Source organism: Bolinopsis microptera, chromosome 10 (genome assembly GCF_026151205.1).
Source record: "Bolinopsis microptera isolate Bmic1 chromosome 10, MBARI_Bmic_1.0, whole genome shotgun sequence".
Taxonomy (NCBI): domain Eukaryota; kingdom Metazoa; phylum Ctenophora; class Tentaculata; order Lobata; family Bolinopsidae; genus Bolinopsis; species Bolinopsis microptera.
The window spans coordinates 15,878,028-15,950,116 of record NC_087081.1 but is presented as its reverse complement, the minus strand read 5'-3'; the positions used below and the strand labels follow the sequence as shown (position 1 = coordinate 15,950,116).

Sequence of the window (72,089 nt, the reverse complement as noted above, 5' to 3'; positions counted from 1 at the left end):
AAATTAATTACCTTATCGGTCATAATTATCACGCTTAACGTGAATAATTAAGTCCGTGAAAATGATGTCTGTAAGGTCCGTAAATAATAAAGTCCGGTAATTATTTCCATTAATTTTTGTGTGTGTGTGTGTATGTGTGTCCATAGTATGGACACACATACACACACACACACACAAAAATTAATGGAAATAAATGGACTCCATACATATGCGTAGATATGTGTGTATCCGATTACTATATTGGTTTATTAGTTATACTATTACTAGAACAAATATAATCACTCAGTTACTTTCTAGAGTTCAGAAAAAGAGTAAAACACTTATTGAAAAATCACCAAAAAAGTTTACAGTTTTTTGGACATTTTTGGGCGGTCATCAGTATAAATAATTATGTCCGTGAAAAATTCGGACAAGTGAAAAACTTGTCCGAAATTTTAAATGCATATTAGGATCTGCAAGCAGCTCTTACGAAATAAATGTAGTTCGAAAAAGGGATGCATATTGCATTCTCTCGAAAAAAGTTTCAGGAAATTTGCTTCCAGAATTGAAATCTAGCAATGCTCACAGTGCCCCTCCAAATACGCCGGACAGACCTACAGACCCTTGGTCCACCGCATGAAAGAACACGAACGATGTTACAGACTCAACAACGCCATCGACGAATCCACAGACAGAATCAAATCAGCCCCTGCACATCATGCCCTGACCACCGGCCACACCATCTCCTGGAACAACATCGAAGTCCTCAAATCCCTCACCTCACGCACCCAACTAGACCTCACAGAACACGCAGCTATACAAATACGACAACCAGCTATGAACAGAACAGACCGCGCACCCAAATGTAGTTCCCTCTGGGACCCCATTCTTCCTAAAATTGCCAAATCCTTGAAGTCCAGACCATCTGGCATTTCCTACTCAACCTCAACAGAAGACTAAATTTTTATTGACATTGTACTGTAATTTTCACTTTCCCACCCACACCTCCCCCACCCTCCATCCCTGACACCACTCAATCACATATAAGCATTGTCCACCACATCACATTCAGCTGACGACGATTAACACATGTTTATTGAAAGCTTCTACAAGTTAAATCATCGTATCTCTTATATGTTTTTAACCCAACTCCACTCAGCAATGTGAAATGATAAATCCAGAAAGATTTTGTTGTGCCAATTTAATTAAGAGTCAAAGGAAAAGTCCTGCAAATTTTGAAAAATATTCTTACAGTAATAGGTCTCACTCTCAAAGAGGGTACAACATGCTAGGAGGGAGAAACTGGAACAATTCTTGGAAAATTTGCTTTAATGAATGAACCCTAGCAATGAGGTAATGTAAATGTGGCCTGGACTACAAGGGACAAACTGCTAATTTACTCCCACGGCACAAAAGAGTTATCAGTTATGTTATCTCAATTTTATAATCGCTAGGCTTCTGAACTTTTGATGAATCCTGACATGTAATATGTTTTGTTTTAAAGACCTTTAGGGGGGGGGGGGGGGGGGGGGGGACAATGGGTATTTTTATTTGTGAAACTTGATTTCGAGATAGCAGCTGACCAACAAACTAGGACCAGTGACCGAACTTTGAGGGGGTCCCGGACCATTTGGCGCCCCCCCCCCCCCCCCCTTAATTCACACACCAAAACATTTAATTTTATCAAATTACAAATGTCCTAATATAATTGTATACGTCTTTTATTAAGTTAAAAATTCAGGGGTGCAGCCATTGTACTTCAATTAAAATAATTTAATTGATCACGCCGGATCACGATGTTATTTTATCAAGATCAGCTTCCTAACCCGTTTAATATCAGAATATGTTATATAAATTAACAGATTTCTGGTTCATTGAAAAATTCTGGTATTGAAAATTCAAAATACTGAACACAGCATATAAGAGTAACGGCCAGCAATGTTATCCGAATTGTATAATCGCTAGGTTCCTGAACTTCTGATGAATCCTGACATTTAATACCGGAATATTATGTAATATAAATTATCAGATTTCTGGTTCATGCCAGCCAACAGCTGGATTGTATCCTGCTAATTTAATTGAAGACACTGAACACGGCACAGAATTGAGTAACTAGCAATGTTTTCTGAAATTTTGTAAATCGGCAACTATTGTGCAGTTAGACTGCAGTTAGACACGGTGACCGACAACTAGGAACCTCTCATATCTCAGGATAATAGGCCAAATGAGGCCAAAAAGTTGACCCCTTTTCCAGATTATATGGGAGGGGGCGGTCGCCCCCGCCCCCCTCTTCCTACACCCCTGATCCAAAAAGACTTCTAAATTGAAGTAGTCCATACAGGAGAACTGATAAATAAAAGTAACGTAGGGATGCCGTTACAGCTCTTGAAAGAACCTGCACATGGTACTGCACCAACTCTTGATCCGAGATAAAGATTTAATAAGATACTGACGGGCGGTTCCGATAGGTGTGGCAGAAGACATACTACATTCTACAATATCTCCAGACAACTCTGTCTTATACTCGCATAATACTACAATATTATTGTTTTGGTAAGGGTTGCTCAATCCTGATAACAACCAGATACAGGTAACAACAGGACAGAAGTACCAACTTTCTGGATACACAGAGCGTCACAGACAGGAAAAGTTACAGTGAATAGCTCGTTAGAGGAGGTAGTTTACAGGTTTTATGGGGAGATAAGCAGGGTACCCAGACGATTGTGGAGCGAAATATTACATTTATACAATTTCTATCACGGTACTAATCATGAATTGTAGCAGGAGCGAGTAATTTTACTATTTTTCGTATCATTTGGGCAGGTAAGCAGGTAGCTCAGTTGGTTAACTCGCCAGTAAGTTTACGCCATCAGCTAGGTTGCTAGTTTACGCCAGTTCAGAGGTCACTCGTACAAACCAAAACGAACGACCGATCACTACGCCAGGGTGTTGCAAGCTCAAAATGGTGCTAAAGAAATAAATCTTTATGACTTGTGCCTTGTGGAGACCTTTTTCTAAATCAACGAAATTTTAATAAGCCAAAATTGTATATCTTTTTTCAAAAATGTGGCAACTATAAGTATTGCAATATAATTCGTACACGTATTTTTGATAATAGAATGGAAACCATGGTGCGAGCCCTCAGCGATGTTGGATTAACAAGGAAGAAGTAGCTGAGTGTCGTGGAAGAGAGGGTTGCGGCCGGCGAAGGTAACAATCGAGGTTCGTTTAAAGTAGTCAGCACCTCATGTTAGAAGTTATGAGAGGATAAAGGCGGTGTTGATCTGATCCAAAGGAACTGGAAGGCACCGATGATCTGATAGGGGAATCTGGACAAGGTACTCAGGACAAGGTATGAGCGTTGGAGAGCTCCGCCTAAAGTGAAATTTGCAGCCTAGCCACGAACTGTTGAGGAGCACCAAACACTTTCGATAGCCTTGTGAAATCCGATCTTTTAGGAGCTGTTTTTGGAAGTTGCTGATTCCGAGTTGCTGAACCTGTTCGTTTCTGAATCGTCGACTTCAAGCGGTTACTAACGGGAACGGGGCTCTATTCACAACTCACGAATTTTAACGCATCCGAAACCGCAAGTTCCATTTACAGTTTCTACCTCGCCCATCCGGCATCCATATTCAATATCCGAGCCCGTAACTGTGGCCTTAATTTAACACATTAAACACGATACCCGCACTTTGGCTCAAACCTAATTATGTATTCTCCTTTAGATCGGGTATAATTATACAAAAAGTAATTATTACACTGTAAACCTTATCTATCAGAAACCTATTCATGTTTCCTTGTTCTTAGTTTATTATAAGGACTAAAATAACTGTGATACCAATTACCAACTTTTGACTGTCAATGTGACAACGAATCACAGTGCTGTAATAGTGGCTATCCAACCGACAGAAACAAGAATTTTGAGGTTTCGCAAATACAAAATATATGAGCATGATTCGATATTGTACTTATCAATGCTTTTCATACAAGTTACAACAAAGTATTCATGTTATGTATCCTGGGTTTGGACAGGTAAACAGGTTATGACATTTATATTGTGGAGCTGCAATCCCAACTTCATTCGATTTGATTTTGATGAAGTAAGCTTACAATTACATTTCTCCTCTTTTTAGCTAAATGAAAGTTGAGCCTCGCCACACTATTTAGTGCCATATTCTCAAATCTCACACAGTTATATCGTCACATTTATATTATAGTGCTAAGCTTACATTAAAATAATTTCAATGTTTTAGTTCGAGATTAGTGATATCTTGATATTGACCAAGATTTCTTAATAATACTAGGACAAATATAATCACTCCTCAGTCACATTCTAGAGTTCAGAAAAAGAGTAAAACACTTATTGAAAAATCACCAAAAATTTGCACAATTTTTTGGACATTTTTGGGCGGTAATGAGCGCGAATGATTATGTCCGTGAAAAATTTGGTCCGTGAAAAACTTGTCCCTGACAATTATGTCCGATAAGGTATATGCTTTCCCATGGACTCATTTTAAGAACTATAATTTTGCGCTCCAGAATCTTCCATCCGCAGTTATACCAACTACATCACTCGGTCAGCGAAAAGCGCCCACGTGCATATACTCAAGTACTCAAGTAGCTACTTGGAACAACCCTTATCTTATAATTATCTTCCTTTATATTGCGAGGAACCTTGCCCTAAACACTAAACCAACGCCCCTCAGGCGTCTCCGTTCCTGCCACAGATGGGCCAACCAGAATAGAGTATCCAAGTCACATGTCGCTGTGAACCAATCAGCGCGCACCAGCGCCATGGCAACCAACGAAATTGTCGTGTGTCGCTGTCACGTGATTTGGCTCGGCCTATCAGAGAAGCGCGTGTGAGACAAGTGGCGTGATAAAGGAGAGAGATACTAAGTACGTACTCACAAGGCAACCAACCAGGAGCCAGGAAAATGTCACGTGACTATGCTTGATCCTGAGTAAGATGGTCCGCACGAGCAGAGTTCATTTAACTTTTATTCCGTTCAAATTGGTTTCAAAATATAATTAATTCAACTCCACCAAGTGTGCTAAGTTAACCCAAGTTAGAAATTGTGTGATGTCTCCTGAAGCTGCTCCCCACAGGTTACTTTCACATTATTTCCTATCTTTAATAGAACTAAGTTAAGTATTAGCTTCCTGTAATTGGCTGGTTGCACTTGTGTAACATTGTGGCTGTTGGAATACACCGAAGTAAAATAAGTGTCTAGATTAAAAAAAAAATTTAAATGCTTACAACTATTATAAACGTCCTCTACAAATTTATCAGTTTTTACCGGCTTTTTTACCATAAATAAAGTTCACATTGATTTAGTCAGCATTCAAATAAGCGTTAAAGTGAAGAATTAAGTATGAAATGATACATTCAAAGAAATCATGTGATACAGAGCACAGTACCCTGGAAACGGAAATTGTCCATTGCTAAACCAGTCTAAACTCCAGTGGCGTAACGTTGCCTGTTGGCGCCCCCTGCCGAAAAAAGCGCCCCCTGTTGGCGCCCCCTCCCCTTTTGGTGCCCCTCCCTAAAATTGAACAAATTAGGTGATTTTAAAGAATACGCCGGTAAAATCTCTAAAAAAGTGTGTATCTAGAGCAAAACGCGCAGTTTTGCTAGTACTTTAGTTAAGTTTTCGAAATTGTCCCACATTCAAACGACGATTTGGCGCCCCCCTAAGACGGCGCCCCCTGCACAGCGGGGTCAGCAGGGCCTTTCGTTACGCCACTGCTAAACTCTACATTTTCATTTCTATTTCCATCCCAAAACAAATATCAAGTTCTGCACTCGGAATATCCTAGCAATGTAAGTGCTCAGTGTAGCGTTCAGGGCGTGTTCTGTGAATGGTACAGATTCTGAGAAATCTGTTATCTTTTATTTTGAAAGTTATTATTTTCAAAGTAAAGGGAATGATAAAATTTTGGTAAATATCGCCTGATCTTCGCAAGGATGTTGTGCTTATCTTTTTAATTTACATCAAGGCTCTATTAAAACACTAATAAGCTAATAGTTTGCACTTACAGATAATAAAACATTTTCTTGACTGTCATGCTGCAACATTATTGTGGAGCGTATAATCTATTTCAATAGTTTCCTACTCTCGTATTTCTAGTTTGTTAAACTTGAGGTTAATTTATTCGCCATTCTTACTTATAAAAACTAGCACGACATATAAAATGATAATCGAACTAAAAGTGTAAGTGCTTGAAAATCTGTTCAATGAACCACTGCTATCAGTTCCATCTCTTCAACTCCTAAATTTCTTCCCGAACTGTAATTTTATAGACTGCGTAACGATTTGATAATTTCAGTCCGAGATCTGACCCGGGTATGGTTCACAGTAGATACCCCAGTACCTCGGAGTACCCTCTAGGAGCTGACGAGAGATTCGCTTACAAAAACCGCCGCAAGGACCAGGTTTGCAACAACATAATTTTTATTTATGTAATAATAAAATAATAATAATGATTTAAATAATTTAATAAATAAATTTAATAAACAATTTATTTATAATGTGAGTCATCGGGAGATTTATATTCTCCTTGTAGATTTCTAAATATAACTAATGAGTGTTTCGTTGGCACTATGATGGTCAGTGGTGCCAATTGAGTCTTACCCATCTTACTCTTCAATAGCAAATTATAGATTTTATAATCTGAAGATCATATAACTGTAAAAGTGTAAAACGCTATTTTGCTTTTGATGATAAATCTTAGAACTTTCAGCGTAAGAAGCCAGCTTTCCCTAAAAGTGGAGGACCATCTATTTTAGTTTACGTTAAGGACGACCCCCGCAAGAACTCCAACAAGGTTTGTAATTTTAAATCTGTTTAAATCCGACAGAAATAATTCAAATTGCTCATCTCAAGAATTGACGATATCTTCTTAACAGAAAATCATATATCAATATGTAACTATGTCAACTAATCTCAATTTCAGAATATGTACCAGCACTACGGTCTTCTACCCCACCTACCTTTTCTACCTCCAGTTCCGTCCAATCAGGGATTTGATCCTCTCCGAATGCCTTACATGTGAGTATTAGAAGTATGCATTGTAATTATTGTTATCAAACCCGAATGGAACCCGTACGACTTGAGCTATAAGTATAAGTATAAGGCGCTCAACTCATATCTTGCTACATTGAGATTTGGGAGCCACATTTTAATTTGTATTATAGGAATATCACTCTAGCCCCTTACAGTAACATAATTTTAACTTGTTGTCCTTCAACAGAAATCCCAGTCTGATGATGTTCCCGCCTCTACCTCCTCTACCCCCACATCTCCTACAGAACCCCTTCCCTCAACAGAGGCAACGGTGAGAGCAAACATTTTCTTATACACTATATCAGACTTGAAGTGTGAAACTTTGGGAGGCAAACTCCTAGCCCTTGGAGTTGAAATTGATCAATATTTTTAACGATTGTTGTGTTTGCCCTAGCTTTAGGAATGTCTTTTTGAGTTGTCTCTTGAATTAATATATCAACGGATATATTAATTCAAGGAGCAACTTATCAATCCTAAATCTGTTCTCAGAACCTACTCGAGTCCAACCCTACCAAATTACAGCAGCACCCAAGCCAACTATACTACCCAGCAAATGCCAAACTTTACACCCACTCCAACCTTTACTTTTGCTTCCAACTACACTACCACCCCTAACTCTGTTCCACAAACTACAAGTGCTTCAGTCTACCCTCCGGGAACTAACCCTGCTTTTGAGATGCCAGCTCCCACAGGTAATAGTCATTTATGTGTTTTGTTTATTTCCTTGGTTTACGTGAGCGGCAGCACTGAATTATAGAATACTAGAATCTCATTAAACTATATAAAAAATAAGTATAAAGAATAAGGAAAAGGAACGGGAATGAAGCCAATACCAGAAGTGAAACCCCACCAAAGAATAATTGATCCTTAGGTAGACCTGGTGAAATAAAGTAACTGAACTGTAAGTTTAAGAAAAGACGGAAGGAATAAAGGAGAGAGGAAATAATGTTATGTGAACATCATCAGCAGATGACTTGGCACACCGGTTTCGGGGGTTTAATACCTGTACCGGTTTAATGTGCCAAGACCCCCTAGCAATCACTCGTCAGTGATCACCTGTTCACGTTAAATGTGATGTCAAGGATGTCGCTGACATCAAGCATACTGTATTTGTACAGAATACTAGGTCGGTCTTTCAGAAGCTTTCTGAATTTACTCTTCAGGAGTCTGTCATTATAACATCTTGAAAGAAGTGTCCTATAAATGGTGTTGGTAGAACACAGAAAAGAATCAAGGTCAGAGATAATGGAAGAGTAACGAAGGACCTGACCGTAAAAAACATTATAACCAACAGAAGAGGAAATATTACTGTTAGGAAAGGTGTACATGACCACAGGAAAGTTGAAGTCATCAAGTTTGTTGTAAAGCTTGGTGGCGACGTGTCCGGAGTTATTCATCGAGATGTTGATGTCGAGATAGTTTACGGACTTATTGTCGTCACCACTCCTCTCCATAAGCAGGTCAGGTGGATAAATGGACCTGATTAGGTTAGAGAAATGCAAATAGTTCAAAGCACATCATCTGCCACCATTCATGCATGAAGGTATTTGGCATAAAATCATGTCTTCTCTTCGTCGATGATTTCAGCAGCGATAAAGAACATAACTGATTAACAAAACAATAAACCGCTTTAACCAGGTACCAAAACTGACACAAATCAGTTCAACCCGTTCCCGACAACGCTCCCTTGCACCATGGCTTACCACTTACCCACCCCTTACTACACTCTCCCTACTGGACCGGTTACCGGTCAGAGGACGCCTCAGCAGAATCCTCTTCCACAGAACCCTCTTCCACAGAACCCTCTTCCAGGACAACTGGACCAGAATCCGTATGTTGCTCAAAGCAGGATGACAAACTCTACCTCTGGCTCTAAGACTAAATTCAGCCCACAATACTCTCCAGCACAGGTATTTTTATATTGAAATTATCTTAAATAATTATAGTCGCCGTATGATACTTTATTCCAAAATCAGATAATTTGTAATTAATGTAAGTTAACTATTAGTTTAACTGGTGCATTTTACCTTTCCCTATTTCGTGAAATTAAGTAATAACTGATAAAGATCACTCCTAAGAACAAACCCCTCAGATCCCGGTAAAGACAGGTCAGGTGGATTCCAGTACTCAATCCAGCCCCCTCTCTGCCGAACAGTTCCAGGACTCTAGTCCTGTTACCAACCAGCCACCTTCCTATCCCAATGCTTACTCTGCAAAGTGCAACTGTGAGCAGTGGTAAGTGAATATTTGTGTTTTTTATCTTTTACCTATCAACCTTGAAGTTGAATTTGTAAGTGTAGAACGAGAAATGTAGCGTCCGTTCACAAACAGGCCGCAGTCCATTGTTAAGTTTGATGTCGAAGTCTTGCTAGACCATCCGCTCAATTAGAAACATTTTTTGCCGAATTGTCTCTACAAATCCCAAAGATTCACTTCACGTGGTTAAAGTTTTATTAAGCTCAGCACCAAATTAACAGCCTACCTCCACAGTCAAAGTTCTCCAACGGGAAGTGACTCCAGCATTTCTACAAACGACAGTGGGTACATAGAGGGCGGGAAAAGTTTCTCTGCTTTTAAGGTAAAGGTCCCTGAAATCCTTTTCATAACATTAATTGTACTTCGTTTTCATGATCATAGTTATGCTGTGGGAATGAAAATTAGACCCAACTATAAAGAATTAAGCCAGACTCTACGTAATGCGTTAGGTAAAAGATTATGTGATGTAGTCTCTGTAGCGAATAATTAGATATGGAACGTAATAATCCCAAATTATATTAATAATTAATCGGGGCACTTCACAGACGATTCCATCGTTTCGCTGACAAATTTCTCCTTTCAGGACGACAGCGGAGAGAGACCACTGCTATTCTGTGATCAAAACAACCCCACATTCTCCCTGGACCCGGCTTCTCTATCTCACTACATGGGGGTGAGTAACTAGCACGTGCACTATTTGGGGGTGAGTAACTAGCACGTGCACTATTTGGGGGTGAGTAACTAGCACGTGCACTATTTGGGGGTGAGTAACTAGCACGTGCACTATTTGGGGGTGAGTAACTAGCACGTGCACTATTTGGGGGTGAGTAACTAGCACGTGCACTATTTGGTTATTTGACTTTGAATACCTGTGAGTGTGACTTGAAACCCGCTACCGATATACTGATATTGGACAAATCTAACAAATCTGAGCCTTTTGGAAACGAAACAGTTTACAAGGTTAGGTCAAAATATCCTAGTTTTCCGAACTCCGTAACTCCTAAATGTAACTCCGTAATGATTGAAGTTGAACCCTACAAAATACAAATAGTTTTCCGAACTTTAACTGTAACTCCGTAATGATTGAAGTTGAACCCTACAAAATACAAATAGTTTTCCGAACTCCGTAACTCTTAACCGTAACTCCATAATGATTGAAGTTGAACCCTATAAAGAAGCTGCTTAGCTATATTATATATCCAGCATGTTTCATGTTTTGGTTTGTCTTCGAGTGTCTAATTTATCACCAATTAATTAAATATCCTTGTCTTGCAGATGGCACGTCGAGAGAACATTGACCGGAACGAGCACTTGTTCCTGGACGAAAAGAGACAGATCCGCAAGAAGATCCCTTGCAGGTACGTCACTATGTCAACCGTAGTTTCTATAACAACCGTCATTTCTATAACAACAGTAGTTTTTATTATATGACAACTTTTATTATATGAAAACTTTAGTTGTTGTACTGCATTAGTGATTTTTTGGCACCAATAAATCGATAGGATCTGTTATTTTGGAAACTTCTCGTATATGTAGCTTTCGCTGATAATCCTCAGGTTGACAGTTGAGTTATTTTTATTAAAATATAACCACCTACAGGAACCTAAGTCAGACAGGAGTGTGTCAGTTCGGTGAAACGTGCTGGTTCAACCACCAGCTCTACAATAACTAAGAGGAAGAAACTTTATTCAGAAGAGAGACTTTGTCGGTGATATTGGTAATTTTATGATATCGTTTGTAGTATTACATACTTATATTTATTATTTATTATTTATAGGGTTTGTGCTGTTTAAATAAGGAATAAAATATTTTTTAGTTCCAAAATGGCTTGTAAGACTTTGACTTTAAAATGTGTATTTTATGTGAATTTTGAACTTGTATCCTAAATTTTCCGTGCTTTTCGAAATTCAAAACTGCTTAAATTTCTAGAGTGTCTAATATTATTATTGCCAACAATTTAACTGACTTATATTTGAATATTTAGGTTTCTATTGAAATTTATCTTGTGATCTTGGGTGAGGTCTAAGTGGCCATTTATTATTTATTCTATTTTAATATTCAGATTTCAAAAGATAACTTATTAAATTTGATTATTTATTTGAATATTTAACTTTTCAATTTATAACTTATTCAAGCAAGCTATTTGTTGATGGGTTAAATTTAACATTGATTTGTAAATCAACTAGCTATTCTTTATGTAGGAGTGTTTGAAAAATTCCGGCCGGATTTCCTATCGTATGTTTTGACTTTAAATTGAATCATTGACTCCATTTATTTACTGATGGTAATATTTTACAGTTGAGTTTCCATTATAAAATTGTTTAAATTTGTTCATTTTAAAGGGTTGTCAAATGATAAGCATTAAGCCACACAAATTAAACTGACTACTATTAAAACTGCCCGAGTTAGCCCACAAATCTGTACTAGACAAACTATAGAAACAGCTCCTTTGAATCTTATCCTCATTCTGCAACTATAAGCTTAATTAGTTCAAAAGTAAGTTATATTTATCAATATCTGACAAACACTTAGTTTACTAATTCCAAACCGACTCATGGTGGCCTTATTATTAGGACTCTAAGACTTTAGACTATAAGCGCCCAACTTGTGAACTGGAGTCTACGCCAATACTAATAATGTTCCGTATTTTTGCTATGATCATGTATTATATGAGTATTACCTGGTCTGAATGGTAAATTATAAGGATCGGAGCTCTTAATTCATTCTGTCTTCATTTTAGATTAGAAGCAGTATTTTAGTACTTGAAGTGACAAATTGCACTGGGAAGGCAAGCTTTGAAGCATGACGTACGTTCGTAATCTTACCACTAACGAAACAACCTCTGCTTTATTTATTATAGCCGTGATCCGGGAATTGTTCTCTCCATGAACTACTATTCTCACTCTCAGCGCCAACTTCGAGTTGAGAGACACATGTGTCATGTAAAGGACCAAATTTTAAGATTTCTTATTTAGATACATAGTTTGGTAGAGGCAAAGTAAATGTAAACTGTGCTTTGCCTTCTTGCTCTTACAACTGACCTTCTCAACGTACAAGCTATAATAACAGGTATAAGGGTCAAGTCACGTCCGCATCGCATGCGATCGAGCTAAGCGTAGCGCGTGGGAGAGCGCGCGCGTCTTTAGTTTTACTGGGTGATTTATTGTCATGCTGCATATAAATTTTATTTACGCGCGTTCCAGTATGTTATCATCAAGAGAATGGTTTTTCACATTTCGGGGTGTCACGATGTGAAGTGCGTATTTTGTGAACTTTAAATGTGCTAATCTGAGGCATCATTTTACACCCGATGTTCTGATACTGCTTACACTATCCTCGGAACATTCCACTTTGGTCAGCCGTCATCTCCTACTTCATAGCCTAGATATTATTATGTTTACCCTGCTAGATATAATCATACCAGGAAACGTGAAAAATATTGTGTTTCATCCGGAATGATAAGTTGAGGTGGTTCCAAGAAACGATTTTTGATGTTTTAATCAATCCACGAATTTTAATCAATCCACGAATTTAATCAATTTAATTAACCAATACTTAATAATAGTTATCGTATCACCATGAGCGACCAAAAATTGGTCAGCAGTCGGAACGTTCAGTGGCTAAATTGATTATGTAATTAAACTGGAAACTAGATCATTGACAAATATATATGGAGTCAAAAATATAAATGTTAAAACTTCGAATTCCATCCCATATTACTGGTGAGATTTTGGAGCCATCTCGAGTCCTTTAGAACACCACTGCTTCCACGTCACACCACCAACCTTAGCAATATAGCACTAAGGAATGTGGTTCCCGCATCAACTAGAAACTTGGCCTAAGGAGTTATCAAATTACGTTCTTGACAATTTATTCAATTGGTATCCTGGCATCAAAGATATGTGAGTTTTAATACTTCACAGTTTGTAATCACATTTAAGTAACATAAGTAAGTAATCAGCTGCAATTGAAGCGTTGTGGCAAGGTACCAAGCAGGCATTCCCGCCATGGAAGCGTTTCGTTATCTTGTTTCTGACAAGGAATGAGTAATGAGGAAAATGTCTGTTTCAGAACCAAATAAATGGTATTGAGGTATGGGAGGGTGTTACTTTTTATTTTGAGAACAGGTTTTTATCAGAAAATATTACAGTTACCATGAGTACAGTTACCATGAGTACAGTTACCATGAGTACAGTTACCATGAGTACAGTTACCATGAGTACAGTTACCATGAGTTCAGTTACAATGAGTACAGTTACCATGACTACAGTTACCATGAGTACAGTTACCATGAGTACAGTTACCATGAGTATAGTTACCATGAGTACAGTTACCATGAGTACAGTTGCCATGACTACAGTTACCATGAGTTCAGTTACAATGAGTACAGTTACCATGAGTACAGTTACCATGAGTACAGTTACCATGAGTACAGTTACAATGAGTACAGTTACCATGACTACAGTTACCATGAGTACAGTTACCATGAGTACAGTTACCATGAGTACAGTTACCATGAGTACAGTTACCATGAGTACAGTTACCATGACTACAGTTACAATGAGTACAGTTACCATGAGTACAGTTACCATGAGTACAGTTACCATGAGTACAGTTACCATGAGTACAGTTACCATGAGTACAGTTACCATGACTACAGTTACCATGACTACAGTTACAATGAGTACAGTTACCATGAGTACAGTTACCATGAGTACAGTTACCATGAGTACAGTTACCATGAGTACAGTTACCATGACTACAGTTACCATGACTACAGTTACAATGAGTACAGTTACCATGAGTACAGTTATCATGAGTACAGTTACCATGAGTACGGTTACCATGAGGACATAACCATGAGTACAGTTACCATGAGTACAGTTACCATGAGGACATCAAGGTTTCATACAAATTTTAATTTCACCAGAAACGTGAAAATAAACTGGGCACATAAAAATCTTTCTTAGTTAGAAAGGTTTAACTTGAAACATCAGCTCACTCACACAACCCACACCGCCAGATATATTCCGATAACGTTTTATTTTTTATCTCACCAATCTAAAAGCTTTTATCGAATTGAGGGTTTCTGTAAATTGACATCGTGCATTAAAATCTTGTTCTATAATAGAACAGAAGGCAGTTATTTTATCATCATAATGTATCCATTGATAAATATCTGATTGACAAAATAGTTAATGGATATTTTATCCCGTGACCTCGTCCGAGCACTCCCATTGGTTGGATAAAAACCAAGTGACGGAGTAGCTGACTTCCCATTGGTCCAAGTTTTGATTGTGATTGCAAGAAAAAGCTTTTAAGTTTAGAGGGTTACGTTCTCGTTAGAAAGCATTATATATAAAGTGTAATTAACTGGGAGAACCAATTGTTCTAAAAGATACAGACCACGTGGCCAAGGGCGCGGCGCAAAATGGGAATTCTGCAGATTTTGATCAACGGGTAATTATATTTTTTAAATTAACAGTTTGCTACGACTGGTGGCGAAGGTGTCTGTGGTAAAATCTTTTAAAAATATGTTGAAATAGACTAACAGATTGTGGGAGTGCTAATAAAATTCTATTATAGTATTAATCCCAAGCTGGAAAGTTTTACGACAAAAATTATCTGCTCGACAATCTCTAGTTTCTAAGAAATTGGGAGGAACTAAACATGTTGAAAGATCTATCAGATTCTGTTGAAATTGGGAGGAACTAAACATGTTGAAAGATCTATCAGATTCTGTTGAAATTGGGAGGAACTCTCCTGAACATTTTGAAAGATTAATCAGATTTCGTTGAAATTGGGAAGAACTCTCCTGAACATTTTGAAAGATTGATCAGATTCTGTTGAAATTGTTGCACGATTGAAAGTATTCCTTGTTGCAGGGTGCAGCGGGTTCAATTTGTTATTAATAGTGACTGTGAAGCACCTTATCCTAAATAGCTTCCTGTCAAACTCAGCTTCTAAACAGTTTGACAAAATCTAGTCTAAGGTAATAAAATATCTCTAGAGAGTAAACTAATGCCTCTTAAGTTGTATACCTGACATTCAAATAGCCGGCTGCCGGAGTCCTACCCCAGCTACAGTGGAGCTGGCTACCGGAGCTGGCTACAGTGGAGATGTATACTCCTTACGTGCATACTGCGTGACGCAAAAAGGTCAAATCAGTGATGTTACTTTATAAAGTATAAATACAATTGATGTCATATCTTTAGACAATAACGACACTACAGTTATCTGAGAAACAGAAAGCAGGGAAATTTTCAAATTCAGCATAGTTTATTGGGACCCATTTGTATTACCTTAACGACGAAAAACTCATCGAATAGATCAAATGCAAATATTTTACTTATCTATTTCTATGTATAATCCTGTTTGATAGTCGTCATATATTTTTGAAAAGACGTGTTTTGATCAAATTGCTCACGTTTATTTTACAGGGTAGATGTTTTCATTTGATAATCTTTGCTAACTCCTCGAATTTGTCTTAACTTAACCAAGCTGTCCGACCTCCTGATTAAAATTATACCGCTCCTCACGAAGTTTTAATTATAATCAGTGGACATACCTAAAATACGGCAATATTAATCGCCTAATAGCAAAAATTTGAAGCTTTCTTAGCTGTCAAGAAACCCCGATACCTGGACAGAAACTGCCATCTCACCTCTGCGTCACTCCCACTCCGATACCAAAACTCAAGTTCTCTCAGATCAAGGTCAGTCCAAATAAATTGGACTCGTCAAGGGATGGGAAAATGCGATTAATATTGTAATTAACTTGTCAGTACAAGACATGTCATGTGTTCCCCAGTCAGGAGCTCGGATCTTAGTTCGCAAGGGCACGTGACCACTAAAAATAACCATGGTTACCACGGGATCAGCACGTGACTATCGGGGAGTCGTCACGTGTGCGAAGTTAGAGTAGGGTCTAACAGTCCAGGACGATCGTTCCGGTCCGCACCGACAGATTTATTGCCAATAAATCGGGGCAAAATTAATGAAATCTCGGATTTATTAACCCTGACGTTTCGGATTCGAGTCTGAAGATCGGACGGGCTGACGGGGTTAAAGTTAATTTAGCGCTAAATTAATTTCTTGAGCTTCAGTCGATATATGTAATACGTGGAGTGGAGCACTATAAGTGGTTACTACATGAAATTTGGAACGATTTGGCATTCCGGGTAGTTCATGACTCATGATTCAGAGGGTTTCACAGGTGAAGTGGACTAAAAATCATTTGACTGTTTCATGGGTGTTCCCTGGTAAATATTGGAACAAAAAGCTCTTCAATAACTTAAACTTTAACTATGTAAAGAAGCCAATATTTTACCTGAGGAATCTTAATTCACTTTGCCCAACTAAAACTAAATTTATTGGATCTAACCATTGGGGAGAAGCCCAACTTTTAGCTTACAAACCATTATATACTCCAACATCTTAAACTAAGTTGATTAAACTTATTACTAATAGCAGAAGCCATAACTTTAAGCTAATTAGACCAAGTTGATATTGAACTTGATAATGGTATCATGCCCCTGAATTATCATCTCACACGCTTGCTCACGTGACGTCACACTCGCCCTCACGTGACGTCACACACTTGCTCATCACTTTACCATTACCATCACACACCGGGAACATCTGCCATAAGAATATAAGTACCCCACTTGAAACTGTTAATAAACTCAGCCAATCTCCTCTGAATGAACAGTTAGATTTGTAGTAACAGCAAATAAACAAGTATAACCGAGAACTCTCATTAGGCTGAGCCAATCAACGGCTGTTCCTCTCCGAGACACACCACTGACAAACCAATCAAATCCACGCAATACCAGAATACTAGTATAATGTGAGGTCGAGACGTTTTGAGTAAATGTCAGTCAGTACAGCTTCTTAGCTGCTTATTAAATTTGCTTGAGTGGGTAGAACATATTATCTTAATGAGTCATCAGCACCATCTCTCAGAGGAATTAGCTTGACGGCACTGGTAGAGAGATTTATAGTGCAAGTTTTGACACACTCTGATTGCGCCTCCATTAAGCAGACTAGGAGACTAGGATTGCTTGCGGAGAGGGACTCCTGGTATATAGTTATAACTATATACCAGGTTTCAGCGCAGGAACGCAATGAGGGATCTGTCCCTGGACATTCATTGACTCATTCATAATGACTTGAGAAACAAAGTTTGGGTGTCAGACTTCGGGGGTGGGGGGGGGGGGGTATCAGAATGAGGTAGGACTGCTGCAATAACCATTATCGGGAAACAGTTTAAAGTGAAGTAGCTTTTTGTAATGTCTTCCCAAGATCTCAATTACTAGTCTCCGCCCTGGTAACAGGTAAATGTGTTAGTTGAATAAGTAAAACGCAATTATGCCCAGCAAAGATGATGTCATTTTCACTTGGCTTGTCAAGTAAAGTGGACGTTTACATATTACGTAAAAGAGGGGGTTTCTCAATGATTACCCTAGTGTAATTACTAATTTTAATATAATAGCTAAGTGTAGTACTTATTACGGAGGGGGGGGGGGGGGGGGGGTTAAAATTGGCAGTCAGGATCTAACGTGCCTGCTAAGTTTTTGATTAACATTTAACTGCCCTTAAGAAGAATTATAGGATGAGTTTTAACAGTGCATTGGTCTTGTGATATGACTTGAGGAAGTTAAGCCATTCTAGAAGGGTGGCATTCAGTTCTTTATCTTCCGGAAATCTTCTTTTAAAATCTATTTTGCCAATATTGATTCTCCCCATCTCACCCACCTCTCAAGTTTCGTTTCTGTATTCGTAAACCCCCAATTCAGGAATGGAAGGTGACAGCACGGTTCTGAAATATACACGTCACGTATTCTTATTGGAGATAGAACAATCAACAACCCCGCTCTTAACAAGGGGACCTCCAATCATAAACATTAGATAGGATTACACCATAACAGCTCCTAATTAATTACCATGACGACCTGGACATTCTCACTGTTTCCGGGGCTCCCATAGGCGGGATTAAGTCACGTGGGAGATCAATCGAGGTTTTCATTGGCTGGTACCGGGACGGTGTCATTAATTACAGGCTAGTTAAGATGGAGCTGATTTAACTAATTCTACTCGTAGAGCTGAATCTGTGGTTGGGGTTTAATCGTTAAAGAGGGATACGGTGTCACTCCCCCAGCTCACGTGACGTCGCACTCGCCCTCACGTGACGTCACACTCGCCCTCACGTGACGTCACATACTTGATACGGTGTCACTCCCCCAGGGAGGACATGTACTTTTCACATACTCCTGTGGCTTATACATGATACGCTTGAAATGGAGACGTGAGTCAAAATCGTCGTTTGGCTTTTTCATGGAGATTGGTTGTATGAGTAACCAACTTAGCTTCCAGAGGTAATAAGGGCACTGGCAGTAAAGTAAATACACAGTACACAGTGAGGTGTTCACCTTTTTGGCGTCATATCAAGAAATAAGAGTATTTAAGTATCATGCCTTCATTTCAATTGTGCTTGTGTCATGGAATTCAATAAGGTATCTTGGAAATTATTCAGATATTGTTTTATTGGTAATACATTTTCATTTCCACTATGTTGAAAACCAGCTCGTGGCTTGTGGAATCAGACTACAGGATTTTCACTTAAAATTTAGAAATTAAATATTTTCAAAGATTTTCTACAGTAACTTCAGGAAGATTCCAGGTTTGGTACGAGGTATCGCAACCAGGTGCACCTATTTAAACACTGCAGCTTAAGAGATTGATATTAACTCTACAGTTAAAAGTACCAACAGTTCATTTACTCCTTCATAAATCCAACAGTTCATTAGACTATTAGACCCGGACTAAAGATTTTCATTCAACTTTTTTTAAACGATATGAAAATTAGCAGCCCCACAAAGTACTATTGAGAAAGCAGCACTATTGTGCGGGGCTACTTTGTTAAATAGAGAAAAAGAGGTCATTGCCCGTGTAATTACAAATTATCCCACTCATCAGTTCAATTTTGCGGGGATAAAGTGCTTTTTGCAATTTTCTAAGGGTGAAGATTTGTCTTTTCTGAGGTATGATTGCACGTTACTCGCAGTGAAAATCGTTTAGTGGTCGAGATAATCGAGAGAGCATTCTGTATTATTGAGTCATTGAACCTACTTAAAGTTTGAGGAATCACCGTAAGACATGGTGCATTATAGTCTTCAGCGCAGAAAAATAATTGATTTAGAGTTATATCAATAGATTTAGTGGTTATTTTCCCCAGAGATTTGGAGAGGGCAGATAAGGTGTAGGGGGGTGTGTAGAAAAGTAAAACTCAATTTTATAATTTGGTAAAAGGATTGCACAGTGGGGTTACATAACAAAACAGTAAGGTTGATGATAATATATCACTGCATATTATTATATATCATAATATATATATCATTATATATTATCATATATAATAATATATGTTGGAAGATTCGAGTCTAAACTAGCGAAATTTCGGTGAAAAAAGCATAGTTCAGTAGCGAATTAATTGTTGGGGAACACCGTGCACAACATAAAACTGCTTCATGGTTTCTATGAGATTGTCACAGCAACACATAAATTATGTGACATAATGTTATAAAAACATAAAAAATTATATCCAATCTTGGTAGTTAAGACCTAAAGATATGTATGGAATGTAAATTGAAGCCCGAATTAAAAGCACATTAAATTATTTGAACGAATGATTAAACCCATCAATTTTCACACAAAGAAGTCTTTATTCACCACAGAATTTTGAGCAATTTTCGTTCATAACACATTCTCAAAACAATGGAATCATCAATAATTCTGTGGCAAAGTAAGACTGGCTCAATCTGATATGTTTCACACTAAGTTATCACAAGTCACAACCCTAAACTGAGAACACAATGTTTTATCTCAATCGACTGAAATGTAAAATTCAGCGCAATACAATCTCCTTTCTATAAAGGAAAACATAAAGATGTAGCATTTAAAAACTACAAGTTATAAGCACTTATGTGTTAGTGCCTAATCGTGCCACACAAGATTAGCATTTTGGATGCGTCGCAGATTAAGGGAGAGTATAACAGTCAATAATTTAATTTCAAAATGCAGGGAACTCGGTCGGAACCAGTTGTTGATTTCAAGTAAATACCAAGCATGTCAGGTATTTTTAAGAGGGAAGATGAACCTACTCGACGCACCATCAAATGTTATATAATATTATATACACAAACATACACAAATCGTAATCAAAACGGAAACCAGTTTTCTGAAACCGCTCAAAGTTCACTTCTATTTAACACAAAAACTCGTCAAAACGTCCCGTGTCCACTTAACTTCCGACATTTCATCGTCACAAATTGCACACTTATCATCGAAATCATAAGAATATCCGCGGATTTTGCGGATTTGTTTCATCAGAACAGACCATGATTCTGGTTCATCATTGTGGTTATAGGCATGGAGTTTTGGCTGTTTTGCATCTGGTTCCTTGAGGCACCACCCCCCATTGTCACGATCAGTTTGCTCAGCCGCTTCCCTATTGCTCGGCGATTTTGGAACCTGACAAGAGTAAGAATATGAAATAATCAATTAGATTATGAATTAATTAATTAGATGGTTAATTATTGATGGTCACTGATTTGTTTGTGTAAATTTGAATACTTCCTGCGATGTGAGAACCGTGTGATGTGACAAAACTTGACTCTCGACAAAAGAGTAACCCGATTCTGGATAGTTGATTTTCTAAAGTTTTTTATAATTTACTAATAGATCAGGATACTGCTGGAGCGGTGAGCCCTATTTGTTTTGACATGTGACATTAATCTCTGTCACGTGTCAGAACAATTATGGAATTAACCTTCCAACAATATCCATATCTACCAATAAGATAATTAATTAACGCTCACAGATTTCCTCGTGAAAACATGATCACTGTCACTGTCACTGTCACTGTCACTGTCACTGTCACTGTCACTGTCACTGTCACTGTCACTGTCACTGTCACTGTCACTGTCACTGTCACTGTCACTGTCACTGTCACTGTCACTGTCACTGTCACTGTCACTGTCACTGTCACTGTCACTGTCACTGTCACTGTCACTGTCACTGAAAAATAAAAAAACTCTAAAAAATCAACCAACCAGATTCGGATCACCCTTTTGTCGAGAGTCAAGTTGTTGGATAAGTTTCCAATCTCTTCTGTGCTTGGGAGAGGGTTCGTTTGGTAATATTGCTCTAGAACTTCCTGAAAACAGAATATTCCAGTTAGAATTAAAGGTGTAACTAATGGTGTTTAGGCAGTTAGTTCGTGAGTATTCAGTAATAGTTTGGTGGTTTGGTAGTTTGTCACCAAGTAGCAATGGTCCCAATTTGGTACCATTAAGGGGTTGTAGCAGCTCATGTTAACGTTTAGGGGCGAGAGGTAGGGGGGTGGGGGGGGGGGGGGCTGGGGGGGGTGTTTACCCGAGATTTCTATCTTTCTATACTAGTACATGTCGGGGTGGTCCAGTTAAAATGGATAACTATTTTCTCTGGAAAGTTCCTATCTGAATACCTCCTTCTCAGTTCTCACCTTGCTGTTGCTACTGATTGTTGTTCTCTTTCTCCTCTTCTGGTTTCCATTCTGATTGTTGCCATGGAGAGCGCTGGGGGAGTGATGTCGTCGTTTAGCCGGATTCTCAACACTCTCCAACCAGCGACGCAAGATTGGGATTATCTTCTTGTGGTTTGGGAAACTAGGGGGAGAATGGTTTACAGCGACGCAAGATTGGGATTATCTTCTTGTGGCTTGGGAAACTAGGGGGAGAATGGTTTATAGCGACGCAAGATTGGGATAATCTTCTTGTGGTTTGGGAAACTAGGGGGAGAATGGTTTATAGCGACGCAAGATTGGGATTATCTTCTTGTGGTTTGGGAAACTAGGGGGAGAATGGTTTATAGCGACGCAAGATTGGGATTATCTTCTTGTGGTTTGGGAAACTAGGGGGAGAATGGTTTATAGCGACGCAAGATTGGGATTATCTTCTTGTGGTTTGGGAAACTAGGGGGGGAATGGTTTATAGCGACGCAAGATTGGGATTATCTTCTTGTGGTTTGGGAAACTAGGGGGAGAATGGTTTACAGCGACGCAAGATTGGGATTATCTTCTTGTGGTTTGGGAAACTAGGAGGAGAATGGTTTATAGCGACGCAAGATTGGGATTATCTTCTTGTGGTTTGGGAAACTAGGGGGAGAATGGTTTATAGCGACGCAAGATTGGGATTATCTTCTTGTGGTTTGGGAAACTAGGGGGAGAATGGTTTATAGCGACGCAAGATTGGGATTATCTTCTTGTGGTTTGGGAAACTAGGGGGAGAATGGTTTATAGCGACGCAAGATTGGGATTATCTTCTTGTGGTTTGGGAAACTAGGGGGAGAATGGTTTACAGCGACGCAAGATTGGGATTATCTTCTTGTGGTTTGGGAAACTAGGGGGAGAATGGTTTATAGCGACGCAAGATTGGGATTATCTTCTTGTGGTTTGGGAAACTAGGGGGAGAATGGTTTATAGCGACGCAAGATTGGGATTATCTTCTTGTGGTTTGGGAAACTAGGGGGAGAATGGTTTATAGCGACGCAAGATTGGGATTATCTTCTTGTGGTTTGGGAAACTAGGGGGAGAATGGTTTATAGCGACGCAAGATTGGGATTATCTTCTTGTGGTTTGGGAAACTAGGGGGAGAATGGTTTACAGCGACGCAAGATTGGGATTATCTTCTTGTGGTTTGGGAAACTAGGGGGAGAATGGTTTATAGCGACGCAAGATTGGGATTCTCTTTTTGTGGTTTGGGAAACTAGGGGGAGAATGGTTTACAGCGACGCAAGATTTGGATTATCTTCTTGTGGTTTGGGAAACTAGGGGGAGAATGGTTTATAGCGAACATCTAGGCAACCGGAAATTTATTCTAACGATATTCTTGATAAAACAAGACCATGAAGTGTTCCAAATATTTAAAACACCCAGTATAGATAATAAAATGTAACTCGGGGTAACAACAAAAAATCTAGACATACCTCAGTTGGAGACCCTCAAATCTTGAGATCGTGGTCTGGCTGAACTCAGGTCCGTGAACCAGCGCAAGGGCTGCTCCCACGTGGGCTTGAGTGTATCCCAACTTTACACGTTTCGTTTTAAACTCATTGACAAAACCTTCAACTTCCGACCAAGTCAGGTGATCTTCAGACTGAGGGAGATTACGAGTTAGATAAGGGGGAAGATAAGGGGTTAGATAAGGGGGAAGATAAGGGGTTAGATAAGGGGTTAGATAAGGGGGAAGATAAGGGGTTAGATAAGGGGGAAGATAAGGGGTTAGATAAGGGGGAAGATAAGGGGTTAGATAAGGGGGAAGATAAGGGGGAAGATAAGGGGGAAGATAAGGGGAAGATAAGGGGTTAGATAAGGGGGAAGATAAGGGGTTAGATAAGGGGGAAGATAAGGGGTTAGATAAGGGGGAAGATAAGGGGTTAGATAAGCAGAAAAGGGGTTAGATAAGGGGGAAGAACGATTATGAATCGCGGAAATTCGGGATTATGGTTTGTCAGGTTTTTTTTTTGCTAACCACTGTGGACAAAAACAGCTGTGCTGTAACTCTCTTTGTAGCATGATACAGCACTTCAAACTTACAAAGTGACCATATAAGGTTTTATGAATAAGGTAAATTGATAATCATAACTATAAGTACATATATCTCTAATATAAAATAACGATGTACTGATATATGAATATACATGGACAGTGGACTCATAGGGTCACGCCGCACGCTTGATCTATAAGATTATAATAATTCAAAAGGCCCGATCGCACACGGCACAGTGTCACTTGTAATAAATTGGGCAATTCGGTAATCTTCCGATGCACACATAACGTACGGTTAAGGCACACATAACGTACGGTTAATGCACGGTTGACGCACAATGGTTACCTAAGGCACGGTTAATGAATGGACACTTAACCGTGCCTTAACCGTGCGTTATGTGTCCATCGGAAGATTACAGAATAAATTGAGTGGTATGATTCTAGAATATACTTCATAGTTGATAATATCCACCTTAACTCCTTACGGTAAACTATTTGAAGCCACGAAAAAAAGGTCTCCCACCAATTTGTAAAATCCAAATCTTAACCATTTATAGTCCACTATTAATATTATCTCCACAACGAACCCCCTTATTATTTGACAGTGACACGTACTCCAAAATAATTGCTCTAGACAGAATAACCCTCGCTAGTTTTAAATTTCACAACTGCTCACTAGAGAAGCTCTTTCATCTTTGTGTACAGGGTGGTATTATTAAACTGATTAAAAACATGCAATTATACCAGCCAGGTATACAATTACAAGTAATACGGCTGGCACTATGTTAATACTGATAACATGGTTACGATATGAGTCGTTTGTGATGTCATAATGTTAATTTATTCGTCCAAAGTCGGCTGATAACAAAAACAAATGCTGTCATGTGATGAGCAGGGTGGGCAACAATTCTCGAATTTTCCATGACGTAATTTTCATTCCGTGCAGTTAACTTAAGGAGTTGGAGAAATTTGAGGGTTTTAGAGTTTAGACATTTCAAAGCGTCCAGCTTGATGAGGATTTAATCATGCCACTTAAAACTTGTAAAATTAATTAAAACGGAAAATACCCAAAATATGGAATATGGATACATCACAATTTAACTGATTAAAAAATAACCTCAAAACTCTTGATAAAAATAATCTTCAATCAATTAATTAAAACCAATTAAAGCTAATTAACCAATTACCTCGAATCCCTCAGGTAGAGTGATATTGCTTGTATCCTGGTCTGCTGCTTGGTAGTGTCTTGACCTCTCCGGCTTCACATGATGATGGTTATCTAGCGAACTGTATCCGTCCGTTTTCTGTGAAAATAGATTACTTTACTGAATAATTAATTGGTTATTGAGAAATCGATTAATTAACGATAAATTGAGAAATATTAATTTGTAAGCCATAAATCCCTCATGTTGCCACGTGCTACTAAGTATATCTCTCTCTCTCTCTCTCTCTCTCTCTCTCTCTCTCTCTCTCTCTCTCTCTCTCTCTCTCTCTCTATTTTACAAATTTTTACAGTTATATACCAACTTTAAAGCCAATGTAAATTGCTGGTCTATAATATTTTACAGGTTCGTTTGATCTCACTGATATTTAACACTTTTAGACACTACTTTGCCAGGGGCCATTAAGGGACGCTTCACGTATAATCCCCTCGATTGCTTCACCGTTAAGGGGGTTAAACTAACTGACCTTATAAGTTCAAAAACTCCGCAAAACAGTCTTATACGATAATTACAAGTTGCGATTCTTTTGTAGAGACAAATTTATTAATATCAGTCGGGAAGGACTGGCTAAAATAGAGCTCTCTGATTGGTTAGTTAAGGACTGACTAAATTTCCTTGATAAACATATTCTGGAGAGACTACATATGACAAGATTCTCTCGTGAGTCCCCCGTTAGCATCACAAAATGCGAGAATATTGTTCGAAAGACGGGCTTTAATTAAAGTATAATGACAAATCGTTAAAGTAAACGCCGGGGGATGACAAATTACGGAGACAATTTAAAAACATTGCGATTGCTTGCGGAGGCTGAATCAGATTGGATTGGGTCATTTGGCTAGTTCGTGTGCAAAAATTAAGCAGGATTTACGGTACACAAAGATTGCAATTCTATCAATACTAAAAGCGACCTCGTAACTAAACTGGACCATTCGTAATTTTTAAAAGTGGATCACAAATTAGAAACTCTATTAGTAATCTAATGATTCTCCACTCACCAGAGCTTGTTCCATATTGTAAAGAGGCATGCCACAGAGAGACCCCAGGAGATTACGGTTGCTTGCGGAGGTTGAAGTTGGGAGCTGGCCGAGGAGAGAGGCTGCTTGTGCCATGCTGATTGTAGATCTGGTGGAAATGCCGGGTTAAACAGAGGCCGGAACTCAAGCTGGAAGTTTGGGAAATATTTCCTAATTTGTAGTCTATAATTGGTTAGTAAGGTGGTAACGACTACTTTGTGCTAAGTGCTACTAGATTAGAATAGTGTAATAGTGGAAGTGTATTTTTAGCAAGCTCCTTCTAGGGCATAATAATATCGCATGATGATTTTTTTATGAATTCATTTAATTCGATAATAACCAACCGAATTAAATCAATAATCCAGTAAGATTCCAGAATTAGTTCCTTATCTTACCCAAGATATTGAGATAGATCTGCACCACTGGAAATATTTGGAGACAACGAATCCAAAACTGCTTTACGTCCCAAAACATCTGTCAACTGAGGGCGTAATTCAACGTTTATTGGCAATTGTAAACCGATTATTGATCGATTAACGATCCATTATTGATCAATTAACAATCCATTATGGATCAATCATTGATAGATTATCGATCGACCAATGACTTATCGAGTCAAGAGTTGGCACTTTTAAAGAATGTCATAACATTCTCATACCATCCCCAGAGTTAATACTTTAAGCAGACGGATTCGGAATCGATCCACAATCTTTCATGTTCATCGGATAAAAAGTGTCACTTAAGAGTCGAGGACCACCTTCCACCCATTTAAGAACTTGGTGAAAAATAGCCACTAAAATTATAACATAATCTGTTTTTAATTGGACCGTATGCGATGCTAAGTCATTTAAAGACTTCCATATTCTTGATATAATATCTGCTTATTGCTTAAGGATCTGCGTTTCTATATAACTTAACCGGCATATTACATATTATCACATAAGTAGTGACAGTTACCTGTTTGATGTGAATTAGATCTGATAGCTGGTCCGTGCCATCAGTGAAGGATAGATTCTCACTAAGATTAGGTGATCCCATTCCTCCCCCTGGGGACCCTTTATCTCTCCCCTGAGATTAAGTGCAGGTCAGAAGGGGTCAGGAATTAGTCCGATGAAATTTAGAATAGGATCGTGTTATTAAGTCAGGCTGTCTGTTACTATAAAAATATGGCAGAAAATGTCAACTTTGCCTGAATTTACCTTAAAATTTTTCACATGAAAATACAAAGCAGCTTGTAAGCAAATAGAAATCCATTCAACTTTAAAATAGCTGGATCATCGATTATTGATGATAATTGATTAGTTTTTATCAAAGTACCAATAAACTGATTAACTCATTATGACTAATTATTACCTGATTTAGAGGAGAGCTCTGTTCAGATGTTGCTTTAGCTGGAGAACTACAGATTGGGGAAGTGGTCGTACCGGAAGAAGAGGAGATCATTGCCTGGGAGCGAGAAGAATTACTAATTAGTTAGTTAATTAATTAATTAATTAGTATATCAGATATCAGAATATACATTGCCTGGGAGGGAGAAGAATTCTTTAGATTCTTCAAAAACGGTTGCATTGGAAGTTTTATATTCGCTAGTTTTTTAAAAGTTGCCGGGCAGTATGCTACTTTATTGGACACCAATGAATTTAATGTATTCACGATAAAATTGGTTTTATCAACTAATTAGAATTTATTTTAACTGTATCAATTTAAAACGATTCTTACCTGAGAATTAGCAATGTTGTTAGTACTAGTAATGGAGTTAGTTAATTGTGTCATAGCCTGAGAGAAAAGGGGCTGAGAAAGCAAAGCAGCTGACAGAGTGGCTGAAAGGGCGGCGTTCGTTCCGGGGTCTCCAAATATACTCTGAAACACAAGGAAATGTTTTCAAACTGTCATATATGTTGAACAATTCACGATGATAAAACGATATTTGATAATCCGAGTTCAAAAAGGGACAGAATATAGTTTGAAACGTACGGTGGCAGTGAAGTTTGTGTCTTTCATCTCCTTAGGTTCCGGAGTGGATACTTGGCCCGGGGAAAGTAGTGTGTTCGTCATTGATCCGGCCTGCTGGATTATTACTATTTTTATATTCATGTATTTATTTATTTGTTATATGTATTTTTAAATATACATATTTGTTATATTATATACTATATTTAGCATCATTAACAAACTGAACATTGAGATTAGTTAAGTTGTTATGGTACGTAAGCAGTGCATAAAAAAGGGTTTCCTTTATGAATTTTGAATAATTGGAAAGTTGAGATTTCTAGATTTGTAACAGAAATTAGCATAGTCAATCTCTTTTCGACTTGAATTGTTATTGCTCATGCGTTACGTTTCATTAAAGCACGTGGACATTTTTCTGGTTTTCATTAAATAGACTCTAGCTAGACAGTGCAACAATAGGGAAAATTTAGAGTAAAGGAGAAAATACTGTGGATCAATACCTATTGACACGTAAATACAGGAAACATCGAGACAATCACAAAAAAATGTACTGTCACGGGAGTGCCGTGAAAGTTGAGCATCAATTCATATAAATCACAATTTGTCTTACTTTTCTTAGCCAGTAAGAGGAGAGATACTAAAGGAATTTAATAGGGTAAAACATGAACTAAAGAGGAACTAAAGAGGAACTAAAGAGGAACTAAAGAGGAACTAAACAGGAACTAAACAGGAACTAAACAGGAACTAAACAGGAACTAAACAGGAACTAAACAGGAATAATGATGTACAGTGAGACGCAACTAACCGGTGAGAGTAGACTATCCCCGGGAGAGGAAGCAGGAGAGGATGAGGTGAGGGAGGGAGTGCACAACATTCCCCCAGGAGTGGTGCTGGGGTACTCTGTCAGGGAAGGGGTTGCTTTGGGGGTTCCGGGTGTTCCTGTTGTTGTGGAGGCTGTGGGTGACGGGGATTAGTTTGAAAATTGTAACACCTCTTGCTTCTCAGTTTAGGGTGATTTTAGGAAATCAAACGAAGAAGCCAAACCAATCGGGCAAGTTAATAATCATCCGATTATCCTACAAGAAATAAAGATGTATTTACCCAATGAAGTAGGAGAAAATACGGGTCTCTGTTCCATGACGGGGGTTGTAGCATCCATACCCGTACCACTGTCAGTGCTCTGTGTAGCGGAATCAGTAATGTTGCTCAACATGCTGGGAGAGAAACCGGGAGCCAGGGCGCTTGCTCCTCTGAAAGTCTTGGTGGATTTGCTTGTTCCTGGAGGTGGGGTTCTGTTAGTTATCATTTTAGGATTTAGTTGTTGTCATTTTGGGGATGATTAAGGTTATTCCAGCCATCATTCTAATTTTAACATCGGATAGTAATGATACAATCCGGGCTACAAACTGTTACTAAAATTGAATTCCACAAATTGGCGAAATATGCCAACACTTTGTATGCTATGTTACGACCGAGCATTGCACTGTCGGATCAACCTACTTTAGCCTTGATATATAACCATGAAATATCTAGCATTGATTAAGAAACGTCCTTCATTACATCTGATTAAGATATAAATATATATTATATAATATATAAAACCAGCTAAGTAATTTAAATATAAGATATATGGGGACGTAAACGGGTTGACTTTGTCCATTAACGTGATTCAAATATTGCACAAGCCATTATATGAAACCCTCCATATATTAGAGTTTTTGCTAAGTTGACGGACGAATCTGACACGAATCACACTAAACGTGCAGCTTGGACCAATAGGGAAATAGCACGCGAATCTAAGTGGCTCATAAGAAAACAGCACGCGATTTATGGTAACCAATGAGAAAGGATCCTCGTAATTATGATGTTTCGATTGGTCTGGATGTTTTATCACGTGACCACTGATTAAGAAAGACAACAACCTGATCTCATAAACCAGGCGTAAATTAATTCCTCAATCCATCACGATATACCTTTTCATCGTGATAAATTTCGTGGATAAATTTATTACAAGATCCAATAAATTTAAGCACCGCACAAAGTGATTCCAATAAAGAAGACCGATCGGATTGCCTCGTGGATCCGTGACTGGCTGTCCACATTTTTACTGGTAACAACTGATGGGACCACTTAATATCTTTATCAGGATGGATATGTCCACTTATAAATTCTATCAGAGAGAGAGATGTCCGTACCGATAGCCTCCCTCCACATGTTAATAGAAGTTTATCAATTTTTAAAGTGACATTTGGATCTGTGATCTGGTCTTGACGATCATGGCTAAATAAATAGCGACAGTCTTGATTAGTTTATGGGGATAGTTTATATGGCAAATACTGTGGTGAGGGGGTGGGGGAGATGCATTTAATATGAAAGATGAAGTTTTAATCGCACCACCGTCTTAACTTTGAACCTTGCAATCATTGACAAGTGCGTGAATAATTTTTCTTGACATTAAAATAGTCTAGATGCATTGGCCACAGATCCAACTGGCGGCTTTGAGCAACGAAACGGCATAAAATATAAAACGGGAGATTTTCAAACCTGCCCAATTAATGAGTCTACAGCAGGCTAATTCTTCTTGAAAAATTTCACATTTTTTTTCAAGCGTTGAGTAATTTTGAGGCTTTCACAGCCCGAATTTTAACTGGTACACCCAGCACTTCTCTTTTCTCCGATTTAAAACATTGAACAAATCCTGAAACCAACCCAAACGGCGGCAAACTCTTTATAACCTCACAACTCCGCCCAGACATAACCCTATCCTGAGGTTATATCCCCGGTGGTTTGCAGATCCCAGGTCTACTGTACCCACTACCGGGTATCTAGACCTTCTCACTGGGGGTCTATCTCTGTCTGGTCCCTCCGCAAGCAACCTGTAGTTCCTCCACCTCAATTTCTCTCCCCCACAGATTGATAGGAACTGAATCTTGACAGGTCAGCAGAGTTAGACGCTTCCCATTATATCACATTCCGACCTCCACCTGTAGCAGTCACCAGCAGAGCTCCTTAGCCAAATGTAATTACACTAATTGACTCTAAATCGTGGGATCTTATTGGAGTAGCAGCCGGATCCGAGCAGCCCATTGGCGGATTGACTCCTATACAAATTACTCCCAATAGTTTGACCAGCTCAAAAATGTTAGAAATCAGACAATCTATGCTCTATCATCATCACCCGGTCCGGAGCCAATGGAGGGAGAGAACGGTGGGCGCTGCCCAATCAGGGCAGACTATTCTCCACACGTGACACGACGGGATTTCTCACTCTGGGTCATTACGAGCGACATGCGCTTATTAATCCCTTATTAACACTGCCAGCAGCTCTGACCAGATATACTCAACCAACTCTAATTAGACCTGATTTCAAATTAGATCATCTGACCGCAGCTCTGATCCGCCATTGGGCAGACTCTGAAGATCAGCGGCGCTGATTGGTCGAATTAAACGCACGTGACAAAAGATAGAGATCATTTGCGGATGATGAGATGTAATTAAAAGTCTGAATAAGAAGCGTTTGGAGGTGAGCGACACCTAAATCACAGGTTCAATACTCAGACGAGAAGTTTGGTCAAGTAGCTTGTACGGGCGGGTGGTTGTGTGGCAGACACTTAGCGACGACTGTGTACCAGTTAATGTGCTTATAAACTTATAGTCTTAAAAACTTAATAAACTTAATAAACCTATAACATAAAGTTATACATATGTATAAACTAAATCACAGGTTCAGTAATATGTCCGTTCAAGTAGCTCTGAAAAGGGCGTAGCAGACACGTTGTTAAAGAGACGGATATTGCAAGTGTTTAGTTTGTTGAACCAATGATCCTGATATCTGTTCCGACTTTCATGGACTCTTTCCAGGGAGACTCCGGACACTTTCTGAGGAAATCACATACTCACTCCCAATCCAACTGATAGTTCCGGAGAATTCACGTACTGGAGAATTCACGCACTTCCATAATCGGAAAGTATTGGCACGGAGAAACTGTATGATACAGATTCTAATCAGATTTTGAAATTGTCCGTGTATAGAAAATTGACTTCACAGGATGGAAATCCAATTACCTTTCTGTCAGTTCTTAGACGGCAGCCAGACATTTCTGAATAACACGATTTACATTTTTGGATTGGATTTTTATCAACAAACACGGGACTTCAGGTTGCTTGCGGAGGGACCCGAATTTGAGCGCGGCTATTATGTAAAAGTCTAAATCAGCTGTCAGGTATAATTGCGGCTAATCCATTTAAGGTGCAAGCATAAGATTGGAGCAGAATCTGGTGGTTAAAAGTTCTCCTTGGTATAATATCAGCTGTTATCAGGTATAGCATGCGGCCCTTTTTAACATGTACCTGTGATTACCCGCCATGAAACGTGATCACTGATCAACCGAAACAGCATCTGTTGTTGAGAACTATGACATAGAGATATCACCAATCTGATAAGAAGCGGGGATAATTGGTTGACAAGTGGCAATTGCAGCCCTCCGCACGCAATCCGCCCACGTGCTGGTCTGCCCACGTGATCTAACCGAGATGTGACTGGACACTGGTGGAAACTGATGACGTGATTGTGTAAAGACGTGTGATTGGTCGGAGATAACGGTGCTATCAAGTTAGGTAATCAAGGACAGAAACACACCCATGACTTTAATCTGATTGCAAATACCACTGCATATAACAGTTACATATATACAAACTTTAGATAAGATAACAAGTTATTTAGCCTTACTTTTTGGCAGGTTATTCAAGCAGAAGTAAGATTCCGTCATGCTGCTTCTGTAATTACTGAGAAAAAACCGCTGGATATTTGGACTTTCGGTGGACCTTTTTTACAGAAAATATCATTTTTATCGAGACATCACGCTTTAATACTTCCAAGATCTTTGCTTTGGCTTTCAAAGCAAGGATGAAAAGTGAAGCTCATCAATCCCGAGCAACTTATTAAGTGTTAGATAATTTGAAGGTGTTCTTTTTAAAAGCGCGAAGCGATGGCTAAACTTTTAAATTTCAAGCCCTAAAACCTCGGGACATTTTTTAAAAATTTCTGAACGGCTTTGAAAAATATTGAACGATTTACCCAATCTCACGATTATGAAATATAATAGCAGGTGATTTTATTCGGGGAATATTATGTCAAAGGAATCTTAGTAGTCATGTGAAATTAGTAAAAAGACAGTGCAAAATGAAGTCACATATTTGTATTCTGATACGGGGCCCTACTGAGTTTCGTACTAAACTTGAGACCTTTTTAAAAACTTAAATATTTGCCCAAATTGAACCCCCGCTTGAATAATATGCACTTTTACCGAATAAAAAGTTTCTATTCAATTTGACGAGCATGGTCTCTCAATTCTAGTTTTAAAAGTTCGAGCTTAACTAATCCGCCCTTAGAGATTACCGGTTCAAACTATTTTAAGGATGATTTAATGGTGAATTGTGGATGAACCAGCATGTATGGTCCATAAGCTCCAAGATTTGTGGCTACAGATTTAGGTCCCATGTTTCTAGATATCGCACTACAAAAATTGGTAAGACTGCGTATTGCTGGACTACAGACTTTGTTTAAAACGTTTAACTCAAGACATTCCATCTGACATTAAAATATTCATTAATTGTTTAGTTTGCGATATTTTGGTGACTTTTGACATGAAATAACCATAAACACAATACAGTAAGTCAGCTAAAATAGCCTGTGATATATTGTCCTTAATATGGCTATTAATTTCTTTAGGCTTCGCCCGTTTTGATTGGCAAGGTTACCGCACGTGACCCAAATTCTCGTCGCTAATTGGCCAGCCTACACCACGTGACACATCTACCGGTCATACAATTGGCTACTCGGTTGTTAATGAACAAGACTGAACAATCTACCCGCCAGGTATTGCTTGGAAATGATAAAACGTAACCCAGTTAACAGGCCTGTATAAACGTCCAATATTGTATAAACGCATTAACAAGGCAATCTAAAGCTGACAGCTGTCTCCCCGCCAATCAAAACCTCCCATTTCCACACGTATCCTCGCCAGAACCAATCAAAACCTGCTTTTCAGGTCACGTGACTTTTTTATCGACGGTTATTTGTTCAGATTCTGGCTTGTTAAGCAGATGCAGTCAATCTAAAGAGGCAATTACTGAACCAATGGACGGTGAATCCCTACAATCGCTCTTTGCTCCTTCACCAAAATTTTTGTTGATAGGGAAGCCGTACGTTTGAATGGGATCTGGAATAGTAGACAGGCATTTCGTCAATAAAGTCATTATATCACGATAGCCTGCGGACATAGAGAGAGAGAGATTAAAAAGTTTAACCCGGCGATGTCTGAAATAACACTCGCAGAGCATGATCTTCTTTGGTACGTGGTGTGACGTCATAACACGTGATGTGACGTCATAACACGTGGTGAGACGTCACACGGTACGAACTATCACCAGAGTATCGAGTATGGATCGTGTTTATTTCAGCGACTTAATTAACCAGAACAATGATTATATTCTCTCTTTCTCGATATTTAATCAACATACAAACAATGATTATTGATTACATCTCCTCGATCTAATTAACATATTTCTCTGCGTGCCGATGTTAAAGGTTTTTACGAATTATCAGCTCACTAAAGAGTTTTCACAGCAAGCCTGATCGAGTTGTGGTCTTGTGTTGGACGTGTGAGAGGATTTTACTCCCCTATTTCAAACCCTCCACCGGGCCGGGCCTGCAGGTCTGTGTCCTCCTCCTCCTTACCACCTTATCTAACCTCCCTATATTCGCCCCCCAAATTAAAATCATAGCAGCTTTTAATGAGTTTCAGGGGACTGAAGGCTCATTAATGTCATGGATCCCACTAATTAGAACTGCGCAGTCACGTGGTAGAGAATGGGACGTTTTGATTGGTTCTGGTGAGGACACGTGTGGAAATGAGAGGAGCTGGTTGGTTGTCCAGCTGGTTGTGTAACTTGATTGGCTGGTCCCTGATGGGTCACTAATTGAAGGGGCACTTTGTGAGCACTCGAACTGTGTGTCCAGGGAACACTCTGAACACACTCTCTGGGGACCTGCCTAGTGCCTAGGTCCATCCAGATGAAGTGTGGAACGAGTGGGACAGTGGGGCCATACGTGTGGAACAGTGGGGGCATACGTGTGGAACAGTGGGGGCATACGTGTGGACTGTGGAACAGTGGGGCCATACGTGTGGAACAGTGGGGGCATACGTGGCACTCGTTTTTTCTTCATTAGCAAGGTCATTTCAACGACTTTCAAATTTTTTTCAATAGCTTTCAAATTGAGATTGTCATAGAGGATGTGATTTAGAGACCTCCGGGTTCCATTCTGACCAGAACATCACCTCATAAAGTACTTTAACGCTTTGTCAGTCATTGATAAACATACCCAGTACCCACTGTCTAGATCACGAACTTGTTACCGGATGATACGGTACTTCATGCTTCGCTTCAAAGTACAGGCGGCTTATTGACCAATTGTAACAGCACAATTGCATCACGTGCCCTGCTTTCACCTTATCACAAAGAACCCTGCTTCTGGGCGAGCGTCAAATGTTCTGCTCTGTGATACTGCGCCGCTGTTTGTAGTCAGGTCTACCACAAGCTCCAGTCAATAACCGTCACGACCCGCTGGCGACGAGCATTATCACATGACTACGGGCATTATCAACACGTGTGTCATTTCAAACAACTTCAATCAGCTGCAAGTTTTTAACTTGGGGATCTTGACTTTCGTACCAATCTGTGAGTTGTGTAAGGTTGGGAGGTTAACCACTATGTTACACTTAATGAATAATAATAATAACGCTTTATTTTACTTTTACCACTTCAACCACTATCGGAGTAAAAGCGCTGTCAGGACAGGTCACCTGTTCAGCTGGTTTAACTTTTAAAATAGCCACGAATATGTCTTAATTGCGAGCTTTTTGATTAATGAAGCACTTCTTCTCTTGGTATCTGCACCAGTTAATCAACTTATCAGATTTACACCAAATTCGCAGAACTCGCCCAACTCATACCCTCCCAACTAAATACCTCAAACTGTCTCCAGTAATCTAAAATAACACTACAACCTGTGTCTCTCTTGTTAGTGTGTCTCCTGTTAGTAGGTGGAATAAATACCGACGTTTTACCTCCGCAGAGAGAGAGACACACAAGGAGTCATGTCAGCGTGTCAATTCCTTTTAAACACACAATTCTCTCTCCCAATTTAGTGTGACGATTATAACAGGTTTGTTGTCCGAATAATTATAACAGGTTTGAATTATAAAACCTTTTGAATAATTCATATCTGATATTATAGTGATGGCAGACTAGTTGCGGACTAGTTGCGAGGTCTGAGCGTCTACAAATGTTGGTAAGTCACGTGATGTTAAAGCATGCACTCTCTCCACTCTCAATAGAAACAGTTCAATCCCAGCACACCTAATCAACGGTCAATCAACTCCCTTGACAACGGTCTCCATACCAATGGGTCACGTGACCCAGGATAACCAATCAGATCACTGGATTATGCCCACGTGACGTACGTCACGTGGGATATACTCTCCAGCCGAGAGCGGGTGATTAGCTTGATTGTAGAAAATTAGAATGAAACGGTCATATGTGGGGTCCCAATCGATCTAATGAACAGTGTAGTTAGGTAGCAACATTTAGTCTCCATACCATGACTGAGGTCAGGTCGGTAGCAACACGTACACACTACACAGTTACAGTACATTCCGGTTTTGATTGCTACAATCATTCCCGGGTCATCAAAAATAGTGGGTAAAATACCTAGCATTATTATTATATTATTATTGGGCTGGAGTCAATCATTCTGATTTAGGAAACAGGTAGGAAGAGGGCTCCCGCAATAATCTCTAATTCAATGAGCGGTGGATGTGATAGACAAAAAGTAACCTGACAATGTCTGCCTTGATTGGCCCGGCACTTAGCTCGAATGCTTGAAAATCAGGAACAGGAATTTTGATTATTTCGTTTGAGAATATTGTTAGACTGATAGGAGAATAGTAATCGGTATGCTCACTTCTTGTGAGCATGCGTGTGTGAAGGTAGGGATAATCTTAAGTCTGAGGAGGAGACCACGAACCAAACACCATCGTTTTTCCGGGGAAACCCAAAGCGACCTGTAACGGGCCGGGAAGTATTACTTTATAGTGAGCAGCAGGCCTCGTTACAATTGAGTACTCACGAGAGTAGGGGGACGGGTAGGTACCTATGTACCGTAAAGTTAATCTCAGTGGGAAATGTCCCAGTGATACTGATAGGCGTGGTCCGTAACGCAACCGTAACCGTTTTATTGTTCAATAAAATGTAAATATAACTAATTAACCGCAACTCTTTCCAAATCACAACTTGTTAAGCTGACCGGATCCGGGCAATGAAATCCATCTCGTCGATCATAACGTTTTAAGAAGCTTAAGCTAACCCAATCAGTCGTAATTACTATGCGAATTTCGACTATAGATATCATATGACACTCCTGAACACGGCCCTCACCGTTAGCTCGACAAACCTTAAATTGCTTGAAGTCAAAGGAAATTACTACTGTCGAGTGACGAACGGTAAGGTTGAGCAACCCTTCAAGCCCTGTTCGTGGTTCGAGTAATTTTAGTAACCCGATCACAGTGCTTACTAAACCCAAGAATGCCCAATTTTAGGGAGTACTGTTAGTGTTACATTTTATAAAGTCTATTTTTGTGGGATTGGAGTCGGAGATCTCCAATCAATTAATTGGAGGACCCCTTATTAATCCTTCGTACATTATATTTATTATTGTAACACTTATCGTCGGGCAAACTTTATTATTATTATTTATAACTCGTCGAATAATTAGTTGCGGGATAAAGGCTTTGATATGATAATAATTCGGTAAAATATTTATGAATTATCTGTTATCGTCTGGCTGGAGGTTAATTCTATACTTGTTGACGCCATGCGTGTCTTTGAGGAGAATCAACTGTTCTGGATTCAATGTAAATTAACAGCCCAATCATTCATATTGAAGAAATTAAAGAATATCATGAATATCAAAACGATTTTTAAGTCCAGAGTTTATAATTAATTTGACCACGGAACAGTTTTTAGTTTAAGATAAATCTAACGAATAATTCCTAATTTAAAAGAGACCGTCCGACAATTCACGTATGATGAGGGCGATGATTAAGAAAACTGAGGGCTAAGCAAAAAGCCACTTAACGAAGATTTAACAGCGTGATATGCAGCAAGAAAATTAATTTTGTTCGAGAATCTTTCTCTTAATTTATGAGCTCGTATAATGAGATGACGATCGATGGGATGAATTTAAGTTCCGTGCTTTTGAAATCGACAGACCATTACGTTATGAAGCGATCGAAGGACGGTATTTGATAAGAAGAATTTAAGAAAAAGGGAGACATTTTCTGTAGGAAATAATAGGGATCCATTAATTTCAACCGAGCAAACTTTTGAGTTTGGTGAATTTCGAAAAGTTCAGTTTTGGGCATTATCGTTATTTTGGCCAATAAACCGTTATTTTTTTTGGGATTTTCGTTTGAATGGCAATTTATGATCATCTCTATCTTTGATGAGAACCTTACGTACATCTTATATTATGAGGCAGGATTCTAACTTTCTACGATCCTGCGGCAAAGAAACTTAATTACCATGACTCAACAATTTTCATTTCATCATGGACAAATTCTTAACATTATAAACGAACACTCAGTTAAGACTTTGAATCAAGGAATCTCTATTATTTGCATAACAGTTGATCAATCTGATCAAATAAGGCAAATATAGCAATAGAATTTTATTCCAAACTAGAATGCAGTCTACTTGGAATTGCGGTAAAATCGAGTTCATTCATTCCATTTCCATTTTGGAGTGAGCCAAAATCACATACCTCTTTATTCTTTAACCATACTTAGCGCATTTATCAATTGCTATAAGTGGGTACTGGGGAGGCATGCTAACCACCATTTACGTGGGCAGTCTGTCACGTGGGAAGTTAGCTTGTCACGTGGGAAGTTAGCTTGTCACGTGGGAAGTTAGCCTAGCACGTTGGCTAGATCCAGAGAACTGATTGGTTAGCTGGTTTAAGTTAGCAGAACTATTTGATTGAGGATAACATGGTGTTCTCAGTTGACGGACACATAAAACATGTAAAGAAAGACTAGACGTTCATAAAAGATTGCATTCCATACGTCTTGAGCTTGATAATGAACAAATGCCTGCTGATACTTTGGATTGAGCTTCATACTAAGTCTTGACTCTTGTCTAGAGTAGACAAAAGCGTTAATGTTTGTTTTATACTTTAGATTGAGTTCCATTATGGTTTATAATTTGTAATTTGTAATTTGTAATTTGTATTTTCAAATTTTTAATTTGATTTCTATTTTTCTAATTTCTAATTACTTGAGATATTGAAATAGACAAAAAGTTGTACACTTTCCTTGATCAAAATAGACGGCAAGTTTCATAATCAGGCTAGATTAAAATAGACGGCAAGTTTCATACTTAAGCTAAATTAAAATAGACGGCGCTGGCGCTTAACATTTCCCTCTGAAAATAATAACACCGCAATAGACACCAGCTATCGGAACTACAAGTATGTAATCCTCACCGTCTAACTCTAACTCTTCCCTCCTGGGCTACTAAGTACAACTCTCAGTATAACTATAATACTACTACTATAAATACTTTGTATGATAAGCTACAAAACCGCGGCCAGGCTACGCGGTAGACTCGTCTATAAGACTGGATAGTATTTGGAGGAGAAGTGGAGGTGTAATCCCGACTCTGGGTGTGGGGTGTTTGGGAGTGTTTGGGGAGTGTTCGGGGAGTGTTTGGGAGTGTTTGGGGAGTGTTTGGGAGTGTTTGGGGAGTGTTTGGGGAGTGTTTGGGGAGTGTTTGGGGAGTGTTTGGGGAGTGTTTGGGGAGTGTTTGGGGAGTGTTTGGGGAGTGTTTGGGGAGTGTTTGGGGAGTGTTTGGGGAGGAAACCAAAGGAAACCTCGACAGGGGAGGTTATATAATGGGCGGTCATGTTTACCATCATTCGTGTCATCGGAGTGATTATTGTTGTTAATTGCAACCCGTCTTGTCATGGCTATGTTAATTGGTTCGTGACGTTTTTGTCGGGGATTTTGTCAGATTTATTAGTTTATTAAGTGCGCATTTTAACCTAACTTGGAATTTTTGGTTCCACTTCCAGGAATTCAGTTTAAATCCTGATTTTAAGGGGTCTGGGAGTGTAAAATTTGATATAAAATATGATATTTTATAAAGGAGTAAGGGTTGAGAGTGTTATTAAGTGTGTCATTACTCGAGACTCGAACCCCTGGATTTTCAATAGTTACTGCAATTACGGGCCCTTTGCAAACTGGGATTTAATTACTATTGTAGAAGTTAAAAATTTAGACATCATGTGCAGTTCCCGTGACACCCCACGTGGGCGCGGTCACCATGGTGATAACTTGGGACTCGTGGACCACGTGGTATATTCCAGGTCCGGTGACAAATCACGTGATATTATAACAAATGGGATAGTAATTAGAGTTTCTCGTTCTAATTACGCCGCAATCAAGTCATCAACTCCATAATATTTTAACTTTCTCTCATTGAGGACGGTATTAAACGCAGCCTGCTCTCACTGCTCTCTCACTGGCCTGTAACCGGTTGAAAGTTGTGATAAATCCCACGATTACCATTCATCTCCCCAGCTACAATCCATCCAATCGTAACGAGTTTAAATTTCTCCGTTACCATTAAACTCAGTGATACAGTGTAAATGAAATATTGAGAGCGGGGCTGGAGGGTGGAGGGTATTTAATTGTTGGGTGATTGTGACGGAGGTATGGAGGGAGGGCTTTTTGTTTGAGCTAGATTCTGGAGACCATGGCGGAGGTATTGAGGGAGCATGTTTTGTCTGAGGTGGATTACAGGGAGAAATAAGCGGAGGGAAAGGGAAGACACCTCGGGTTCTAAGGGGAATTATCATAGGTTTTTGGTAAATTATATTTATAGGCGGAGTTAGGGAGGACACAGGGAATTAACGAAAACGATGTCACGTGACTTAAACTAGGCCACGTGACTTAGGACTAGGTCACACCACATGAGTGAATGTTTGATTGTTCCGTGATTAACCACGTTTGTAAAGGGGGCCGCGCTTTATAGACAACCACACGGGTGGAGAGTAAGCTGGAAGCAGACCTCAATATTTCTGTGGAATATTAAACTTTGTTGTGAACATCATTCCATGTAAAACTGTAGATGAGATAATTGCTGGTTGTTATAGATATATTAGGGTACATATATATTATATATCTAGCGCAGAAATATTACAAATATTTGGCTAAACATAATGAATATTTGATAAATTACCGTATCGAGTCAAATGTTATGCTAACGAGCTCGAGTCTAGTTATCATACCGCATCACTTTCACAAGCTCCCAAAGAGACTTAGGAGGTTGTTTTCACGGTCTCATCACATGACCGAGCCGTTCCCCTCATCTCGACTAAAGTTATTGGGGGCTCAAACCTCTGAGCGTAATTGGACTTGTCATTAACCAATAATCGTGAAGTTAAGCTGTAAAATTTGATTGTCCCCTCTCTCTCTCACAACTGATATGCTGTAGAGCTGTAGTTAGTGAGTTTACAGGGCTGGATATATTTAATTGTTTATCCTGTGCCATCAGTCGTCCGGGCTAAAGTTCTAAACGGGCTCAGCTCCCAAAATACTGGCTCCTGATTGGTGGAGCCAGCCCACGTGACCCCCAATCTGTCGGCTGATTGGTTGACAGTGACAGTGTCTAGAGTTGGGCGGACTAAGGGTATTGGGGGCAGTGAATACGTTATCATGGCAGTTAATTAGCTGTGATTGCCAAGGTAATTGGATCAAGTCTCATGTTACCTCAGCACTACAGTCACCACAACACATTTATATTGGGAGTCTCGTCACCTGATATCACCCCCTGTGTACTTCAAGGAGATACGTGGTATTGCTCCAGGGTACTCACTAGTAATCCTACTTCCCTCTCTCTCTCTCTGCTGTACTACTACACAGAGATTTCAAGACTAATCTAGGGCGAGTAATTTAGTGCAACTATCTACTGCAAGCATTGAAGCATTCCTCAAGCACATATTTTGATAAGTAACATCACAAACATGACCCGCCCTAGAAAACACTTTTGCTTACTTTTTTCGTAAAAAGTTCTTATCATAAAAGATACGGAGACTCTCGGTTTAGTTGGCAAACTGACAAAAAGGTCTTTTTAGGTTACAGAATAATTCTGCAACTAAATTTACACCCCCGATTGTATGAACAGGTCACCCAATCGGCTTTACGGCCCGACCAATCAATCCATTTTGAGACAGAGCGAGTCAGGGTAAGGATCACAATTAAGTGGTCAGTTGATTCTGCTTATGTCACGTACTAATACTATGGTTCAAGCCAGCACTGACCCTCACAAGATAACAACCCCATCCAATACTCACCTGACCTATGTTAACCAATCAAAATGCAGAACCACATGATATACTAACCTTAACTGCCGTAACCACTTCACTCCCCATGCTTTCCTCTGTTTCCACTGCCCGCTTGATTACCCGGTTCGACCAATAAGAACCCTTTACACTGCCCACGTGCCAGAAATCCAGCCAATCAAACGCCAGAACGACGTGTTGATTACGGACAATTGTGTCGGGTTACCAGAATCAGCTGATAAGCAAAGTTCTGGAATAATTGTACTGTGACAGGGTTGGGTCTCAAATTATCATAAGCTAAAAGTCTGCCAATCAAACACAGGCTAAACACACAGGTTCGCAAAAATATATTGTCTTTACACTTTTACTGGAGTTTTTGTCTCCACTGACTTAAGCGCCCTGAAAATGGCCCATTTTTTAACGCTCCTCTGAAAGATGGAATGCCAGGGTGATCAACAGAAGACCCCAATTAGTTGTGTTGACAAGATCAGTGCCACCACGAATCCACAGAAACCCCCCAGAGACATACACAGAAACTGACCATTAACCGGAGGTCACATCGTAACAGGTTTCACTGGAACCGGTTTCATTATTTCAATAACTATAACTAGTTGTTAGTTAGTAAACTAGACCCCCACAGCTGTGGATCACCACATGAGGTAGTGTGGTACAGCTAACCCCCCTGGAGAGAGAGAGAGAGAGAGAGAGAAAGCAGCACATCACCCTGCCAAGCACCTTTACCAATTACCTTAATCACTGTGTCATCATGAAACCTCTCCAGGAAACATCAGCCTCCACCACAGACTCACTACCAACCTGATAGATCAGATCAGAAGTGAAAGTTGCCACTACGGAGGACACCATGAGGTAGAACTAAACCCTGGACAAGCACCACTCCCAGCTATATCCCTCCACTCCCAGCTACATCAGCTACACTTCATCCCTCCCACTCCTTACCCTCACCAGAAACCACCTGTCACGTGACCTAACATCAGGATCACGTGACCTAACAACGGGGCCACGTGACCTAACAACAGAGAAAAGAGACAGGAGGGTAGAAGTAAACTCTAGACAGATAGTTACCCAAACCAGACACTCCCCAACTCATTGTCTCTCACAACACTGTCCTGGCTTCTGTAAGCTGGCCTGTAAAAACTAATTTCTATAATTTATGTGCTGTGTGCCAGGAGTCACTGGGGGAGATATGAGTTGGTTACGTCACACCACCATCACGTGACGTCATCATACCATCACGTGACGTTATCACACCACAACATACTATGAAGTGATGAGTATTGTGTGAGTTGTGTGCCACTGTCACGTGATAAGAGTTCAGGATGAAAGTTGGGAGAAGAAGGGAAGTTATGAGGAGATATAGAAATACGTAATATATTGTAGCATGACTGGGTAGAGCCAGACCTAAATATTATTATTTTGCTGCCAGATTCGGTCCAAGAGATCCTATAAATTGGAGCATTTGTAGCCTTCAATAAATCTTCCTTCAAATTATATTACAGTAAATAATATAATATTAAGTTGTAAAAGTAAAAACTAATTGTGAGTTGATAATTAGGATTGATTACTCTTCTCGTTAGGCACATTGCTCGATGTTGAGACACATTGTCCAGGAACCTTATTGGCCTGTTCTCATCACGTGACAGCAGCACGGTGTTGTGATTGGTTGGCAGAGCTGTCACGTGGCCTGTCACGTGGGATGGTGTGGTTGAATGCTCCTACACGTTTGAGGCAATTAGTGTCGTGAGGAGGTAACACAGAGGTTTATGGAAATGTGAGGGTAGGGTAACAAGCTGTGAAGTTCATTAGTGGGGTAGACCGGGGGAGGAGGAGCGTGAAACAGCTTTATGTTAAGACTGTGTTGAAATAATGTTGGAAATTTTACAGAACTATGTTGAATGTTGATACTATGTTGATACTATCAACTATGCTGACATTGTGTTGAGAGTGTATTTTGAGGTTTTGGAAGAATAAGTTGAATCACAGGTCTAACACTTTGGAAAAGTATGGTAACTAATAACTATTTATACTGTTATACTACAGTTGTAAAACCTTGACGTTCCGTGCCTCTCTATACCGGGTACCTCCATATTATGCTGGACACTTTCTTTCCCCCATAAATTTTGAAATAATCAGTTCGTTTTTCGTTACCGTGCACAAGATGCCCGGTATAGATCACTGAAGTATATTATGAAGGAGCAGTTCCTATATATATTGGCTCTGTAAAACTATGCTACTTTCCACCCGGAGTAGCATTATGCTAAACCGGGTCTGACTACTTAGCCTCTACTTAAAATGGGTGCAATCAAAATAATGAATTAGTATGAATTGTTGGAATAATTTAAAAGTTTCTTGTTCTAGTTCTACGGTACATGCTGCATTTTAATGAGACTGTTTAATGTACCGGTAATTTCAATTTGTTTTAGTTTCGAGTTATTTACCAATGATTGATTTAAATTACAAGAGACCCCGAAAAATTCCCCAAAAGCAAAATTTCCTTCACGTAAATTTTCAACTAATTAAAGTTGTTTTGAAAGCTCTTGCGTCAATAGGAGTGGTTAACCATTTTATGTTAATACAGTAAAAACCTTCGTAGGAACTGGGGCTTGCTATAAATTAACTAATTTAAGAATACTGGTTCTGCCTTCATAGCCAGAAGTTTAAATAGGTAACTACCAAAACCTGTATCATATTTAAGTAGCATAAATAAAAGTTGTCTTTTAATTCTACCCTGCACAGTGCTCGCTGAAATTTAAGGGACCATTAAAAGTACACGAAATATCAAATGATTTCAGTTTTAAGGTTCGAGCTTTACCAAACCAATTCAAATTTTATCTTTTGAGTTTGATCTGTATCACTAAGCCAAGATCTCTAAAACGTTCCCTACAATAACGTACCGTTCCCTGGGCACGCCAACTATGAGCTAACTAAACATTAAATAAACTCTATATAATCGACTTGACGTGCAAATCATTAAAAACACGTGCGGCAGGTTTACTTCACGTGCGACAAGTTGATTCCACGTGAGCCTACAACTCTCAGATAAAACCCTGTGTTATTATCCCAACACCACCACACTTGTGCATCATTATCAGCTGGAATTATATTAGCTCCAGCTTTATTAGGAGATAATGAAACTGTAACTAAGCCGCGTAATGAGGGTTAAGGTTAAAAGTATGGTTTTGCCGTTTAACAAGGTCCCACTCCCTCACTCGCCGTGTAATCAACACTGATAGTTTTAAGATGTCATCAAAACATTATTACTGATAATTGTTATTTGGCAGGGGTACCGCTCATAGTTCGGTAGGGTAAAGAGTCCAATTATCGGATACAGACAGGGTCTCAAAGTGGGATGTCAGGATGATTGCTGGGGGTATTTTAAAGAGATGTTTATGGTATTTATGGTATTCCACGGCGTACTGGTTCACATACCATGTCCTGCTTACTCCCGTTCCACAGAAAGATCATATTTTCAATTAACAGATCTAACCGACATAAAACAGCGGCCTGATATTAAAGATATGTCGCTGTCTCCCCCCATGCGAAAGCTAATTTGGGGACTATAACTGCAACCCTCAACTATTGACCAACACCTTGATAGCTGGTTTGATTGCTTCATTAATGTTTGACACGAGCAAGCCGACTGCTCTCCTAATAACCTATAATATTAGACGACACTTCTGACTCAGTAGTGCCGGGGGGGTTAATTAAAATTGCAATGGGTATTGAGTGATAGCCGTTCGGAGCTGTCAATTGAGGGACCCTCCGCAAGCTTCTCTGTTTAAGATTTACACGAGATTTGCGAGATGGGAAATTGCTTCTTTAAATCATGGCCAGCCACATTTCTCCACCTTTCTTTGAATCATGGTGTTTGGTAAGGGATGGTAAGGGCTGGGGTTTTCTATAATATGGCTGATTTCACATGGTCGTAAAATGGTAAACCCGAGATATTGTACAAGCGTTTATGTAAATGTTTTGAGATTACACCTCTCTTTTATCTCCAGTAATGGCACTGTATCTAAATGGAGATTATCTGTCTCTAGACGGACACCTTGCCCGTAATGGTTACAATGGTTACTATGGTTACTATAGTTACTATAGTTACTATAGTTACTATACTTACTATAGTTACTATGGTAAATCTAGACCTGGACCCGACTGGTCTGGTTTCTAGTCTGGTTTCTAAGAAATAAAAGAAGAGCAGATTACTCCAACAGCTAGAGTAGACCCCGAGATAATGCATAATCGCCTAATTGTGCTCTCTTTCCCCTCTTCTTTTTAGGGGGGAGGAGTTGACAAAACCCAGAGAATATGCAGATTAATGCAGATTAGGGAGGTGATTCAGGCTAGGGAGCTGTTGGGTTAGCAGATAATGGTGTCATTATCAAATTAAGTAATTGTTTGAGACCAGCATGGCTTTTGTTTGAGGCTAGCGTTTTAATATTTAATGCATGGAATATGGGCCAGGGGAGATGTGAGAGGGGGATGTACCGTTGATACACTATAATATTTTCCGTGCTCTCAAATGAAGATTCTTCTAGATTTTTCCGAGGAATTTCACTCTGCATAATTCCAGAAATCAAGAAATCACTCCAAATGTTTGGATCCAGGTATTTTGAAGGGTAGTTTTAAGAACACCATGACAACATGTCAGAGTTACCATGGCAACGCGACAACCTAACCATGACAACGCTATTAACAAGTCTTAATGACAGCATGCTCCAGGCCAACACCAGGTGACGGAAAAAAACAGCCAATCACAGGACAACTCCTGGATCTTTAACCAATCAAAACGCACTAAATTTGTCACGTGATCAAAATGAGATTTTCTTGATTAGGACTGAAGTGTTAAGAGACCCCTAATTGTACTGGCTAACACGGTCACTCATGAAATGATTGTCAGGGGTGGTGGTGGATCATCCCAGACGATCACACCCAGAAAAATAACTTTGCACAGGACTGAAGGGAGCAACTTCGGTCATGATGATTGCTTTGCAGAAAACTGACATAATATCAGAGACACAACTGTTCTCCAATTTCTGATTTCATTTCAAATCACGGCACAAAGATTTGCGGCGTTTACATAATAATATGACATTTCAATGTCGTTAATTAGTTGTGCTAACATCCCGAACCTCATTATTACTTGTCATTACAGAACAAAACCCCCACCGCATGAAACTCTGAATTTGAAGAAGAAAAAGAAATTATACCATGTACCGTCGTGCACTCACCCGAAAGTTATTAATTGTAGTATTAATGGTTCATTTATATTTCATTTACGGTTTGTCTGTATTCTAATAGTCATAATGATAATGGTATATTTAATGACGGTCAGGCTGCAAAATTTAACGAGAGAAATGGTTGCTCCTTTATAATTCTAACTCATGATGGAGTTCTTGTCGCGGAGAGTGCGACAAGAAATCTTCATTACAACAAGTGGCCAATTGTTTCTTGTAAATGCAGACCAAAGTATTTTAATTACTTATGAATATAATGGGTTCTGGAGGTCAGCTAAATTAACCGTGCGAACAAAAGTTACTAACTAAACATTTAAAGTGAAATGGTAAAGTGAAAGAGAAATTGAAAGTGAAAGTTAAAGAGAAATTTAAATTGAAAGAGAAAGTGAAAGATAAACTCACTTTCACGGCCAACGGAGTTGTAGTGGTTTACCATTGCCATCAGCTGCTTGAGTTGATCGTTTTCAGTGTTCCTGAAAGATTGAAAATGTAATCAGATGAAGAGAAAGGAGAGAATAATTTAATTTAACTATCTAAAGTAAATTTGATTGTTTAGGTAAAGAAGATTCAGAGAATAGTAAATGGTAAGAAATAAGAATATTATTTATGGAATTTAAAGAATTTATTTAAGTACTTACTTAGGCTCATTTGCTTCCTGGGTTGGAGAACGCGCCGTCTCATCAACAGAATTCAACGACTGAAATATTTATTTTAAACATACATACGAAAAGCATCATTACATAACTTATTCTCTAATAGGAACAAAATTCCAGGCTAAAGAACACGACAGACTGGAAGCTTCTGAAAGACAAAACCGAGACTCATACTTCGGATTAAGTTCTACACTATTCGACCAACAATGAATCATCCGTTTAGGTGTCTGTCCGTCTGTCCGTCTGCCCGTATGTCCGTATGTCCGTCTGTCCGTCTGTCCGTCTGTCCGTCTGTCCGTCTGTCTGTCTGTCCGTCTGTCCGTCTGTCTGGTCGTGTTTCTTTGTGTCTTTTTGTTTGTTTGTCTTTTTATTTGTTTGTGTGCAAGTCGATTAGTCTGAGTCTGTGAGTTGCTAATATTAACCTTGTCTCCAATGTTAGCAGTCTGAGTTCCCTTATCGTGAAGTGTGATCTGCATACATTTCCACCAGAAAGTGTATAAGTCTTCATAAGGGGGTCGGTAGAGAGAGAACTGCCTCAGGGGAACCTGAAGTAGTTTATCAATTAATATACTACTAATTTGTAATTAATAATTTAATTGATTTAATAATTTAGATGCTAAGCTGATAAATTAGTCGCATGAATTCTTATTTCATTCAAAGTTAGTTTAATCGCGATATATTTTAATAGTTTTGTTGAAATTTTCAACTGAAAAGATATGTTTAATACGCAGCTTACGTTGTTTTGTTGGTTATTCTCGAGTTTCATTGTCTGTTTGGTCATAACACATCTAAACTGAAAGACGAGTTAATTTTAGCTTATCAAAATAGACAATGTTTCAATAAAATAACGCGTGAAAGCTTTCAAAAGCCCGCTCATGTTGTTTTCGAAATCAACTCAAAGATAATAACTAGATTGTAAAATATCTAAGGAGGAAGCAACTTAAGTAGGTGAACCGTGCACTTTATCCCACGACTGTCGTCAGAAAACACCCATTAAATAACCTGTTATAAAGGATACTACTAGACAGCGTAACATATCGTAACTAAGCCTAAATAACCTGTTATAAAGGATACATATCGTTACATATCGTAACTAAAACCAATTTAACTTGACCAACCAAGACTGTTATAACACTATCGTATAACCAACTTATTGCAGTAATAGCTCAAACTACTTATTAAACAACGCCAACTATACTACGTCTACTAATGGATGTCTTTATGAAGGAGTAAATAGCACTTATCACTGTATCACAGACGGATGAGCGGCAGAGAGGAGGAGGAGGAGGAGGAGGAGGAGGAGGAGGAGGTGGAGGAGGAGGAGGAGGAGGAGGAGGAGGAGGAGGAGGAGGAGGAGGAGGAGGAGGAGGAGGAGGAGGAGGAGGAGGAGGGAGGAGGAGGAGGAGGAGGAGGAGGAGGAGGAGGAGGAGGAGGAGGAGGAGGAGGAGGAGGAGGAGGAGGAGGAGGAGGAGGAGGAGGAGGAGGAGGAGGAGGAGGAGGAGGAGGAGGAGGAGGAGGAGGAGGAGGAGGAGGAGGATATTGTAATGGGGCGAGGAGAGTAAGCATACATTTCAGTTAAGTAACAATACCCGCACCCGGGCACCTAATTATAACTCCGCTTCTGTAACAAGCCATATTTTATATAATATAATAGTTTTATATAATATAATAGGTGTTATTACAAGGATTGCAAGCTCCCCTGCCTCTCGCGATATATTCGCAGCTAATAAACGATCAATTACTCTAGCAAGATAATATACAGCAATTATTGAAATGAGGACCGGGAGGCCACGTGTGATGACTCAGCCAATCAGGAGTGAGGGATTGGTGGGCAGAGTGCGGTGTTACTTAGCAACCCTTTCATAGAAACTCTGGTATGGTTCAGTACACCGTAACGACAAGTTATCAGATCCCAAATTGGAGGAGCTTCGTTAACAACAGAGAGTTATTAAAGGTAGAGAGTGGCGAACAACACCAGTAATAACAACCACCCAGGGCGGCTGTTTACCAACAAATAGATCATTCGAAGATGCACCACGAGTTGGCTTAATGAGCCTGTTAATTGCCTTAATGAGCCTGTTAATTGAGGGTATTTAGGTTAATTTGTTTGGAAGCGCTCTCGAGCTTCAAGATTATCAAACTGCGTAAATATACGTGACAAAAAAAGAAAGAAGAAGTAAGCTTGTCCGGAGAGCTAGCTAGTGTAGACGTTAAGCTTTCAACAATCACACCATATCATCATCAACCTCACAATCTTACAATAATAGGACGCGGACAGCTGTTATCAGGAATAATAGCTACTCTACTATAATAACGGGAATATTAGCTACTACTCTCATTGTGGTTTTATATTACCCCGGACCAGCAACGTGCAGCTCCTATAATCACACCTATACCGAGGCAACACAATTAAGGAATTATTATTAAACAAGCTTTTATATAATATAATAAGAAAGGAGGGGTATAAAACTACCGTAGATCACGGTCAAATTATTAACACTATAGGATCGCGGGCTGCCCGTCGGGGAGTTTACGTTACTGCCACAAGGGGACACAGACTCATGACCAATAATAGTAATCAAATCTCCAATATAAAATAAACAATTACAAATCAAGATCATGTTTTGTTGTTGAGTTCGGCCCAACTAAAATTAGTCTGGTCTAATTGTTAGCTAGATAGATGGATAGTCGGGGGGAGGAGAATAACCAAACCCGATAAAACACAGACCACCTATAGTCGCACACCTTAGCGATCTCACCATGAATATGCTGATGAATGGCCCATTCATACACGTATGTATTTAACTCGAATAATTGCTTATAATTGAGGCTCATTTGATAGAATGACCCGCCGACGGTGACCTTTTAAGTCTAAATTACTGCTTCTGCGACTATTGAACACTTTGCCATTACATAAACAATGCTCAAAATCATTAATAAAAACGGCGGTAAAATTATAGCTCCGAATCACATCATGTATATCCACATTTTAAAGTTGACTCGATCCCTCGTGCCCCTCCAACCGTCTCCCCATACCAAGGGGGGGGGGGGGGCTCATGTTTACTGCCCCCCCTCTCCCCCCCCCCCGGCCCTCCTCACTTACTCTTCTCTAATTACCCCTGATTAGCTAGAACATTTTCACAGCCAGTCTTGGATCACGGTGAACAAAAAGAGCCCAATTTGTCAGAGCCTATTGTTGAACTCGTTACCACACATAAGAACAAAGTAGAGCGGAGGAGGAGGGGGTACCCAGTGCTCCCTCAAACAATAAGCACAGACTCGTTTACAAGTGGTTTAACTAAAGTATTGAACGCGTTTACAGCGCGTGTGAAGATGGAGAAAGGAGGAGAAGGAGTATTATAATTCAGATTACAATGTCAGTATTATAATTCAGATTACAATAATAAGACGAGGAGAGAGAGAGAGAGAGAGAGGGGTTGTTAGTTGTGACATGAACACTAACCAGCACCCCAGAGAATGAACCAAAGAAAGGTAAAGTAGAGAACGCGAGACAACTAAAAGAGAGCCAATTAAGACAGCATATCGTTAAGGAGATTAGACACTGTGGGGGAGAAGAAGAAGGAGGAGAAGTAGGAGGAGGGAGGAATAACAGCTAACTCCCTCTTAACACTCCACAACATCAGACACAAGACAGTAGCTTAATCAAACCCTCATCTGTGATTAATGAGCAATGATTGGAACACTCTGAGCAGCATGACCTGAACGGAGCCCTCCCATTGGCTCTCCCCATCCTTGTGACCGGGATGGAGCGTGCTCATTGGCCGGACTGTATTAGTGATGTGGCTTGATTAGCCACTTGATTAATGAGAGCTTGATTGCTAACTGCTCACCGGGGGGCCAATAAATATATATATTTATATATATACCTATATAAGATATATATATCATATCTTAGGAGGATGTATTGCCAAGCGAATTGAAGATTCAAGCCATCATTGAAGTCCACGCATCTGTATAGCAAACAGACAGGGTTGTTAATATTGACGGGTCTTTTTTGGTGATAATAATACATGGGTGATGGTGATGCGATCAACTTTAATCTCATATCAACATAGATTAATACCAGCATTAAGTCAAGCATATTAACTTAACAACGCGCTCTAATTTCTAAAAGTCATACGATAGGGGCCCAGGGGCCCTACAGAGAAATGCTAAAAACCCGAACCTAGTAGTACCTCCCCAGAGAGCCTACTCAGCAGTTAACTTGTCTGTCTAGAGCAGGACAATCTAGAAGCAAGGAAGCAAGGAAAAGTTGCTAAACTATGTGGGTTACAGGTGATAGGATTAGTTTTAAAAGTTGATCAGATCGGAATGAATTCCGGGAATTTGTTGACAGATCTAGCAGTAGGTAATGATTAATTAGCGACCACGTGACACAGCGTATTAATGATAAAGTTTTTAGCAGGACAACTATTAACTACTGGTTACGAGGTTCAGAATGTTGATGGATTGGGGGGGGCTGGTAAAAAGTTATTATCAGTTTACAGAATAGATAATAAACAAGCCATAAACTCACCCACAAGTAGTTATCAAACAAACCTTATAAATATAATTATAAACACAACCACCACAACCATGACAACCATCACAACCATCACAACCATCACAACCTCTCTCTCTCTCAACAACACAACAACCTCACAGAAAAGAAGCTACAGGACTCGTCCAACTGTGAACACGGAGAACGGAAAAGATCAATCAGAATAGCTAGCGTAATGAGGGTGCAATTAGAAGGAGGGACATAACCAGAGGAACACAAACAACACGTTAAACAAACAGTGTTAAACCAATCAGTGGCCTATCAAAGCGAGAGGAGTATTAATTAACTAATTAAGCTCAAGCAATCTTCCAATCAAAGGAAACATCAACCAATTAACAATGACATGATACTGTCAATCAGTGCACGATATCCTTCCCATGTCAACTCCAATATTCTTGATTTTCCGGGATCAAAGCAAGTCTGGATCCCAGACCACAATAACAACAACATCACATATCCCAAAATAAAAGACTACATCACCAAGCACTCACGGCCTCACAACAACTAAAGTAAAGAGAAAGGGACGGATAACTAACAAAATAAAAGACAAAAGCAGTGTTGTGAGGTCACAGTGCTGAAATACGACTGGTGAAGGTGGAGCACACAGAGCGTTAGCCTAGTATTTACTCTGCAGAGATCAGGGCAGCGCAATTAAGGGGGCACCTAATTAACGGCCCACAGTCTGCCGCTACAGTCCTCTCCCCCTCCTATCACTGGTCATACAGGAGGACACGTGGGCGAGTGAGAGCCAATCAGAGTGAGGCATGGTCACGTGAGGAAAGGTGAGCCAATCAGGTGGCTCGAGGGTACTGGCCCGCTAATGAACGAATCAATCAGGAGCATTACGGATAAATCACGCTTGAGCTGATGCACCGCAGTGGCAAATTGCAGGCAGTTTCGATCGTAAGGTCACGTAACACATGGCGTGACGTCACTAACGGAAGTATGACGTCATCACATCCTGAGATCCAGGTTGATTGACCACTTGGGAGGTTGCACAAAAAAGCCTCAAAACGGCTAAAACTCAACAGACCTTTCACCTGGAATTCTAGGTCGGTTGGTTGGCCCTGTCTACAATCCTTTTTAACAAACCCCAGAGACTTTACAAGTCTTACCAGAGAAATCGGTGAAGGGTTGAAAACATAAACGAGCTTCTCTCGCTGCCCGGGAGTCAGATAAGGGTGTAAATTGCAAATTTTAGAGGGAAACTCATTAGACACTCCGTGGGGAGACGTTACCCTAATCATATACAAGATTTCAGTTAGTAGTAGCATGTTGATTCTAAAACTCTCTCTTCTCTCAAGAGTGATATAAGGATTATTAGCTGCAGATTGAAAGGCCCAACAGATGGCATTCGGATCCCTGATTGGACCTAAGATTGACAGTCAAGGCATGCAGTGATTTGTTCTCAAGACAATGGTGTTGACACTATAAATACGGCAGTTAAAAAGCTATAAAACCATTGAAAAAGAGCGTTATTTACTCCTGGAATGTGCCTAAGTGAGGGTTCTAACAGTACTGTAGGGCAACTTTCTAGGGTTTAAAATAGGGCAGAGAGATCAGCTGAACAATAATGAGAAAAACGGAGCAGTAATCAAAATGATACAGGTTGAAAAATTAGAGGATCAGTCGAGAAGATTGCCCTGATTTATTGATACTTTTCATCTGGCTGACACCGCGTTGATGAATAGTATTGAAATTTCAAATTTCGTCTGTCATTTTCGCAGCGCACTATAAAAGCTGGTCCAACTTTCATGTTGAAAATCATAAAGTGCAAAAAGAAAGGCTCGTTGTGAAACTGACGACGACTTTTAAAATATTCGCGACAAACTAGTCTAACTAGAGCTGCTCACTTCTCAACTGTTATCAACAACAGTTATAGAACAGTTTAAACGATTCTACGTCTGCACAGAGTGATCCTAATCTAGCTTTTTAAACTGCCCACAAAGTCGCTAACTGGCTTTCAAACTCCACTCTCAGACCTCAGTTATCATCCGGCTAGAATAACGTCGGCTAAACTCACCCTCTCCATCCTCCCCGACAGACAAAAGCCCAGACGGCTACTCTATTATAGACTGTAAAAACAAGCGTTACAAAAACCAGGTCAGTAAAAAAAGGAACACCACCGTACACACTGGGAGACACTGGTCAGCTGTAAGTGTGTGGGGAAGATAATGAGCGTGCAGCACGACACCAGCCTTCACAGCCTTGTCAATTGACAAATTTAACACATCTGCCTGAGTGGAGACCTTTACAACTCGCAAATCAAACCTCTGTTCCCGCAATGGCTGGCTGGCCTGGAAGGTACCACCTGATTGGTTGCTGTCCGAGCACGTGACACATTCATTAATTTCTATGTTCGTTAAGCATTATAGAATTCCATTTAATTACAGCATGGTCCAGCATGGTCGAGGTCCTGGTTTATTTAGAGTGTTGGTAACTGGCAGGGTAATTGCCGGGCGAAGTCTGAACGACCATCTTAATAGCTAAATCTGCTGAAATAGTCGGTATGTCTAGTAGCCCTGATGGCGAGCAGTCTAGTAGGACTGCTGGCTAACTGTCCCGCATAGAGACGGAGTTTTGGTTTGGAGACACAAAATAGAAACAGAATTAGTTTCCATCTCTTTCCTCCTCGTACATTGGTTAGGTGGACTACAGCAGTTAGTGAAGTGAGTGGTAGACAGAGACCAGGCTCCGGGTTATCGCTCCGTCTGCTCCATCATGACTGGATTTGCATATGGTAATTTTCGTAGTGCACGGCTACCAAAGTTTACTGAGAAACATTCTCCCCGTGTGTAAGTTCGGCCGCACCTTCATTTACGTTAATGGTAAAGTTAATGTGGCGAAATAATGTGGCCCACTTCATTGTAATGAAGAGCTGATCTGTATCCAGTTGAGTTTTTAAAGATAACTTTGCGGAGGCACGACGTCAATGAGAGTCGATTCTTCTCATTATTATTAAGTAATTCTCAGTGAGCCATATATTGAGATACAGACTTTTGATTCAACGTCAATAATTACCCTAGAGGTACAAAAGAAAACATATAAATATGATCCAGTGGAGATGGCTACCTAATCTCAGACTAACAATGTAATATTAATACGAAAACGATCTGCATAAAGTTAAAATCGACCGTAAATTTCCGATATTTTAGGATCCCTGGGTTTACGAATAAGTGTCTGCAAGGAATTGCAACTGAGATTTACTCATCCCAATTTAACGTCTATCACGAAAGCCTGTAACTCGACATAGGCCCAGAAAACATTATTTTTATTCCGTCCAATACAAGTGGATGGTCAGTAGTGGACTGAACACTGAGTACTCCGACAGAAACATGGAAATATTGACACAACATCACAATAACATGTAATAATATTATCTAATTATAATTAATATCCATTATATTGTGTCGGACGCGAACAACACAAGACAAAGCGAGAGCCCATCAATGATGGACAGTAATATATTATTCTAACCTCAGGTGTGTGTGACTGTGTAATTAACAATGATTATTATAAAGGAGCGTAATTAACAATGATTATTATTGCCACTGTATAAAGTATACACAGGGGAGGTGGAGGGGGAGAATAAAAAGAATTGTCGCATCATCAGACATAGTCAAAGCAATGTAATTAACATAAAACAAAGATTCAACTAATTACAGCAGCACTGGGAAATAGACAGGTTCGCGCGGTAAATTAGGTTTACTGCTCTTCTTTGGTCTTATGAAACAAAGAAACATGTGTTAAGTGACAAGTTGGTAGCTGAGAACGTGACCAGGCTATATTAATAAGGTTCACTGAATTGAGGAATAATTTTCTCGAATTATTGTAAAATTATTACTATTATAACAACGTGATCCCAGTCGACAGTGCATAAGATCTAAAGTAATGGGTTAGCAGACTTTTTGCACAGCGGCTGACGGTACAAATTCAGCACATAAATTCTCCATCCATCAACACAAACTGGAGGTTAATTGCTAATATCTAGAGCTCAAAGAGCGCTTCATACTTTACCAATGGTACAAGGTGACAAAACAAAAGATGGACCCGATAAAACGGATCAAACAAACAACAGACTGGTCAATAAAGTACCTCATAATAGCCCTGACAATGGCTAACGTATACCCTAATGATGGTGATTAACCCTGCAAAACAATACGACGCCCACCAACATCAACACACCCAATTAAAAGTCTACTGCTAGGGGTTCCACGCTAGACGTACTAACACTGCAGCTAGAGTCCGCGGTCACAGCTCACGGGGCACACTCTTTAATGAATACCATTACAAGAACACGGTGTATGCTATTAGCAACTTTAATCACCTCAGGACCCGAGCTAATTAGCTGTAATGAAGGCTATTACAGTTACCTCGCTAACTCCCCCCACTTCAACCTAAATACAGGTAAATAGGGGGAGACGTTACACTCTGAAATTCAGAGGGACACAGTTCATTTATACAAACAGATCTGTGGAGTGTATGCGGAGACACACAAACACGCCTGTTTTAGAAATCGTGTTCGGGCAAATTTTTTCTTTGAAGGATTTCCAGAGAGATTTCGTGAGAACTAGACTGTGTTACGTGGTAGGTTAAAAGTGAAAATGCTGTTAGATTCACAAAGAGACCTGGTGTCTATGACGAGGCCAGGTCTTTATGATGGCAAAGTGTTGAGATCAACTTGTTACTACCTGATTACCTGTACTCAATACTCATGCTCTGTAAATCTCTGGAACAAATCGAGATATCAACTAGTTGTAAGTTAAAAGCTTTTGCCGGGTGAAAGTTAAAATATTTTCAGTAAAACAGTTGAAATGTTATTGACTATAGGTTAACCTGAGTGTCGGAATTGTTTTGATTATGTAACGAATCAAGAAACTGCACGACTAGAAACTGTTGCAATGGTGGGTTTCTCTTCAATATGATACAAAGAAAACTCCATTTACGGACGTGAGGAGAGTTAGGACTTCTCAATACCTTACTCGGGATTATTACGACGGGTTTATTAACGACCGGTTAAAATATGGTTCGGGAAAAATATGGCGAAATTGCTCAAAACCCACCACATTTTCCCGGTCGCCATTTTACCGGTGTCCAACCTTTCAATTTTAGATTCAAAAATTTTGTCTCAGATGTAAATTTCCTTATTAGAGATAAGCAGGTTCAGAAATTTTCGCATTGCTAAAACTTGTGAAACAAGTCGAATTATCAATAATTGTTGAAAGTAGACTCTAGCAAATTCGTTGTTTTGAATTAGCATTACATGTTTACGTGTATCAAATAACCATTATGACTCAATTTGTAGAAAATCTTCGAAAGAATGCATCGTTCACATTGTTTAGAATTATGAATAAATGACTGATGAAACTGATTCATGTTATTGACCGTTTTAATTAATTCGAGTTTTAATTTAACTGTTACTTTTACTTTGAGTCCTATTTCATTATGTAGAGATAGTCAATACCTAAGAAATTAAAAATTGGCCTATTTAAATCAACTTTGACAATAAGGATATATGACAAGAATTGGGCAAAAAGGTGAATTTTTTGCAATTTTAGCCAAATGAAGTCGAAAAACCTACAACAAGTGTCCCAATAGTCTTCTTTAGTGAATATAAGACAACCATTAAAATATGAGCACCCATACCCCTTGGGAACCCTAAAAGCTGAGTCGGCGGGTTTATTAACGACCGGTGAAAATGTGGTTAGGGGAAAATATGGCGAAATTACCCTAAACCCGCCACTTTATCCCGGTCATAATAATCCCGAGTAAGGTAACTACATTAAATACATTCCTTCTGTAACGTCCTCAATAAATGTAATAGATTTGTAGTGTTGTAATTAGTTTAAAACAATATGACACGATCTAAAATGTGATGAAACAAAAACTGTAATTGTATCAACGTATAAATGATAGTAAAATTTATAGTAAATGAGATAGTAAATGCAATTTACAAAAAGGAGAACTGCCAAAACAATCTTGAAATAATGAGCCAGCTGTTTCCCAATTCCGGTGTTAAATATATTAAAAAAAGAGAAAATATGGAAATTTTGACTGCAACCCTGACAATCAGTAACCCTCTCAAACTTGCATGGTTGTGCAGGCTTTTTGACAATAATTTGCTATAATCTAACTTTGAGAAAGAAGGTGTTCTACTGTCTGTCCTAAGTTCACAACTGACAAAAGGTAAAATGACAAGACAACCATCTGAAACTGTAAGGGGCATCTTAGGAAAAAGTTACCCGTGGAATAAAAAAATTTGAATTCAACATAGAGATACAATTTGGGTCCTAAATAGCTTTCTTCAAGGTCCTTTGATGTTCATGAATATCGGAGCCAGAAATGGTTTTTTTTCTTTTTTTCATGCTGGTCTCATGATTGGGTGAATATGACACTATTATTAAATCATTAAAGAAGAAGCACATTAACTTGGATGCTGGATGGCTCCAGATGACAAACGAATATAATAATCATTACTCATCAATTTTATTTTTAAGTCTATAGGATAAATTGACAGAAATACTGACTATGAAAATACTATAATATTATTACAATTACTATAATATTGTAGTGACAACTGGTATCAAATAGCAATGCTTGGGAATAGTGGAAAATTGTCCTTTCTCGGGAACTCAATCAACACGCTAGAAATTATGGTGGGTCAACAGTGTATATTTGACAAACTTTCCCCAATCATTCTTGAAACTACAAGACAAGTCAAATTTTAACATTGGAATGTGCCGTACAGACTCAACTCTGCAACCGTGTCAATATGTTCAATATATGCAAGCCTCTTGATTTATAACCCATCAGCAAAGATAAACGCTGACTGTTTCTTTGCACTTGTAACCATAACTTATCAAAATTTCTCTATGTATTGTATCGACCATAATTTTAAAGTCTGTGGAAGACATGCCATTTTTGCAAGGATATGCCCAGCTGAATTATGTCTCTACTTCAAGAAAAAAAGGACATTAATTGTTCTTCAGTTAGTATTTCTCAAGGGAAAGCTAAGGTATCTTAAAACAAAAGAAAGCAAGTTGGAATTCTTGCTACTGTTCACGAGGTACATTATACAGCGTATCACGTAGGGGCCCTACCACCAAGCTACCGAAGAGAAATTTCGGTTGAAGGTAAATAAGTGAAGAAGCAACAGGCACTCCATGGATAAGGCATCCTCACAACAAACGAATGTTCCATGAACCACAATGATAATGATTTATATGAAACGAGTGACAACAATGAGCTACAAACTAAAATAGACAAATAATAAAAGATGCTCAAGAAGGTTAATGCATACCATGTAACAACCAGTATAAAAAATCAAACTTTTCTGTGAGAGTGTAACTATTGTCTATTGTTTACAAGAAACAAAATTTTGAACAAATGATGAATAATAAACAGTTGAGCTAGTTGTCAAACCTAAAACCAGCGTTGCAACCTCTAAATGAAATGAAAGGTAAATAATTAGAACTAGTATTGGAGCAGCTCTCCTTAATATTATAACAAAATAACATATCAAGATCGAACTTTAAGATTCTAAAGACAACGTGAATATTTTTTATGACAAAGACAGTTTAAAAGATTTTTCGATGTTAAAACTAGTAATGGGCCATTGTTAGCCCCAAACGTTTTGGTCCCTCATTCCTGCCACTCAGCATTGCCTACTGCAAAGTAGAAATTTTTCTAAGACAATAGATAAACTGACCTTGTCTCATTAAATTCCCCTAAATTCAACCACTTGCCATAGTAAAAATACTAACAACCAAATAAAGTTTTTTAAACATAATTACAAAATTGAACGGGAAATCGTTTAAAATCACTTTTGAGGCACCTCGACAAAAGCTTATCACGCTATTGTGCTTGTTATGGAGAAATACGTCAGTAGTTAACGGGTGATACTCGTAAAATATTTGTTCCATATATTGAACCGTCCGACTCGCGCGTCCTTGTATCACGTGGTGACCCCCACGGTCGTTTCACTATAGTGTAGCGTCTTCGACGCTACAGGGGGAGCCGCGCACTTCGTGCGCGGCGGGTCATGTCATACAACGTATGACAAGCGCGTCCTGGTAGGTTATAAACCTACAACGTCAGTAGCGTTTTTGAGCTTGTTTTTCTCTTTCAAAAGTATTCCAAGTGATTTGTATAGGTGTATATATTAACTCTGAATACATTGCAAAATAAATCATCTCGATTCATGAAGTTTGAAAGAAGTTACAGCAATGCGCGCAATTTGGGGAGTGTGCTTTTGGCGAAGATATAAACTGCGTTGCTCTAACCAGAGCCCTCTCGCTTGCAGTAGCGCGCGTCACGCAGTACGCGTATACACATGGCTATGTGAATAAACTGCGCCATAATGGTAATTGGAGAAATATAAACTGTAAATAATGCTAACTAATAAAACTTACGTATAAAAATAATTGGATTAATAACATAAGTTGTATTTGGGAAAAGCATGATCGAAATTTTTAATTTTACTTTTTGATTGCTAAAAATAACTACCTTACTCGGGATTATTATAACCGGGATAAAGTGGTGGGTTTTGGAAGATTCCGCCATATTTTTCCCGGTCAAAAATTTTACCAGTCATAAAAAAACCCGCCGACTCAAATTATGGGGTTCCAAGGGGGTGGTGATCATCATATTTTACCTGAAGTCTCATATGTGCTAGAGAAGACTTTTGAAGCAGTGGATGGAGGGCTGTAACTTTATTGGCGGTTGCTACCATAATTTCGTTATAAAAATCACAATTTGGTTATAGAAATCAGATTTCAGGGTGGACCGTGATTCTCACTTTTCTTGCCCATGAAGTGAGTAAACTGTGCCACTATTTCATGGTCCACGGTGGATTGATTACTGGAGCAGTTGAAGATGCAAAGCCAAGACGTTCCCCAATACCAAGCGGTGGGCAGGAAATTAAGCTCCGGCTGACCTTCAGAGCAGTAGCCCCATTAGCGGACAAAATGAAAGTCTTGTTAAGACAACAATACAACTTCGAATTTGACGGTCAGCAGCAGGGGGATATCAATAATGATAATGGAGGGGACATTAGCGATAATGAGAATGAGAATACGCTTTAATGAAGATTTGACTTATAATTGCTATAGATTTATTTTCCTTTAAATACTAGACGTGTCTTTTTTTCTATTTCTGTGTAATATCAGTAACTGTAAATTGAAATAACTTCTTAACCAAGTAACAAAAACAAAAATTTCGGTTGAAAATTTGTTGACCTCTGAAAAAAAACTTGAAAGGTCGGCCACCGGTAAATACATGACCGGGATAATTTGGCGGGTTTTGGGAAATTCCGCCATATTTTTCCCGGTTATTAATTTTCCCAGTCATAAATTAACCCGCTATAATATTCCCGAGTAAGGTACTAAATAACTAATTTAGTATTTGTAGCGCGACGCCGGATGCGTTACTGTGCCGCGCCGCGCACTCGACAATTATGCTTTTGTATCACGTGGTGACCCCCACTGTTGCTTCACTGTAGAGTTTCGACGATACAAGGGGAGCCGCGCACTCGTGCGCGGCGGGTCATACAACGTATGACAAAATTTTGATTTATCGCGAAAAGTTTTATTTTTGGCCGAATAAAAGTACGCAGCTTTAACTTTGAACTTGCAGTGAGTTTGCAGGTTCCTGTCCTCTGATTGGCTGAATTGTGTCACGTGCACCCAATTCATTGAATGTACTGAATGTCGCGCGCGAGCTCAAACCTTGACCATTGCTAATGATCTGGCCCGGCGCGCGCTACTTCGTAGCACTTGCCAACATTTCGAGAAAAAAGTGGCGCGCGCTACTTCGAAGAAATTTAGACGAGTAACATCCGTCAAGCTCAAACCGCGACCGGCTGTTTAAAAAAGCAACTTTAGCGAGCCGGGTGCGATTAAATTATAATTGCATTGTCTTTACCTGGGGACCTCAGGCTATCATATTCATAAACATAGAGATTCGGTGGAATGACAGGCTGAGCGCGGTTCAGTAAAATTGTTTGTGTACATGCTTAATCATATTGCGTTTTTGTTTTATGAGTATGCTGTGGGATTGTGAATAAGTAAGCTTTACTTTTATTAACGGGTGATACTCGAAAAATATTTGTTCCAAATACCGTAAACTAGTCCAACTAGACTCGGCGCGCGTCCGCGTCCTAAATCATAAATAATAGGTTATAAACCTACAGTACTTTTATGTGTGTGGAATTAAATTGTGGCATTGTTTTTTATTGTTTTCACCTAATAATGTGCTTTTGAATATTACCATCGTCGACGAGTTTGTAAGATTACAACCTAGACCTACCAAAACGCGCGCCGAGTTGGACTTGTCGACGGTCCTGGACCATATATGGAACAAATATTTTACGAGTATCACCTGTTAATAGGGGGTGCACGATAAAAATAAACTTGCTCGGATTTTACCATTTAAAAATGTTTGTACCACTGTTTTCTAGAGATTGTGAGAATTTTCACAATTCTAAATTTGTCATACCTTTTTAGAAAGCTATTGGTGAGTTTTTTATGGTTCGCGGCTTTTGGAGCAAAAGTAGCTGTAAAAGTCGCGTAATTTGACCAAATTCGTTGATTTTTGTTGTATTATTCGGATATATCATCGGTTCCTTGAATGAGATCATTCTGAAAATTTGCGACAACCTTCCAATAGGGCTTTCACAACTGTCCGAAAAATTTGATGGATATCGGATCGAGTTGATATAGTGATCAAAATGGGGCAAAATACGTTGCTTTTAGCTGTAAAGCATGTAACATAATGCCTGGTGGTTGGATATGCTTTCCTTGTCTAAAAATTGGTAAGCTTACTCGATCAATTCATAAACTTGATCAAGTCTATGAGTAAGCTTACCAATTTTTGTTGCAATCGGAGCTCGGGATCGGAAGGATACTTAATATCTATTTGTTTGAAGAAAATTGTGCTGGCCGAAATTAGCGCTAAAAAACCATCATACAGTCGGCACGCGCGGCTCACTGTCGATGGCGCACTACCTACCGTTAACAACGAGTTCAACTCGGAGTGCGTCTTGTTAGGTTATAAACCTACACAAATTTCTTCGAAGTAGCGCGCGCCGCTTTCTTCCGGAAAAAGTAGTTATGAGTACAGACTCAATGAGTTAGTTCGGTATGTAATATAATAAACAGAAACCTACAAAATAAATAAAGTTAGAAGCGAGTAAAATCAGGCCGAAGCTGAGCGAATTTGTATATAATAGTGCTGGATATTTCATTTTATATATATAATAGTTTGCTACACGTTGTATACCTCTCTCGTGCACGCGAAGCGTGCACTCGATCCGGCCGATCGCGATGGGGTTGCAGTGTGTGTCAAATAATAATAAACATGCAGAGTTCTAGTTCACAGGAGGAGCAAAGTGCAAAGAAACTGTCACTAACTGCTACAAACTGCCACTAACTGCCACAAACTGCCACTAACTGCCACAAACTGCCACTAACTGTTACAAACTGCCACTAACTGCTACAAACTGCCACTAACTGCCACTAACTGCTACTAACTGCTACAATCGCGCCCACGCACTGCGCGCGCAGTTTGCAGCAGTTAGTGGCAGTTTGTAGCAGTTAGTGGCAGTTTGTAGCAGTTAGTGGCAGTTTGTGGCAGTTAGTGGCAGTTTTCTGCAGTTGCGCCGAGCCTTTTAGCAATTTGTCTTTGGCGCCTTACATGCCACATGACTTATTGACATTGTATAATTGGTCTAAAAACGATTTTGTATTATTAGAAAATATATGAATTTGGGACAAAATAATTTACTATCGAAGGAAACAAATATTAACTTTTTGACAAGAAAAACGATTACCAACTAGTACTACAGTTACACAAACACTGCATGGCAATACGATTACAAATTGTTTAAATGTTAAATCCGGGTATCGCTATTAGTATTGTGCTATTGTGCCAAAATTACAATATTATATGGTCAATCGTAATCATTTGCAATTTGGAAGACCCCTCTGCTGATATGTAAACGACTCCTTATACTAACTTGATTGTAGCAAACCGCGTGATGTTTATTGATCATCAGTTCGATAGGACGATAGTTATGAGAAAAGCTACAAAACTACAATTTCCATTACCAAAGTTATAGAACTAAACGCTTGATTGAGGGTTCAGAACTTTATTTGAATAACAGGGCCTCCCACGGATTGAACAGTTTTGTGCGGAGAAAGAAGTGAAGAGAGTACGAAGCCAAAGAGTTCTCCGAAAATTATTCCAGCCAGCCTCGCCGCAGCAACGCCAACAGCAAGCAGGGACTTATCCATGCAACATATATAAGTATATACAACGCTGACCCAGAATGGACATGCCACGGTACCACTATAATATTTGCTTCGATTCTCCGTGATACTGATAGCACTAGCAGTAGCAGAATTTGCTGCTTGTAATTCCTGGGCGTTGCTGAACCTGCCATTCCGCCCTATCTGCTATAGGCATATTTTTAATCGCCATAATATGTTCAATGTTAAATCAATGTGTTTAACTGAATAAATACAAAAGCCTGAGCGAGGTACCGCGGTACCCAGGTTAATTCATCTTCGTTGAATTTGCGTTTCTGAAACCACTCTCTGCACTGGTAATTGTTTTTAAAAGGGAACACAAAATGATGTACGTGACCAAAATTATTCCCCGCGCGACGCGATAAGATTCTCTTTCAGCATTCAGTTTCAGTTAATTCTGGGTAATTCGCGCGTAAAATCATATTGGCACGTGTGCGTTCCATGTTCTCAGAATTAGGCAACGGTAAGTTTATAATCTTTAACTTTAACTGTTTGGAAACAGGTGTTGTTATTTTATGCTGGGAATCCCAAAAAGTGCTTGATCGGCCAGTTCATCATTGTGTCTCGCTAAATACTTGGCTAGTTTCATTATGCTTCGACTAATCATCACTGTTGGCTTGGGGATGGTATTCAACTGTTGAGGGCTTACTGTAACAACCATTGATACGCTTATAGTTATCAAACAGCAACTAACTGATATCCAATGGGTCTCAGCCATAGAACAATACAGGCTCAATTCGGTGGCTCGGAAAAGTAGGTATAATCTATAATATTGAAAGGTTCATGCGCAAATTTACCTAGTTTAGCCGTCATTGATTAGGTACAGACCGACGGAATTGCTCATCAGCAGATCTTGCGCTTCCGCTGCTGTATCGGACGTCTGTGATCAAAGCAGTAAAGTCGACCTCCCATAAATTGACAACAGGATGTCCCCTGATTCTCCTAGGTTTCTGGATAGAAGTCGACTATTTATGCCCAATTCTCGAGCCGATAATAGTCTTGCTTAGATTTTCAGACATAAGTCTTAAGATTCCTGTTGGTTTCATCGGTGTAATTTATTACAAGTATTATCTGTTCACCTTAAAGTTAGCAAATTTTGCTTTTCGCAATTGAAACTATAAAAGCGATATGATTAGTCTTGCCAACAAAAGGTGGAACGAGCTCCATTCTCCCCTACATTCAGTAGGGTTTTGTGTTCACCCGGCTTATATATCAGGGATATGATAAACACACGAATCAGGATGTCTGGAAGGAGTTTCTAGATGTCATGGACACGTGGTGTGACGGCGCAACAAAGAAGAAGATACTTTAATTTCGCAGTACACGTTCTACCGAGAGAAAAGAGGCTTATTCTCTACTGACGCTGCCTCAAGTTTTAGCCAAGATTCTGACGGTCCAGTCTCTTGGTGGAGCAACTTCGGTTGAGAGGTACCCGAACTACAGAGTTTTCCAATGAAAGCGCTGTCGCAATCGACATCAGCCTCACCCTGTGAGACGAATTGGAGCTTGTACGACTGGGTAATAAACAAAAAAAGAAACCGCCTCACAGTTAACAAGCAGCGAGACCTTATTAATATTATTATTTATGTTATTATATTTATGTTATTATATTTATGTTAACACAAGTTTGCGTCTTATGAAAAATTCACGAATTAAGGAGCAATAATTTTATTGTTATTTGCTTATTGCTATACTAGTGACTTATTTTTATTCATTATTGTTTATTTACTGTCTAATTCCGACAACATAGTTTTATCTCATTGTATCCATTTAAAGTTAAAAACGGACATTAAAATGAACGCTCGGAGCCCGGAGGCATTCAAACGTTTACGTACGGGCGTTGACTTGAACGTAAATGGGCAGACTATTTAACTTTAAGGTTAAACGGATATTAATATATGTACGCTATGCCCTAGCTGGGGCCTCTTCTCAGACTCTCGAGCGTTCAATTTGAATTGGTGTCGATTCAAAATTAAAGTTAATTAAAGTTCAATAAGATAAACTTATCATTGCTGGTTTGATTTTGGAACCTTCTCTAGACCTAGTAATTTTGGATTCGTAAGTTATGTGCGAGAATAGCTTCCCAGTCCCACGTCAAAGTGATTTATAGATTATCCTTATTTTTAAGGGAATCGTTAGGTATTCGTATACTTATAGTATGGTTTTATTATTACACGTACGTGACCAATATTATTCCCCGCGCGATGTTATTACAAATTAGATTCTCTTTCACTTTGATCAGTTTCTTTCAAAAACAGATTCGCGCGTCAAATATATTTAGTTTGCGCGCTTTTGGTACTCCCAAAAGTACGTCAAAATGCAATTCTGTGAATTGCATTATTATAAATTTATAGTCATAGGTAATAGGCTCCATGTCATTGTCCACAGGACTGGTCACCGTTAACCTTGTTTAACTTAAACTGGTTGGAAAACGCGGATGTGTTATGAAAAATAATGTTTATCGCTTTGCCATTCGGCCGGTAGAATTAGATCAGAAAATCATGCGGATACCGATAAGACGATAAAACAGTTATCGAATTTTATACCTTTACCTAAGGCTAATGGTGATGCAACGCTAATGGAATACCTTGATCAGAAAGAAGTAAGAACTTTTGCTTTTCATGGCAAATCTAAAAACCACGGAAATTTTCAGCGACATCAACGCTAAAAGTAAAATCGGAAACGATTTTCACTTCAAGATCTACTTAGAGAAAGGGTAATCTTACTGTAGTGCGACACGTACTGTAATGCGACACGTACTCTAGTGCGAAGTCCGACAAAAACACCCTTTGTCGCACTAGGGTACGAGTCGCACTACCATCCAGGTAGCGTAGGTACTCTACTGCGACAAAATATCCTGACTTATTTCCAAGCTCAGGTCACATCCTATCCTTCTTATGGACCATTAAGTGATTCGTCGGGTCGGTTCACGTCACTTATTTCGAATTGATCTTGCGAATACGATTCGTCGGTTCACATCACGTGTTTCGAAGTGATCCACTGATCACAATTCCTTCGGGTCAGTTCAAGCCACGTATGCAGTGTGTGATCCACCGGGTAACTCTTAAGCAGCATATGATCCTCATTCCTATCACACGTATCGTATGAAGGTATATCTCCGATTTGGATAACAAGTTCATATTCTTGGGCCATATATAAAGTCACGATGATTCTACCAAAGCATCGAACAACATCAACATGTATTCTTCAATCACCTCCATTCCTGGACGCACTACTGGTTCAAGAAACGTTATCCACGACGGATACCGCCACTGCCTGGATAATTAGAAGCACGACGACAGGACCTACTGGCGATCCACTGGGAAGATCTGCTCCGGACGTCTCAGTCTGATGAACGACACTACTGTGACCAGTACGAAGACTTATTCCCACCCTCTTACTCCTGCAGCAAACTCTGTCCACACAGCAAAGCAGCATATGAAACGGAAAGCTTCCGATACTGACCTCCCTACGAAACACCTAATTGCTGATGCTGTTGGACATTATGAAGCCCTCTTGGATGAGCTCCTTGCTTTTGGAGTCGACCCTCAATCTGTCATGAGTGACTACGAGAGAGCCCTGATAAACGCTGTGGAGACAACCTGTATACTACCAAGAGAGGATGCTTCTTCCACCACAAGCAAGCACTTTGGAGGAAGATGCAGCAACATGACCTAGTCCCGGAATACAACGCAGAGAACTCAGCAGTACGGAAGTACTTTAAGATGATCGGTGCTATTGCCTTCGTGGACCTAATCTTCGTGGACCTAATCTTCGTGGATTGTAATCTTTGATTTTATATTTAACCCCATATTTACTCATACACGACTACACTCTTGTCGTTAAAACTTAAAAATGGAAAGTCAAATTTTTATTGCGTAAAGTGTTTTGTCGCACTTTAGTTCGTGTCGCACTACAGTCCAGGTAGCGCACTGTAGTGCGACAGTGTCGGCCTTGAAATTTCTCTGTCGCACTAGGGTACGTGTCGCACTACGATCCAGGTAGCGTACCTACTCTACTGCGACAGTGTCGATCTTGGAGGTTTCGCACTAGGGTACATGTCGCACTAGAGTACGTGTCGCACTACAGTACGTGAACCGAACTGCTGAAGGTAATTCGTTAGAAGGCTTACATCTCGATCCCGGGGTGCGGATAGAAGAAAAACATTATTTATAGTCTTGGACACTTATAACTAGCTGATAGCACAGACTACGTTTTTGTTAGGAAGAATTAGGGTCCGCAAATATGATGTCATTGTCAAAGTATGAGTATTTACTTTGATAGACACCCGGCTTAGTTGTAGTGAACGTACGGAACGTTCACTAAAAATAGTGTGTGAACGCGTTCGCTAAAAGATTTAACGTTCGGAACATAAGGTAAAGGAACGTTAATCAGATTTGAAATATTAACACGTCGACACGCCATCGTTTCCCGCAATTTTACTTGTTCTAGATGAGTTAGAAGAGTTTTAGCGCGCGTGCATGCACGTGTCAGCAGAAAATATTTTAAATGCTAATAATTTAGGTATTTAATGAAAAAATATGTTAGTCTCATTATCGTATAATGGTCAGCATCCGCAATGTCTATCAGTCAGCATCTCTACGTAATTGTGTACACTGTATAGTACACGGAATGAAGTATCGAGCATTAACAGATATATGTGTCATCATTAATTATGGATGAAAATACCTTTGAACTATTGAAAGTTGATGATCAATAAACGTCATGCGGTTTGCTACAAGTACAGTCAAGTTAGTATAAGATCTGTCGAAATTCGAGTGAAATTATTTTCATTCCCATACATTCAAAAACTGAGCCAGTAAACCTTATTAATATTTAGACATGATAAGTAAAAGTAACTCCAATCATTCAAATTTTTCGTCTGGTGTATGTGAGATTTTTCCCTCCAAATACTTTACCGGCTGATAAACATTAATATATTTCATGTACACATCTGTTTTCCAAACAGTTTAAGTTAAAGACTAAAGTTACCGGTACGTGACCAGAACTGCATTGAGTGCACACGTGCGAATTTGATTTTACGCACGAATTAGTATTAAATGTTAGACCAAGAAATTGATCTAACACACAACTGTACACTTCAATGATTGGGCTGATGACTCCAGTGAAAGGGCTGGTGACTCTAGCGAAAGTGCTGGTGACGAGGAGAAAGACCATAAACCAGGGATTCCTTCGGGAGCATGTAAGATTATATCCAAAGTTTGTTCGCCAATGGGGTGTGTCTGGGTGTCAAAGATCTTCAAGGTGGGTCATGGGTGCTACTTGTGATGAACTCTAGAAGGATGGGATGGTAATACTCGGTCTGGCCGTCTGGAAGCCCATATAATTCCAGTTCAGAAACCGATTAAGGAGGTGCGGCTACTGATGAGAAGTCTCCTTAAAGTTTATTTGGGTTAGAAACGCCATTTGGGTCCCTACCCTCGCACAAGATTATTCTCAATTTTCTTGTTGTGTTCCACAATTCTACCAATAAGTATACTTACCTTTATGTACATGATATCTTTCTATAGCATATTCTCTATACAATAGTGTTTCTCCTATAATAATATATTGTACATGACAGACATAGAACTTATCCTGACTGTCATCTTTTGCGGACCCTAATTCTTCCTAACAAAAACGTAGTCTGTGCTATCAGCTAGTTATAAGTGTCCAAGACTATAAATAATGTTTTTCTTCTATCCGCACCCCGGGATCGAGATGTAAGCCTTCTAACGAATTACCTTCAGCAGTTCCATAACTTAAGGTAGATACCATACTATACTACTTGTATCACGTCGCGATCCCCACCGACATGTCATTACTTTCTCTAAGTAGATCTTGAAGTGAAAATCGTTTCCGATTTTAGCGTTGATGTCGCTGAAAATTTCCGTGGTTGTTAAATTTGCCAAAAGCAAAAGTTCTCACTTCTTTCTGATCAAGGTATTCCATTAGCGTTGTATCACCATTAGCCTTAGGTAAAGGTATAAAATTCGATAACTGTTTTATCGTCTTATCGGTATCTGCATGATTTTCTGATCTAATTCTACCGGCCGAATGGCAAAGCGATAAACATTATTTTTCATAACACATCCGCGTTTTCCAACCAGTTTAAGTTAAACAAGGTTAACGGTGACCAGTCCTGTGGACAATGACATGGAGCCTATTACCTATGACTATAAATTTATAATAATGCAATTCACAGAATTGCATTTTGACGTACTTTTGGGAGTACCAAAAGCGCGCAAACTAAATATATTTGACGCGCGAATCTGTTTTTGAAAGAAACTGATCAAAGTGAAAGAGAATCTAATTTGTAATAACATCGCGCGGGGAATAATATTGGTCACGTACGTGTAATAATAAAACTATACTATAAGTATACGAATACCTAACGATTCCCTTAAAAATAAGGATAATCTATAAATCACTTTGACGTGGGACTGGGAAGCTATTCTCGCACATAACTTACGAATCCAAAATTACTAGGTCTAGAGAAGGTTCCAAAATCAAACCAGCAATGATAAGTTTATCTTATTGAACTTTAATTAACTTTAATTTTGAATCGACACCAATTCAAATTGAACGCTCGAGAGTCTGAGAAGAGGCCCCAGCTAGGGCATAGCGTACATATATTAATATCCGTTTTAACCTTAAAGTTAAATAGTCTGCCCATTTACGTTCAAGTCAACGCCCGTACGTAAACGTTTGAATGCCTCCGGGCTCCGAGCGTTCATTTAATGTCCGTTTTTAACTTTAAATGGATACAATGAGATAAAA

General features: G+C 39.4%; 2 protein-coding genes across 2 annotated transcripts; one reads left to right on the top strand and one right to left on the bottom strand.

Moving 5' to 3' along the window:
* The first annotated feature begins 4,970 nt into the window (after positions 1–4,970).
* LOC134822027 (DNA-directed RNA polymerase II subunit RPB1-like) lies at positions 4,971–11,612 on the top strand. The gene is made up of 12 exons (XM_063832861.1): positions 4,971–5,088; positions 6,310–6,415; positions 6,724–6,807; positions 6,937–7,031; positions 7,234–7,317; positions 7,536–7,738; positions 8,685–8,956; positions 9,139–9,281; positions 9,537–9,624; positions 9,886–9,975; positions 10,578–10,660; positions 10,902–11,612. Exons 1-12 carry the CDS (start codon positions 5,063–5,065, stop codon positions 10,972–10,974), a joined length of 1,347 nt encoding a protein of 448 aa, XP_063688931.1. The 5' UTR covers positions 4,971–5,062; the 3' UTR covers positions 10,975–11,612.
* An 8,370-nt stretch (positions 11,613–19,982) lies between these two features.
* On the bottom strand, positions 19,983–49,236 carry LOC134821843 (POU domain, class 2, transcription factor 2-like). Its single transcript, XM_063832654.1, has 17 exons — positions 49,180–49,236; positions 48,866–48,988; positions 48,429–48,487; positions 48,193–48,263; positions 29,176–29,352; positions 28,880–29,028; positions 28,099–28,191; positions 27,844–27,984; positions 27,478–27,570; positions 27,082–27,192; positions 26,520–26,605; positions 26,107–26,233; positions 25,076–25,192; positions 23,327–23,496; positions 21,846–22,008; positions 21,415–21,518; positions 19,983–20,833 (listed from the first exon to the last, which is right to left on the bottom strand). The coding sequence occupies exons 1-17, from the start codon at positions 49,222–49,224 to the stop codon at positions 20,689–20,691; spliced, it is 1,974 nt and encodes a 657-aa protein (XP_063688724.1). The 5' UTR covers positions 49,225–49,236; the 3' UTR covers positions 19,983–20,688.
* Between the last annotated feature and the right edge of the window lie 22,853 nt (positions 49,237–72,089).

Bases quoted from the DNA above. Each gene is read 5' to 3' on its own strand.
- LOC134821843 (XM_063832654.1), bottom strand. From the start codon at position 49,224: ATGACCAAACAGACAATGAAACTCGAGAATAACCAACAAAACAAC. The intron at 29,353-48,192 runs GTGAGTTTATCT...CCCCACCTCCAG, and splicing joins CAACTCCGTTGGCCGTGAAA to GAACAAGCAAATCCACCAAG. The intron at 27,985-28,098 runs GTACGTTTCAAA...CTTGTGTTTCAG, and splicing joins ACACAAACTTCACTGCCACC to AGTATATTTGGAGACCCCGG.
- LOC134822027 (XM_063832861.1), top strand. From the start codon at position 5,063: ATGTCTCCTGAAGCTGCTCCCCACAG. The intron at 6,416-6,723 runs GTTTGCAACAAC...TAGAACTTTCAG, and splicing joins AAAACCGCCGCAAGGACCAG to CGTAAGAAGCCAGCTTTCCC. The intron at 7,032-7,233 runs GTGAGTATTAGA...GTCCTTCAACAG, and splicing joins CCTCTCCGAATGCCTTACAT to AAATCCCAGTCTGATGATGT.